This window comes from Schistocerca serialis, chromosome 5 (genome assembly GCF_023864345.2).
Source record: "Schistocerca serialis cubense isolate TAMUIC-IGC-003099 chromosome 5, iqSchSeri2.2, whole genome shotgun sequence".
Taxonomy (NCBI): domain Eukaryota; kingdom Metazoa; phylum Arthropoda; class Insecta; order Orthoptera; family Acrididae; genus Schistocerca; species Schistocerca serialis.
The window spans coordinates 295436165-295508253 of NC_064642.1; positions in this window are offsets into that span (position 1 = coordinate 295436165).

Consider the following 72089-nt stretch of genomic DNA (forward strand, 5'->3'; position numbering starts at 1 on the left):
AGTTGGGGACGCACATAACTAAAAACATGCTAATAGTTGTAGAAAATGGCATAAAGAAAGAGAGCAAAGTGCGGGGCTAAGGAAACCATGAAACAAAACCGAAGGGTGGAATCCATAGCACCATTAACCAGCGCTACATCTTGCACCGCATGGGAAACAAAAACTGCGAAGACCTTTTCGCACCGGGGAAAAGAGGAAATGGGGCAAATACTGCTACAGAGTGTGAGGGTTCACGACGAAACTCTACATCTGCTGTATCATCCAGGCATGACTTCTCGTAATGACCAAGGTAGATCCCACGTTGTACCGTGTAGTGTTCTATCATCGTCTTGTAATTTTAGCTTCTCTTACCCGTGATTTTCCAGCTACGTGGAGGGTAATGGAACGCACTCCACAAATAATTGGAAAAAAATTGTCGATACTTTGGGTTACGGAAGATCTTACAATGTCGTTCCTGGAAATAGTTCCAAAAGTCTCAAGTGTCCTTAGTGAAGTCCTGAAACAAATAATACACTGCATGTCCACGAACCCACGTCATTGCATTAGTTTTAGTGAGTGGGTAATACGTGTCATCCGGGAATAAGATACTTTTTGGGTCGATATGATTCGGCGTTACTCGAAGGAAGTATGCAGACATTTACCTCACTAAGTGCCACACTGCCGTAGGCTCGCCACAGCTAAGACAGTGTTCATCGTTGTCTTTGAACGCCACAGCTCGTGCACGTGGGTGAGTCTACCATGTGGATCGCATGTAGCCTTGACCTGGTCACCGGCTTACCGTTGACAGTGATATACCACATCGCCGTGACGTCAGTAGCCAGTGTTACATGGTGAATTGTCCTCCACACTACTCGCCAGTTGACGTTCGGGTGCTTCCTCTCCACAACGTTATCGGGTCGTCCACGTTGCAGGACCCGATAAACCGTCTTTGCCGTCGCCAGTTGAGTCGCTGATAAGGCAAGTCGAACGTAACTGAGTTCGGGGTAAAAGACACCGATGTAGAAGAGCGAGGAGGGGACGTGGTGTATCGGCACAGTTGGCAACAGTGAGGACGGTGCTAGTTCTTCTATTAACAGAGCAATCGAGAAATGGTGAGGAGCTGCGTAGGTCGGCCGTTGACGATCATCTTGGATGTCGCGCCACGGCGTAGTCGCATGACGACAGTGACGAATGGCTGTGGGCACCGCATATGTTGGAGGACCGCTTCCAAATAGTCGTGGTCCACTTGGTCGAAAGCTTGACTAAAATCGATTGCCGCCAGTACACCCTTCAGACGACATGCCCTCACCAGTGAGATCAAGTCACGATATTCACTGAGTGCTGTTTGAATATTATTGTCGCCTCCTAATGACATTTGATCGGGTGAGATGACGTTTCGTAAGGTCTGGTGTATCCACGCCGCCAACAGTCGAGAAAAGATCTTAAAGTCGCAGTTCAATAGTGTCAACAGGCGGTAGTCCTGCAGTCGTGAGCCACCTGACGGTTTGTGAATAGGAATAATCATCCCTTCCACAAGGGCCGAAGGGAGCGGCACTTCCGGGGATAGTAGTTCGCTACAGATGTCCGTCCATCGGGCGGCTAACAAATATTGAAAAGTCTGGTAAAATTCCAATTATTATTATTATATGGTTAAATGATGATGGCATTCTCTTGGTTAAGATATTGTGGAGGTAAAATAGTCCCCCATTCGTATCTTCAGGCTGGGACTACTCAGGAGGATGTCGTCATCAGGAGAACCAACACTGGCTTTTTAAAAAATGGAGCGTGGAATGTTGGATCCCTTAACCGTTCAGGTAGATCAGTAAATTTAAAAATGGAAATGGATAGGTTAAAGTTAGATATCGTGGGAATTAGTGAAGTTCGGTGGTGTGAGGAAGAGGACTTCTGGTCAGGTGAATACGCGGTTTTAAATACAAAAGCAAGTACGCGTAAGGTAGGAGTAAGTTTAATAATCAGTAAGGAAATGGCAATGCGTGAAAGCTACTCCGAACAGCATAGTGAAAGCATTATTGTAGCCAAGACAGACACTAAGCCAACACTCACCACAATAGTACAAGTTTATACTCCAACCAGCTCCTCAGATGATGAAGAGATTAAAGAAATGTATGGTGAGATAAAAGAAATTATTCATGTAGTAAGTGGAATAAAAAATTTGTGTTGGGGGACTGGAATTCGATAATAGGAAAGGGCAGAGAAGGAAAAATTGTAAGTGAATATGGACTGGGGGAAAGGAATGAAAGAGGAAGCAGCATGGCAGAATTTTGCACAGAGTATATCTTAACCTTAGCGAACATTTAGTTTAAGAACATGAAAGAAGGTTGTGTAAGGGGACGAAACCTCGAGACACTGGAAGGTTTCAGGTTGACTATATAATGGTAAGACAGAGATTTCGAAACCAGATTTTAAACTGTAAGACGTTTCCAGAGGCAGATGTGGACTTTCACCAAAATTTATTGGTTATGATTTCTATATTATAACTAAAGAAATTGCAAAAAGATAGAAAATTAAGAATATGGGCCCTGGATAGGTTAAAAAAACAGACGTTGTTGAGAGTTCCAAGGAAAGCATTAGGTAAAGACTGACTTGAAAGGGGGAAACAGTACAGTAGAAGACAAATTGATAGCTTTGAGTGATGAATAGTGAAGATAGCAGAGGATCAAGTAGGTAAAAAGACAAACTCGAATAGAAATCCTTGAATAACACAGGAGATATTGAATTTAATTAACGAAAGAAGAGCGCCGGCCGCTCTGGCCGAGCGGTTCTAGGCGCTTCAGTCCGCAACCGCGTAGATGCTACGGTCGCAGGTTCGAATCCTGCCTCGGGCATGGATGTCTGTGATGTTCTTAGGTTAGTTAGGTTTAAGTAATTCTAAGTGTAGGGGACTGATGACCACAGATGTTAAGTCCCATAGTGCTTAGAGCCATTTGAACCATTTGAATGAAAGAAGAAAATAAAAAAAATGCAGGAAATTAAGCAGGCGAAAAGGAGTACAAATGTTTAAAAAATGAGAATGACAGGAAGTGCAGGAATGGCTAAAAGACAGATGTAAGAATGTAGAAGCATGTTTCACTAGAGAGCAGGTAGATACCATCTACAGGAAAATTAAACAGGCATTTGGAGAAAAGAGAAGCAGACATGTGACTACCAACAGCTCAGGCGAAAAGCAAAGAAGGAAAATCTGAAAGGTGGAAGAAATATATAGAGGATCTGTGTAAGGGAGATGAACGTAAAGGCAATATTACGGAAATGAAAGAGGATGTAGATGAAGATGAGATGGAAGATATGATACTGCGATAATAATTTTACGGAGCACTGAAAGACATAAGTCGAAACAAGTCTCTAGGACTAGAAGCCATTCGCTCAGAACAGCTAACAGCCTTGGCAAAGCCATCCATGACAAAACTCTTCCATCTGGTGTGCAAAATGTATGAGACAGATTAAGGAATGGCAAACCCACGTTTACAGCATTTGTAGACTTAAATAGTGCCTTTGACATTGTTGGCTGGAATACTCTCTTCGAAATCCTGAAGGTATTAGGAATAAATACAGGAGGCAAAAGGCTATTTCCAACTTGTACAGTAACCAGACTGCAGTTATAAGAATCGAACGACGTGAAAGGAAAGTAGTAGTTGAGTAGGGAGCGAGACAAGGTTGTAACCTATCACCAACGTTATTCAATCTGTAGATCGAGTAAACTGTATGGAAATAAAAGAAAAATAAAAGAACTATTAAAGTTCAGGGAGAAGAAATAAAAATTTTGAGGTTTGCCAATGACACTGTAATTCTGCAAGAGACGGAAAAGGACCAGTAAGAGCAGTTAAAATGTATGGATAGTGTCTTGAAAGGAGCATATAAGATCAAAATCAACAAAACCAAAACAAGAATAACGGAATATAGTCGAATTAAAATCGGATGATGCTGGGATAATGAGATTAGGAAACGAGGCACTTGAAGTAGTGGATGAGTTTTTTATTTAGACAGCAAAATAGCTGATGGTGGCCGAAGCAGAGAGGATAGAAAATGGAGATCTGCAATGGTAAGAAAGGCATTTCAGAAGAAAATAAATTTCTTAACATCGAATATAGACTTAAGTATTAGGAGGTATTTTCTGAAGATATTTGTATGGAGTGTAGCAACTAACGGAAGTGAAACATTGATGAAAAAAAATTTAGACAAGAATGGAATAGAAGGTTTCCAGATGTGGCGCTACAGAAGAATACTGAAGATTAAGTGGATAGATCACGTAAGTAATGAGGAGGTACTGAATGGTTGTGCCAGTACTGAATGAAACTGGAGAGAAAAGAAATTTGTGGCACAACCTGGCTAGAAGAAGGGATCAGATGATAGGACACAGTCTAAGACAGCAAGGCATCAGCAGTTTAATACTGGAGAGGAATGTGTGTGTGTGTGTGTGTGTGTGTGTGTGTGTGTGTGTGTGTGTGTGTGTGTGTGTGTGGTGGGGGAGGGGTGGCGAGAGAGGGGTTAAAATCATAGAGGGAGGCCAATAGACGAATATGATAAGCAGATTCAGCAGGATGCTATTTGCAGTAGTTATTGGAAGATGAAGAGGCTTGCATAGGACAGAGTAGCATCGATAGGTGTAACAAACCAGTCTTCGGACTAAAGACCACGCCAGCAATGAATGTACACTCCTGGAAATTGAAATAATAACACCGTGAATTCATTGTCCCAGGAAGGGGAAACTTTATTGACACATTCCTGGGGTCAGATACATCACATGATCACACTGACAGAACCACAGGCACATAGACACAGGCAACAGAGCATGCACAATGTCGGCACTAGTACAGTGTATATCCACCTTTCGCAGCAATGCAGGCTGCTATTCTCCCATGGAGACGATCGTAGAGATGATGGATGTAGTCCTGTGGAACGGCTTGCCATGCCATTTCCACCTGGCGCCTCAGTTGGACCAGCGTTCGTGCTGGACGTGCAGACCGCGTGAGACGACGCTTCATCCAGTCCCAAACATGCTCAATGGGGGACAGATCCGGAGATCTTGCTGGCCAGGGTAGTTGACTTACACCTTCTAGAGCACGTTGGGTGGCACGGGATACATGCGGACGTGCATTGTCCTGTTGGAACAGCAAGTTCCCTTGCCGGTCTAGGAATGGTAGAACGATGGGTTCGATGACGGTTTGGATGTACCGTGCACTATTCAGTGTCCCCTCGACGATCACCAGTGGTGTACGGCCAGTGTAGGAGATCGCTCCCCACACCATGATGCCGGGTGTTGGCCCTGTGTGCCTCGGTCGTATGCAGTCCTGATTGTGGCGCTCACCTGCACGGCGCCAAACACGCATACGACCATCATTGGCACCAAGGCAGAAGCGACTCTCATCGCTGAAGACGACACGTCTCCATTCGTCCCTCCATTCACGCCTGTCGCGACACCACTGGAGGCGGACTGCACGATGTTGGGGCGTGAGCGGAAGACGGCCTAACGGTGTGCGGGACCGTAGCCCAGCTTCATGGAGACGGTTGCGAATGGTCCTCGCCGATACCCCAGGAGCAACAGTGTCCCTAATTTGCTGGGAAGTGGCGGTGCGGTCCCCTACGGCACTGCGTAGGATCCTACGGTCTTGGCGTGCATCCGTGCGTCGCTGCGGTCCGGTCCCAGGTCGACGGGCACGTGCACCTTCCGCCGACCACTGGCGACAACATCGATGTACTGTGGAGACCTCACGCCCCACGTGTTGAGCAATTCGGCGGTACGTCCACCCGGCCTCCCGCTCAATGTCCGTCAACTGCACATACGGTTCACGTCCACGCTGTCGCGGCATGCTACCAGTGTTAAAGACTGCGATGGAGCTCCGTATGCCACGGCAAACTGGCTGACACTGACGGCGGCGGTGCACAAATGCTGCGCAGCTAGCGCCATTCGACGGCCAACACCGCGGTTCCTGGTGTGTCCGCTGTGCCGTGCGTGTGATCATTGCTTGTACAGCCCTCTCGCAGTGTCCGGAGCAAGTATGGTGGGTCTGACACACCGGTGTCAATGTGTTCTTTTTTCCATTTCCAGGAGTGTATTTCTTTTATGTAATTAAGAGGTACATTTCTTTTATACTTCAAATAAAAAATAGTCGTTTCGGTATTCATGCATTGGAAATCGACAGAATTCTAATAGTCAGGAAAGAAAACACGGAAGCGATTCCCTCTATGTGAGGTGTTAGCGAGCCAAAGAAAATGACGTGAGAGTGTGAAGTTAGTAAGAAATCAGCAACTAGGTGCTTAAATGTGAATTTCCTGGAGTGAAAACTGAGGCAAATTTGTATCCAGATTATTACAAAAGGGTCTTATATTGCAGAATTATCAGCATATTGCAAAATGATATATGGAATGCCCTAAGTTAACGGAAGGGCAACGGCCTTGCCACAATGGATACACCGGCTCCCGTGAGATCACCGAAGTTAAGCGCTGTCTGGCGTGGTCGGCACTTGGATTGTTGACCATCCAGGCCGCCATACGCTGTTGCCATTTTTCGGGGTGCACTGAGCCTCGTGATGCCAATTGAGGAGCTAGTCGACCGAATAGTAGCAGCTTCGGTCAAGAATACCATCTTACGACCGGGAGAGCGGTGTGCTGATCCCACGCCCCTCCTATCCGCATCCTCCACCGAGGATGACATGGCGGTCGGATGGTCCCGGTAGGCCGCACGTGGCCTGAACACGGAGTGCAAGTTAACCGAAAGTGAAAAGAATTAATTTAATGTAGTACTTCTTACAAGGAGACAAGAATGCGTAATGCTGCCCAGCACCATCGCCACCGTAGTTCATCACTTCGACACATCCAGGCAACATATGGATTATTTAGACTTGTATCAGCGCATGTGTATTAAGAACATCACTGACCCAAGTTATGCAATCTGTGTTAGGGTCCTGTTATGGGGCCAGAAAGTTTATGGGCATTCATAACGGTGAAATTAATTGTTCGAATTTTTGCTAACTTTAATTACACTACTGGCTTTTAAAATTGCTACACCAAGAAGAAATGCAGATGATAAACGGGTGTTCATTGGACAAATATATTATACTAGAACTGACATGTGATTACATTTTCACGCAATTTGGGTGCATAGACCCTGAGAAATCAGTACCCGGAACAACCGCCTCTGGCCGTAATAACGGCCTTGATACGCCTGGGCATTGAGTCAAACAGAGCTCGGGTGGCGTGTACAGGTACAGTTGCCCATGCAGCTTCAAGACGATACCACAGTTCATCAAGATTAGTGACTGGCGTATTGTGACGAGCCAGTTGCTCGGCCACCATTCATCACACGTTTTCAGTTGGTGAGAGATCTGGGGAATGTGCTGTTGTTGTCTTGCAAACGTCCCCATCTGTTGACTCGTAACGTGGCTGCACGATCCTTTGCAGCCATGCGGATAAGATGCCTGTCATCTCGACTGCTAGTGATACGAGTCCGTATTACCTTCCTGAACCCACCGATTCCATATCCCGCTAACAGTCATTGGATCTCCACCAACGCGAGCAGAAATACGATAAACCGCAATCGTGATAGGCTACAATCCGACCTTTATCAAAGTCGGAAACGTGATGGTACGCATTTCTCCTCCTTAACACGAGGCATCACAACAACGTTTCACCAGGCAACGCCGGTCAACTGCTGTTTGTGTATGAGAAATCGGTTTAAACTTTCTTCATGTCAGCACGTTGTAGGTGTCGCTCTGAAAAGCTAATCATTTGCATATGACAGCATCTTCTTCCTGTCGGTTAAATTTCGAGGCTGTAGCACTTGAACTTCGTGGTGTAGCAATTTTAATGGCCAGTAGTGTATTAGTGATCTAAGACATGAGTCAAGTTAAAAATTTAAAAGATACTGTAGTTAATTAACTGCTTAATGTGACCTAAAAACGATATTGCTGAATAAAATATTCGGTTTATATTTTTATACTGCTCTGAAATCGCATTTTCTTAAATTAATACAACATTTAAAATATGTGCTTTGCATTTCCATGCATGGAAGAAAGGCCTTACTACACATGATGAACGATATCACAGTCGATGTCTCAAGCAGAAGATGAAGAGGTAGAGAGAGTATACGAGGATACTGAACAGTTAATTCAGTGCATAAAGCTAGATCAAAATCTAACAATCATGGAATTCGGTTGTACGGTAAGGAGCAGGAGATTTGGTTACAGAAGAATATGGGTCTCCTTCTAGAATGCACGAGCACAAAGACTAATTGAGCTCTGCAATAAATTCCAGTTAGTAATAGCGAATATTGTGTTCACGGGTCGCAAGAGAAGGAGGTATACTTGGAAAAGTCCGGCAGATATGGGAAGATTTCAATTAGATTACATCATGCTAAGTAGAGATTCCGAAATCAGATATTGGATTGTAAGGGATACCCAGATAAACCCAGATATAGACTCAGATCACGATTTAGTAATGACGAAGAGTAGGCTGAAGAGACGTTCAGGAAGAATCAATGGCAAAGAAGTGGGATAGGGACGTACAAAGGTATGAAGAAGTATCACATAGTTCGGAGGCTGTAGACACTGCGGTAGAGCACAGTTAAGTACAAGAGGAATGGACATGCCTAAGAAAGGGCAACTACAAAAGCTGGAAAGAAAAACATAGGTGCGAGGAAGGTAATGGCAATAAAACCGTGGGTAATAGAAGTCATACATTAGTCGCTCGGCGTAAGGCAATTCAGGAACACAAACGCACAAGTCACCTAGAAATGAGAGAAAATAGTTAATTCAGGGAACCTAAGGTGAAATCCCTGCAGAAAAACGTGAAGAAATCGGAACAAGAAATGATTGCCGGAAGGACTGACTCAGCGTATAGGAAAATCAAAACGACCTTCGATGAAATTGAAAACAGACGCGGCAACATTAAGAATGCAATGGGAATTCCCCTATTAAACATAGAATAGTGGTCGGATAGGTGGAAAACATTGGAGGCCTGTTTGAGAGAGAAGACTTGTCCAAGGCATGATAGAAGAAGAAATTAAAGCCGAAATTACCGAACTATCAGTTTAATAAGTCACAGCTGCAAAATACTAACGCAAATTCTTTACAGACGAATGGAAAAAGGGGTAGAAGCCGACCTTGGGGAAGATCAGTTTGGATTCCGTAGAAATATTGGAACACGTGAGGCAATACTGATCCTACGACTTATCTTAGAAGCTAGATTAAGGAAAGACAAACCTACGTTTCTAGCATTTGTAGACTTAGAGAAAGCTTTTGACAATGTTAACTGGAATACTCTCTTTCAAATTCTGAAGGTGGCAGGGGTAAAATACAGGGAGCGAAAGCCTATTTACAATTTGTACCAGATGGCAGTTATAAGAGTCGAGAGGCATGAAAGGGAAGCAGTGGTTGGGAAGGGAGTGAGACGGGTTTGTAGCCTCTCCCCGATGTTATTCAATCTGTATATTGAGCAAGCAGTAAAGGAAACAAAAGAAAAATTCGGAGTAGGTATTAAAATCCATGGAGAAGAAATAAAAACTTTAAGGTTCGCCGATGACATTGTAATTCTGTCAGAGACAGCAAAGCTCATGGAAGAGCAGTTGAAAGGAATGGACAGTGTCATGAAAGGAGGGTATAAGATGAACATCAAGAAAACCAAAACGAGGATAGTGGAATGTAGTCGAATTAAGTCGGGTTATGCTGAGGGAATTAGATTAGGAAATGAGACACTTAAAGTAGTAAAGGAGTTTTGCTATTTGGGGAGCAAAATAAGTGATGATGGTCGAAGTAGAAAGGATATAAAATGCAAACTGGCAATGGCAAGGAAAGAGTTTCTGAAGAAGAGAGATTTGTTAACATCGAGTATAGATTTAAGTGTCAGGAAGTCGTTTCTGAAAGTAATTGTATGGAGTGTAGCCATGTATGGGACTGAAACATGGACGATAAACAGTTTGGACAAGAAGAGAATAGAAGCTTTCGAAATGTGGTGCTACAGAAGAATGCTGAAGATTAGATGGGTAGATCATATAACTAATGAGGAGGTATTGAATAGGATTTGGGAGAAGAGAAGTTTGTGGCACAACTTGACTAGAAGAAGGGATCAGTTGGTAGGACATGTTCTGAGGCATCAAGGGATCACCAATTTAGTATTGGAGGGTAGCGTGGAGGGTAAAAATCGTATAGGGAGACCAAGAGATTAGTACACTAAACAGATTAGGTTGCAGTAGGTACTGGGAGATGAAGAAGCTTGCACAGGATAGAGTAGCATGGAGAGCTGCATCAAACCAGTCTCAGGACTGAAGACCACAACAACAACAATGGAAGACTTAGGGCTACCAGTATTGGAGTAAGATTTCCGAAGAGCTCCGGAAGACTGAAGATCGAATAAGGTAGAAGGTATAGAGAACATTCCATCGGAATTTCAAAACTCACTGGGGAAAGTGGCAACCAAGTAATAGTCCGTTCATCTGTCCTTAGGAAAGGTAAAGGCACCAGAGAGGCAGAGGGCAGCGATGCCGTGTTTCACTCCTAATGTTCCATCTATATATCGAAGAAACAATGACGGAATTGAATGAAAGGTTCCAGAGAGGGATTAAAATTTGGGGTGAAAGGATATCAATGATAAGATTCGCTGACGACTTTGCTATCCTCAGTGCAGCTGAAGAAGAATTACAGGATATGTTGAATACAATTAATAGTCTAATGAGTATAAAATAAGGAGTGAGACGAAGGTATGAGGACTGCGACAATCTTAACACAATCATTGTGGAACACAAAGTAAACGAAGTTAAGAAATTCTGCTATATAGATAGCAAAATAACCCTCGATGGACGGAGCCAGGAGGACTTAAAAAGCTGACCAGGGCAAAAGGGCATTCATGGCCTATAAACGCCTGCTAGTATAATATGTAAGGTTTAATTTGAGGAAGAAATTTCTGAGAATCTACTTCTGGAACACATCAGTGTACGATAGTGGAACGTGGACTTTGGGAAAACCGGAACGGAAGATAATGAAGCATTTGAGATGCGATGCGACAGAAGTATGTTGAAAATCATGTGGACTAATAAGGTAAGAAATGTGGAGATTGGCGAGGAAAGGAGTAGATGGAAAACACCGGCAAGAAGGAGAGACAGGATGATAGGACATCTGTTAAGACGCCAGGAAATGGTTTGCACGCTCCTAGAGGGAATTGTAGAGGGTACAAATGGTAGACAAAGACAGAGATTGCAATACCTCCAGCAAATAATTGCTGCCCTGAGACGAAAAGTTTGTCACAGGAGAGATATTCGTGGAAGGTCGTTTCAAACTAGTCAAAAGACTGATGACTAAAAAAAAATTTTGAAAGTCTGATAAAGTCGAACTGTAATTGGCGTTAATGCTGTGAAAAGATTCAGAGAATGCAGCCGCCTCTTCGTAGTACGAATCTATTCACAGAGCTAACGCCGGTTCCAGTTTTAACAAGCATGTTTAGACTCCATAGCACAGGTTTTATAGATTGACGACGTAATTTATATTACGATATGATGGCCGTATTATTCATGGTTATATCAGTTGACGATAGCGATTTTATATTTCACCTAACATGACGCTATGAATTCTTTTACGAACCTGATGATGGTCGGACGACAGAAACTGGTCGTATAAATAAAGTACTTTACCAACAACTGTAAGCGGGAATATGACATTTTTCAAATGTTATTTAAGTTTATTTTGCGAGAAAGAGAAAAAAGTATCAATAGGTCGCTGTGTGATACAGTAATCTGGAAATAATGAAGATACTGATCATTGACGTGTGTAAGCGAGACAAAGGTGTGTGTGTGTGTGTGTGTGTGTGTGTCTGTGTGTGTGTGTGTGTGTGTGTGTGTGTGTGTGTTCATAGCACCAGCTTTATAGACTGTGTTTTCGATATAAAGCGCGGACTATTTTCAATGTATAGCTCGGACTTTGAGCTTAATGGATATAGCTAAAATATTATTTTATGAGACAAAAATTTGTAACGATAATCACCTTTAGCTATATCCATTAAGTTCAAAGTCCGAGCTATTCATTGAAAATAGCCAAAATGAGCTAACGACACACTATTTTCCACAGCAAAGTGTTTCTTCGTCGGACTTTTTCACTGTTATGAAGTTCCTTTCCAAAAAGACTTGTGTAATAAAGTTACATATATTTGTTCAATTTACATTTACAGCTTCTCATAGTCACCTGGCTCATGCAACTTAATTCCACAGCACTATAAATTATTCTTCCTGCAATTTAAAAAAACCTTAAACTGGACTAATTTCTTTTATTACGTGCCTTTTCACTTCAGAATACTTGATATTGGCGAATACTTTCTCTTTCGACATTTACTTCATTCCAGTTGGTTTTATGCGTTTTATACTTTCTCCTGCAGAAATTGTAGGATTTTACATTTTACGTTTTCTTCATATTTTACTGTATATAAATGTTTGTTTTACATTTTTGTCAAAATTGCATGTCGAATTATGTGTTGTTTTATGCTATGTACTAGAAAATGGGTGTTTCATATAGTGTTAGCAAGTAAACGAGTTGATAGCGACCAATCAGGAAAGGATAGGTAGTAGTCAGACCGCCTGAAAATTTTAGATCCGATAGACGGGTGTTGGATGGTATTTGTTTACATCTCAAAATCGTCACACTATAGTATTCGAGAGCCGTTGTTAGATCTTGGTTGCATGTTTTGGTCTGAGTGAGCGAAATATCCAGCGAATGCTAGTCAGTGAAAATATTAACTTTTCTAGTTATTCCAAGATTACTTACTAGAGACCTTATTTCATTAGAAACCATCATGTTTCCTCCGGTTTTAATATTTTTGTCATATTCTGCTTCTATGAGAGAGAGCAGTTATTTTCATGATTAAATTTTTTATATGAGCTGAGTAATTTCTGGTAAAGGTAACATTAGGAAGGCTCTCTTCCGTTATCAGCAGCAGGCTACGCTGACACATGCAGTAACAGAATTAAGTATATGCCGAACTTACATGTTGCTTGCAGTCTAAGGGAAGAGTATACCGTAGCATCGCATACCATGCGGGAGGCTACCAATTAGGACGGAATTCATTAATGTTATTTTGTAGAGATATTTCTTCTGACTGGTTTGTTGCGATGCGACCCACCACGAATTCCTGTCCTGTGCCAACCTCTTCATCTTAAAGTAGCACTTGCAACCTACGTACTCAATTATTTGATGGATGTACTCCAGCCTCTTTCTTCCTCTACAGTATCTACCCTCTACAGCTCCAATTAGTGTCTTGGAAGTCACTGCCTGATGTTTTAACAGATATCCTATCGTCTTACCCCTCCCTCTTGTCAGTGTTTTCCATATACGTCTTTCCTCGCTGATTCTGCGGGGAACCTCCTCTTTCCCTACCTTATCGTTCACTTTATTTTTAAGTTTCTTCTGTAGCATCACCTCTTAAATGGTTCTATTCTTTTATGTTCCGTTTTTTCAAAGTCTATGTGTCACAACTATACGATGCTGCGCTCCAAATGTACATTTTCAAAAATTTCTTCCTCAAGTTAAGACCCATGATAGATACTAGCAGACTTCTCTCGGTCAGGAGTGCCCTTTTTTCCAGTGGTACTCTGCATTTTATACCCTCCTTGCTCCGTCCATCGTGGATTATTTTGCTGCCTAGGTAGCCGAATTCCTTAACTTCATCTACTTCACCAATTATGATGTTAAATTTCTCGCTGCTATCATTTTTGATACTTCTCATTACTTTCGTCTTTCTTCGATTTACTCTCAATCCACATACTGTACTCATCAGACTGTTCATTTCGTTCAATAGATCCGCAGTTCTTCTTCACATTCACTTTGGATAGCAATACCATCAGGAAACCTTCACCATGGTATCCTTTCATCTTGAATTTTAATCCCACTCAACCTTCCTTTTATTTCCGTTCTTGCTTCTTCGATGTATAGATTGAACGACAGGGGCGAATGACTACACCCCTGTCTTATACCCTTTTTAATCCGTACGCTTCGTTCTTGGTCTACTATTCTTATATTTTCCTGTTGGTTCTTGTACATATTGTATACTACCTGCCTTTCAATGTAGCTTACCCCTATTTTTCTCAGGATTTCCAACATCTTGCACCATTTTACATTATCGAACTTCTTTCCAGGCCAACACATTTTATGAACATGTCTTGATTTTTCTTCAGTCTCTCTTCCATTATGAACCGTACGTCAGAGCTGCCTCTCTCGTGTCTTTACTTTTCCTAAAAACAAATAGATCGCCCGCTAACAGATCCTCAATTTTCTTTTCCATTCTTCTGTATATCACTCTTGTCAGTATCAGTGGGAGTAGTTTACATTAATATCAATTGTGTAACAGCTACTGGCCCTACCCTTGCATGTTATCAGACCTTAAAAATTTCTTAGGGACTGATTTCCTTCAATTTCGTTTGCAGTTAAACACGACTATTACATCATAAGGCTGCCAAAAAATATTAATTGCTATTACAATATTAAAATGAGTGAAATATATAATTCGGCTCAGTCACAAGGTTTCACTTCATCCACTCACGTTTCAATAGCTACAATAACATCATCAGGTGGAAGGCGTCTCTTACATTTCTGTTTTTAGTGACGAGCAGTGCCGATTGCTTGCAGCTGCATGTGAGGTTACAGAGAGGCTAGATTTCCACATTCACAGTTAGTAATTAAATGAACTAGCTATACCAGTTATAAAAGGAACAGTACCATATACTTTAAAGATATAAAAGGTACTTACAATGCAACAAGAGCAATACATGTGCTGAACTCTAACGCGGAAAATCGCATATGGTTCTACATAATTGATGTACTAGGGATTAAACTAATGATACCTCGCCATTTTCATGCAGATTATGCACGCAGTATAAATTGAGGAAGTGTACCGAGCTTCAACGAGCACTAGCGTTGTGCAGACTACATATTTGAAATTTAATCCTCAGGTGGCCCAGTACTAGTGATGCGATGGGCGACGATAACTTCGTCGCCGAGCGCACCTAACCCACCAACACAAGCACACACACAGCCACTAGCAATATTATGCACACACGCTTTAGTTGGATATCTATGTGTGATCTGGACAGCTGTTGTAGTCGTGTAGCATTTTATTTACAGCTATGATTTTTCTTTCATCTTCCACATTTATACGTCCATATCTTTATGAACAATAAAACTGTAAAGCCGTCGTGTCTGTCTCAACGCGCTACTCTCCAAAACTACATCTTCAGATCACGGAAAAAAGATATTTTACGAATACAAGCTGCCAACGAATTTACTTGGATAGGTTATGAGGATTTACTGATTTCGCTTTATGTGTTACGGGAAGTAAAAAAAGGTGATATGGGTATGAAAAACTGTTGTTGGACTTTTCTCTTTCGTTTGGTGATTTTGGATGAGCGTATTTATAATTTATTTTGAAATAATTTACTTGACAAATAATTTCTCCAGATTCAATGAACACTTTTCAGCTACGACCAAGATATTTCGGGAATTGTTTGCTGTAGAAGATGGTGATTTATGTTGATGTACAGTAAACATCCATCTGAATATGTTGGTTACATTGGCTGCTGTGATAGCACTTCCTGTTTGTGGTATAATGCATCCATATTTTATAAGGTGCATTACACATTTCCTTGTGTATATTTGATCTTGGAGTTCATTGAGTTTTGTTTGTCTCTCTAATATGACTTCACCATAGTGACTATTTAAGAAAAGGAGAAATAAGGGAAATAGATTCTGCAAAAAATGTCCAATTGGAAGTTTACATCCAGATAATGAGGCTAGCACAAGCAACAGTGAACAAATCTCTTCACCATAAGTACTTCCAAGAAGAATCTTGTGATCAGTAATGAAATGTGCAGTGAAAACATTACCAGTGATATCAGTTTAATATTAGGTTTAAGTGTACTGAAACAATGTTTACTGAATCTGCTCACTGTAATTTGTGTGATGGAGAGATAATAATTCCTAAAAATGTCTTCAAAGAAACGGTTTAGTTCTTAGTCTGGAAGTCTCTTCTTCGAGTTGCGAGGGTAGGAAAGAATTCTGGACAGGAACAGACCATAGTGCTGGCAAAACTTCGTGTGCTCTTATGAATCGGTCATGCCCCTGATTAATGTTACAAGATACACAGAATCTTTAGGGGAAACAGTAGAAGCAATTTCAGGAGAATCAATGAAATCTGCAACAGTGGAAACAGTTGCAGAAATGATGGTGACAACGACATTAGCATAGCATTTGACCGTGTTTGATGTCGAAGTATTTTCAAAACATTTCACTGTTGCAGAAAAGTGGGCACCAATAAAGAAAAAACGAAAACAATTGCATGAACACAACTGTCAGGAAACGTAAGAGGGGTCCAGTAGAGGAATGGAAAATGCCTTATCTGTGAAGATCTTCCATCACACTCAAGAACAACGTGGGGTTCGCTACGCTAAATTCATTGGTGATGGTGATTCCAGTTCATTCAAGTCAGTGACTGTTAGCAGGTCCTATGATGATCTAACATCGCAGAAGTTAGTGTGTGTCTATCATGTACGGAAACGATTTCGTAAAATCCGGCACAACTTTTCTAGCAAAAATCTCGAAGATTCCAAGGCTATCAGAGATTTATGACTGAACAAACAATCGGCTAGATGAACTATAGCCATTCCATTATAAACAATACAAACAATCTAGAAGGAATGAGAGAAGCCGTATTGTCAATGTCTTCCCATTAGACATCAAGTGATGAGAAGCCGTTACACAACTTCTGTTCAATTGACTAGTGTAAATACCGCAAAGTTGAAGCAGAAGGAACCGCGTATACCCACAGAAACCGCCTCCCTGAAGCTGCCCTTCGGAAGCGCCTTAGGAAATCAAGACGCAACGTAACTCTAATAGAGAGTGTCTTGCATTATCTCACCCCTCAGAGTCCTTTACTCACAGAGGTTTAAAGATGCTTTTCTTCAACGTAACATCACAGGAGCGAAACTCCTGTAGGGGAAGTGCCGCAGGTGGCGGGGTATTTACATCCAGATTCCCACTTTTTCCTATCAGTTTATCACTTCGTTTTAAACACAAACAGTTCCACTGAGCTTGTGTTATGCTATGACGAAAACAAGGCACAGAGCCAGATGCTGCATGCTGGGAGTGTGGACTTTAGACTCAGATGCTTTCTCATGCCCAGCTCAGCAGGTCTGTTTTTCGTGTTAATAAAGCAAATAAGCTCTTCATTCATATCCCAATGGTACAACTTTATTGTTTACAAAGGAGTTTTACAATTCAAAAATAAATTCCACACATGCAAAGTCTTGGACAAAGCTATTAATAACAACTGAGGTAACACTGGGCTTTTCAGCTACTTCATGATAGTAACTCAAAATGATAACTGATGACTGCAGTCACCATGAATAAAATAAATGTTAGTCATAAGCTGTAGATATTATGTTTAATAATTCGGCTACCTCCTCTAACGTAATTCCCTCCTCCCTCTCCTCCCAACCTCCTCCTCCCTTCCCCCTCCCTCTGCCCCCTCCCCTACTCCCCACCCCTCTGCTCCCCCATCTGGAAATTGGCAGAAAAACGACGCAATCTGTGCTGAGCTGCTACGTAGAACTTACTCAAATCTTTATTTTGGATGCAGTGGAGTATATTGTTTATTTAAACAATTCGAGTTGCCGTTGATCAAACAGTAGACAGTAGCTCCATACAGTGTGTTCACCTTCAAGTCTGGAGACCAACTGACCCAGTTCACAACAACACCACCACCACCACCACCACCACCAGAGGGCATTTTTGGCCCTTCGCCCTCTCCTATCGCACCCCTCCCATGATGTAATCCAAGATGGCGGTCGAGGAAAGAAAGGGCAGGAATCAATAGGAATCCTAAACCCAGTCATGTGAAAGGCTTTAGCCAATGGGATCAAAGTATCTGATGACATTATTGGAAGAGATATAGGGTGGGCTCACCAGCTCTGCAGCCTCAGTCCCACTCAGTCAGAGAGCAGCAGCAGAAAAAGAACCATGAAGTGTCAGCAGCAGCAGCATTCGAGATCCAGCACAGCCCTACAAGAAAGTAAAAAGCAGAAAAGTAAGTATTGTGTTTTACTTCTTTCTAGTTATCATTATTATTGGTCGTTTCATGTCTCTGTATCTGAATTTCCTCCTCCTTGTTCAGCAGCAGGCTTCAACCTGTCGAAGCCTGCAGAGGAGAGCACCATAATACCGACCACGGCCGCATCCACACCCCCAGCAACCTCAGCAACCATCTTGTAGATACCTGCACCTACCTCTGGACCTGCAGCAGTAACAACTTCCAGCGTGTCTGAACCTGTAGGACCTCGTTGGATCCTGTAGCAGACATTGCCCACATTATGGAGCAGGACAAGAAGCTGTTATTGTCTGTCCCATTCATCAGGATGTGCGGTCTGTTTCCAACACCTCAAGTGCTCCTGATGGTCCTAAACAGCAACATGGAGGACAGTGCTAGTCACCAACATGACCCACCCGGAAGAGCATCCCTGTGATAGTGAGGGGACAGAGTGCAGATAATGTGGATAGGAAGATAACCAAGTGTACCCAGCTTTTCAGTTTTACATACTATTTAATTTCTAGTGGAACATAACATGTAAATGTGGGTATCGAAGCACATCATAAGTGGGACCTGCAAGTGACGACAGAAATTGAAAATGAATCGAAGGGTATCAAAGGGCCCATTCCTAAGTAGAACGAAAAACCAGTCAAAGTTGTAAATATTTGATTTTCATTCGATGACTAGTTTCGGGCCAAGATCCATTTTCAAATCGACCTACAGGGCGGAAAATCAAATTTACACTCTTGGTTAATACAGTTATTACCAAATTCTTAAGTATATGCCAAAGATGTGCATAAAAAGTTTTATGCTTGTAAATTTTCGGAAGTGATGAGGATTTTAATCTCCTATTGTTTTCTTTTGATACTAATGTTGCTTTTCATATTTAGAGATTTTTACGTACCTATGTGGCACACAATTTTGTAATAACCGCCGTATTTGGTGCTGTTTTGTTTTACTTTTCAGTGATTTTAAATAGTTGACAGTTTTTGGTAATGGATTTAAAAAGTAACAATTTTATTTTTGAGTTGCACGGTTTCACAATTAATGATTTTTTCGTGCCAACATGGCATACAGTTTTATAATACGCGCCGTATGTGGCGCGGCTGTGTATTCCTGGTCGGTGATTTTAAGTATTTGACTCCTTTTGGTAAATATTTTAAGAAGCGTTAATTTTATTGTGGACTTGTTCGGTTATTGTATGACTTGCTTTATTCTCTATGATTGGAGAACACTTTAATAAATAAAAAGGTTTCCTGATAGGGCGCCCCCCCCCCTTTCGCGAGGTTTCCATACTACAGAAAAAAGGGAGTAAACTGCCAGTTATATGTATATACTGTAAATGTACATTGACCTTTTTTGACGTCTTCGGAAACTCCATTTTTGACTATGTTACGTAAGTTTAAAACAATATGGTCTGTCTCTTTAGCATATGCTTGAGACTTTGGTAATAACTGCATTATGCATGAGTGTAAATTTGGTTTTCTGCTCTGTAGGTTGATTTGAAAATGGAACTCGACCCGAAACTAGTCATGGAATGAAAAATAAATAACAGCAGTTGCTGAACCACTTTGCTCCAGCACGCTGGAAGTTCGCCTATTTCTGATTTCGACTGGGACAAAATATGTTGTGCAGAGCGCTACAGCAATCAGCAGATGACCATAGAGTATTACTGAACTCGTACCCCACCGGACATTCGCCTTACTGGTGTGACACGTATTACAACAGTGTACAATGACTCTGCACTAAGTGTGAAATTGGGGACAAATGTGTTTATCTAGAGCACCCCACAGCTACAAACTTATGCGACATTGATACTGCACTACGTCTTCCGTTTGAGAGACTGAGTTGGTGGTTGCTAAGCATGGACTCCGCACACAATGACGTTCTAAACTTTTTAGTGTATATGTTGATGATTTGGAACAGTATCTTTGTTTCTGCATGAATGCAGAGTTCAAAGAGAAACAGGTTAAATGTACATGTGAAAAATCAGATATTATTGCATATCTAAAAGCTTTATTCGGGAAATATTGTACAGCTGCAAAGAAGATAGAGAAAGTGTCTCATTATATTCTTGAAATTCTGTATCCAATGTACGATATTTAAATAAATAATGTGTATACACAATCTCAAACCATATTTGTGTTTTATTTCATACCTCTCTGATTATAGTCCAAGTATCAAACATACTAATATCATTATTTTCGGTGCTGCGCCTATAATTATGAAGTAGCAGACAATCGCCTATGCACCAGTCAGTGTGAAGCTCAATGATGAAGTTACTTTTCATGGGTGTATATATATATATATATATATATATATATATATATATATATATATATATATATATATATATATATATATATATACGAACAATTATTTAGGTCTATCCCATTGTGGCAAGACTAATGTTCTCATGACACTGGAATCCAATTCGAACATGTTTGTTTACTTTTCAGAAACACTGTTTCAGCCAAAGAACCAGCTATTACGGAGACACTGAGCGGAGTAAGAGGCGTTACATACACGACATTGAGTGAAAGCAGTGATATCCCCTCCCCCTCCCCCCCCCCCCCACACCCTGAAAAAGTAAAGCGAACCATTGTGCTCATATTTGATGAAGTCGCTTGGGAAAACCAAGACCAAATTCGAAAATATTAATGTTTCGGTCGTCATATGTGTGCTGATGTATTTTACTTAAACCAAACGTATTCCAGAATCTCGAAAGGGTTGGTTAGGGATAATACAAACCTCATAATAGCTTTTCAACAAGACAATCTGAATTTAAAACACACTTACCAAGAACATGTAGGAACTGACATGTCGTTCAATGATTTTGTAAAGATGTGTGCTGACTGCTGGAATCATTCACTGTCTGGGTTTCTGGTTATTGATAAAGCAAGAAAATTTCATGACGGTAGGTACAAGCGAAGCTTCCAATAGTTTCTGTATACATGCTGCCCCATGGAAAAATTCGCGAGTATGTGTGGCTCTCAAGCCGAGCGAATGTGTGAACGTAGGCACAACATTAGCTTGTGCATGGATGCGAAAATTCAGATCATCGTGCATAAGGTTGGTGGTATGCGGGGGGAGCTAGAGAAGTATAACTGGACTGTTCTGAGAATTATCAACGCATTAAATAAATGACTTAGTTAATAAAATCGGTAAGAAAGTAACTGACTTAACCTAAAAGGTTGAGGCTGTTGAAGGAAAAATAGATGAAGAGCCCCTTGTTATTGAGAAGGGAAGCACATAAAAAGAGAAAGAAGAGCGGATATATATATAGAAGGCCTCACGCTGCACAGAAGTCTGATTACTATACATCGAGATGTCAACGAAGCAAAGCCATTCGACAGCAATTAAGTTTGCTAAGATTAGGGCATGTGGATCGACAGCAAACGCTGAGGGAGAGACCTTTAAGCCGGTTACTGAATCTCCCAGGCTACTCTGAGCAAAAACAAAACCGCATGATAATGATGTTGTTGCCATTGACAATTCACTATCCTTCACACCACTGGCCAGATAGATACAACATTCGGTGTCAGCAGGGGAAGACCGTACATGCTGGGTAGACAGCCCATAAAAGTAACTGATGATACAATACAAATTGGTGATACGCAGTATTAGAGAACGCCTTGCACAATGAATTTTAGTTTCCTAAGACCCACGGAAAAAAAAAATCATGAGTTATTCAGTTAATGAGAGAGAAATGTACTGTGAAACACTGCACTTGACTGATTTACATAATATCGAAAAAAGCCAGAGCAACAAGAAATATAAAACCTTTATAATACTAATACTCGATGGTGAAAACAAAAATTGCAGCAGCGGTGACGGTATTGACATTAAGGTGATGGTATTGATATTGAGCGTAAAGCAACGAACAATCGACTCGTGCAGTATATTTATTATGACGACCCCCAACGAGCTAATAGAACTACTACGTCTGCTCATGGTATCAGCTGCTGCAGGTAATACGGCTAATTCGAATGAAGTTGTTTCAATAATCTCAGAGCTTAGAAAGGTATCATCGAATAACCAGCATGCAAAACATATCCGCGTAGACATGTTATGATTAAAGATTTGGATGACTTATGGTCGACTGATCTCTTAGATATGAGGGAATATTCACATCAGGGTAGTGGATTCAAGTATATTTTAATGGTTGTTGATACATACTCCAAATTTGCCTGGGAATTACCTGTTATAACAAAAACAGTGAGAAATGTCGTGAACGCGTTTCAACTTTTGTTGCAGACGGGGATGGATTGATGCCCCAACAACCTCCAAATCGATCAGGGGGGGGGGGGGGGGGAGAGAGTTTTACAACAGGCATTTCAAGACCGTGATGCAGCGGTATGGAAAACATCACTACTCAACATTCACCCACCTGAAGGCGAGTATCGTGGAACGTCTGAACAAAACAATAAAAGGTCAAATGTGGATGCGTTTTAATCTTCGCAGCTCATAAAAATGGTCAGATACGCAGTCAGAAATAATTTCTCAGTATAAGCGAACCAAACATAGCACAATAAAAATGCGATCAATCGATGTTCGTGATAATGGACTCGTGAATACTGTGTCCTATCGCATTAACATGCTGGATCTACGTAAACAAAAATTTAATGTAGACCGTTTGGTTCGTACCTCAAAATACAAGAATGCATTTGAGAAATCATATCTGTCAAACTGCTTAACAGATATATTTACAGTTTCCAAGGTGCAAAGAACGAATCCTAGAAGTTATATAATGCAGGATAGTAAAGGTGAAGAAATTTGAGATTTTTCTACACCGAAGAGTTGCAAAAACGCTCAGAACCGGATGTGTTTCTCGTGGAGAGAGTCGTAAGACGCCGAGGAAATAGAACGCTAGTCAAATGGCTTGGTTTTCCTGCAGCACAAAACAGCTGGATTAATGCTAACTGTTTACTACATAATGCGGTGCGCAGTCCACAACAACCTCAGTAGCGTTACATGCGTGCTAGAGGACGCATTAGAGGATGTAGTGGTATTCTAGACAAACTGCCAGTGGGATTACACATTCCGGGATATAACTATTGTGGACCTGGAACAAACCTTCTAAAATGTTTGGCGCGAGGTGATAAGAGGATTTGTAGTAACCAAAACCAACTGCAGGAACGCCTTGGGTTGCGGATCGGAGCCGCCAGGCGGGAAAGCCGCCGGCGGTGGAGCACGCAGCACCGGATAAACACAGGACGAGTCGGGCGACAGACCAACGACAACTGACAACAACCTACTATGACCGACACAACAACGAAGAGATAAACAACGGAGGCTTGTGGAACCCATAACACCAAAAACCAACAGTAAATCCACTCAAAACCAGAGCCAGGCAAATGTCAACAACGAGCAACGACCAGCACGCAGTACTGACGAGATAGAAATGAAATCCAGAGCGAGTACCAGACTGACTGGACTGAGGTTTTTTTTTTTTCTTTATTGTTATTTTGACACCTGAACAATCAGGTAGGCTGGCAGCAGCACAATACGCCGCTCTTCAGCCGAAGAGAGTACAATGAGATAAACAGAGAAGAGACATCACTTAGAAAAACGGCGGGAAAAAACAGTAGACACATGAACATAAAAACACAAGAAGCCGTTCACACTCTATGACAATCCACACTACGAACTGTTGACACGACGCACAAACATTGAAGAATACGATGGCACTGGTGAACAATGGAGTGTGACGGTGAACACTGAACACTAAACATGACGGCACACACGATACACTGATGGCGGTGATCTCCAGCGCGCGAATGTCCACTGAGCGTGTGCGAGTCCGGGGACCTGCCAAGAGGGGAACAGCGGTGAGGTGGGGGAGAGGGGAGAAAAAAAAAAGGATGCCAATGGCTTAGGAGACGGGGGTAGGAGGAGAGGGACAGGGGAGGGGAGGCCCGGGGGAGGAGGGGGGAGAAAAGGAGGAGGGAGGGAAAAGGGAGAGAAGGGAGGGAGGGTGCCCAGAGGAGTAAGTACAGGAGGAGGGCGAGAGGATCAAAGTTGGTAGGAGGGGTAGATGGACGGGAGGAGGGCATCATCAGGGAGAGGGAGCTGGCGGAAGCCACCTTGGGAGAGGGTAAGGAGGGTGAAGAGATGGAGACCGGGTGGGACGTGCGAATACAGGCGCGGCAGTGGGCGGGGATGGGAGAGGATCGGGGAGACAAGTGGGTGAGGAGGATCGAGTTTGCGGGAGGTGTACAGGATCCGTATCCTTTCAAGGAAAAGGAGGAGGTGAGGGAAGGGGATGAGATCATACAGGATCCGCGTGGGGGAGGGTAGATGGATGCGATAGGCGAGGTGGAGAGCATGACATTCAATGATTTGGAGGGATTTATAAAAGGTAGGGGGGTGGAGATCCAAGCCGGATGGGCATAACAAAGGATAGGGCGGGTGAGGGATTTATAGGTGTGGAGGATGGTGGAGGGGTCCAGACCCCACGTACGGCCGGAGAGGAGCTTGAGGAGACTGAGTCGGGAGCGTGCCTTGGCTTGGATTGTCCGGAGGTGGGGAGTCCAGGAGAGGCGACGGTCGAGGGTGACGCTAAGGTACTTAAGGGTGGGAGTGAGGGCGATAGGACGGCCATAGATGGTGAGATAGAAATCAAGGAGGCGGAAGGAAGGGGTGGTTTTGCCTACAATGATCGCCTGGGTTCTGGAGGGATTGACCTTGAGCAACCAGTGGTTGCACCAAGTGGTGAACCGGTCAAGATGGGATTGGAGAAGGTGTTGGGAGCGCTGCAGGGTGGGGGCAAGGGCAAGGAACGCGGTGTCATCGGCAAACTGGAGGAGGTGGACGGGGGGTGACGGCAGCGGCATGTCCGCTGTGTACAAAAGGTACAGAAGGGGGGAGAGGACGGAGCCTTGGGGCACACCGGCAGAGGGGAAAAAGGTGCAGGAATCGGTGTTATGGATGGTGACATAGGAAGGACGGCGGGAGAGAAAGGAGCCGATCAGACGGACGTAGTTAATGGGAAGGGCGAAGGTTTGGAGCTTGAAGAGGAGACCGGAATGCCATACGCGGTCATAGGCACGTTCGAGGTCCAGGGAGAGGAAGATTGCGGAGCGACGGGAATTAAGCTGTTCGGAAAGGAGATGAGTGAGGTGAAGGAGAAGATCGTTGGAAGAGAAGGACGGCCGATAGCCACACTGGGTAACGGGAAGGAGGCGGTGCTGGCGGAGATGCTGGAGGATGCGTCGGGTGAGGATAGATTCCAGGACCTTGCTGAAGACCGAGGTAAGGCTGATGGGACGGTAGGAGGAGACGGCAGACGGCGGATTGCCAGGTTTAAGGAACATGAGGATACGGGAGGTTTTCCACAGGTCGGGGTAGTAACCGGTGGACAGGACTACATTGTAGAGCCTGGCCAGGGTGGAGAGGAAAGAGACAGGAGCTTCACGAAGGTGACGGTAGGTGACACGATCGTGACCAGGAGCGGTGTTGCGTTTTGTGCGGAGTGTATCAATGAGATCCTGTGTAGTGATAGGGGCATTGAGTTCCGTGTGTGTAATGTTGTCCAAGTACTGGAAACCAGGAGCGAGGGGAGGGACAGAGGTGTCTGTTCGATCGCGGATATCCGGGAAGAGGGAGTAATCGAACTGGGGATCATCGGGGATGGAAAATACATCGGAGAGGTAGGAGGCAAAGTGGTTGGCCTTACTAAGGGTGTCAGAGAAGGGGTGATCATCATGGAGAAGAGGATAGTAGGGGGAGGGTTTAGTGCCGGTAAGGCGACAGAAGGCTGACCAGAACTTGGACGAGTTGATTGGGAGGGTAGCATTTAAATGGGTGCATGTCTGTCGCCAGTCCCGGCGTTTCTTAGCCGCGAGCAAATTACGAATGTGTCGTTGGAGTTGCCGGTGGCGACGTAGTGTGAACGGGTCACGCGTGTGGAGGAAGGCACGGTAGAGACGGCGGGATTCACGGAGGAGGAGGATGGCCTGTGGGGATAAGGTAGGACAGTGGGGGTGGATGGCGACAGTAGGGACGTGGGCCTCCACGGCCTCAGACAAGGTCTGCTGGAGAAAGGAGGCAGCATGGGTGACATCATCGGGGTGGTGGTAGGGGAAAGGGTGGCTATCGACCTGGGTGGAGAGGGTATCCCAGTAGGCATTCCAGTTGGCATGGGAATAGTCATGAACGTACCTAGGGGGAGGGTCATTACGAGGGTCGGGTCGGGGGCGACGTCCATCTGAAATGGTGATGAGGACAGGGAGATGGTCACTACCAATAGGCTCCAGGACATCCACCGTTATGCGACCAAGGAGGTTGGGGGAGGAGAGAATAACATCGGGAGTGGAGTTGGATTCGGGACGGCTGTGCTGGGGGATGGGGACGAGGTCGCCTTGAAGGGTGGAGAGGAACCGATGCCACCGCCGTAACTGGGCTGTGGAACGACTATGGATGTTGAGGTCGGCGGCGATCACGTAGGAGGAGAAGGTACGGTCGACGTGGGAGAGGAAGTCGAAGGGAAGAGGAGCGTTGGGGCAGACATAGATGGTGGCGCAGGTAACGGTAAGGCCGGGGAAGAAGAGACTAAGGATCAGGTATTCGGTGGGGTCGGGAAGGAGAGGTTGGAGCCGAACGGGGATCTGGCGGCGTTGACCAATAGCAACTCCGCCACGCGCAATTGGGAGGGGATTATCGGAGTGGTGGAGGAGATAGGGCGAAGTGTGGATGGTGTGGTGGGGTTGGAGGAAGGTTTCATTAAGGAGGAAGGCATCCACGCGGTGGGTGGCAAGGGTGTGCAGGAAGAGGTTCTTGTTGGCGGGAAGGGAGCGGATGTTGTTGAAAAGGATACGTTGCTGTCGCGCCATGACAGGGATTTAGACGAGGGTGTCAAGGCGGGAGAAGGTGAAATGGGCCTGGTTGTTTGAGTAGGTGGGGTACATCTTGAGTTGGAAGATGGAATGGGCGGCGAGGGAGATCTGCTGAAGGGTGTGGGGGCGCTGAAAGGGATGGACATTCTGGAGGACGATGGTGAGGAACCGGATGATGTCCTCAGCGGTGGGGGGGGGGGGGGGGACGAAGGGAATTTCCAGGAGGGATGGGGGCATCCAGAGGACGGACAGGGACGGTGAGTTCAGGAGTGGTCGGAGGGGGTCGGGCTTTACACTTTTTGGAGTAGGTGGGATGGGGAAGATGGCAGGTATTACAGGAAGGAGGGGATTGGAGGTTGGGGCACTGCCTGAGGAAGTGCGCTTGCCTACAATGTGGGCAGGTGGGGGCCTCGCGGCACTCAGCTGTGGGGTGCGCGTTATAGTGCAGACACCTCTGGCAGTGCAGGGATTGAGGAGGGGAATGGGAGGGGTCGACCCTGTAACGCTGGTTGAAGAGGAGGGCACCCTCCTTCAGGAGACGGTCAATGGAGGGGGCGTCCTCAGAGAAGACCCGCATAAGGCGGGTGGGGCCGGCCGAGTTGAAAATGCGGCGGACCGCCCGCACCTCCAGCATGGGATGCGCCTTGAGCTCTGCCAACACCTCCTCCTCCGTGATCGACGGACTGAGCCGAGTGATCACGGCGGTGAGGGTCGGCGGGCGACGTTGGACTGAGGCAGAGCGGGTCCCTATATACGAAACCGGAGGGAGCGGCTATTGGCCGCTGTCTGCACGTGGCGTAGTCTGGCACCCTCACTGCGCGAGAGCCGCTGCGTGGAATAGCTGCCGCGGAGGAGGAGCCCTCTATGGGATGACCATGTCCATTTGTTCTGCCGCGTGTTCGACTCCCGCGGCGGAAGATACTAGAGGATTAATCTGTTCAACGAAGCTCGTATGAAACACGACATTGAGTACTCTGCAACTAAAGAACTCCGAAGTTGCCACATTCCAGAGATGATTTTTAGCTCAAAACGCTAAGGCTATACGCAGAAGGAAGGGTACTGGTACAGGTCAACGCACTGTAGCATTTGCAGTTGTTAAAACCATGCGTGAAAAAATTAAGTTTGGTTTAGGAGCGATTAATTTGAAGCGAGTTATGTATTCTGCACGTTATGCACTAAGCAAGAAGAAAAGAAGAGTACCAACCAAAAGCCTTTGAAGAACTGTATCCTGACAGCAACGTATGCATCTAAAAACGCTGTGAAACAGAAGGGAGCAGGAAGAAGGAGAGTATGGGTTAAAATACCTTGGGTTCTACTAGTACCAAAGCCGTCTGGTGGTTTTGTTTCCCGTTCCTCATCCCAGGCCTCTCCGCTCTTTCGGCGGTAAGGTCCCAAGCCTAATGTGCTGCAACTACTGCTTGAACAGTGAAGAACGCTCGACAGTCCCAAGCGCTGTTAAAGGCAGCAAGAAGATATAATCGCATGGTAGAAGCCGCAGATACTGGGAAAGGACTATACTTGAAACTCTACAGGAAAGGGCTTGATTTATTCATAAATTAAAAAAAAAGCCCATTAACAGTCTTACCAGATCGGGCACTCACAAATACTGATATACTTACGTTTGTTAGAAAAAAGAAAAAAAAAACATTTCAAGATTCCGTGGCGTGTTCTACGTCGCCGAAGACTTTGTGGAAAACTGTTGAATGTGGTACTGTGAAATTAGATGTTGAGTGGAGGTCCCGGCACCCACTGGGTGTCAAATGTTATGAAAAATGCAAATACCGTCTAATATTTATGCTCATTTGGTGACCTGCAGCAGCCAGAAGAGCTACAACCATACTCCAATCGCAGAAAACATGTGTTCTACAATTTTCGGCCCTATCAGAACTTTAATACATAAATCTGCGGACATCTATTCATCCCGTTTCTCTTGCCGCTTACACCGAAGAAGAAGAAGAAGAAGAATATGTAAGGATGAACTTTAAACATTTCTTCGTAGTTGAGATTCAGATGCAATGTCGTACACTTTGACTTTAAAAGAACACTCAACTATATTACGTGCAGATTACTTCCCGCCGATTGATTTGAACGTTAGTGAGTGGAATACTGCACTTATCGGACTGGAGACGTGCAACAGCATACCCGATATCACCGAGGTTGCCGGCCGGAGTGGCCGAGCGGCTCTAGGCGCTAAAGTCTGGAACCGCGCGACCGCTAAGGTCGCAGGTTCGAATCCTGCCTCGGGCATGGATGTGTGTGATGTCCTTAGGTTAGCTAGGTTTAAGTAGTTCTAAGTTCTTGGGGACTGATGACCTCAGAAGTTAAGTCCCATAGTGCTCAGAGCCACTTGAACCATCACCGAGGTTAACAACAAACTGCATCTGGATATTAATGGTGAAAAAGAGATTGGAGAAATAGAACCTGGTGCCTACGATATCGACAATTTAAACGAAGTCTTAAAACAGTCTGGAAAAGGTATTGAGCTACGTACAAACATCAGTACACTTAAATCTGAAGTAAGGACTGTGAATTCAACGATTGACTTTAGCCATAAAGATACGGCGCCTACTGGGTTTCACAAAAGGACAGGTTTCGAAGAAGGAACCTAGTAAATTTTACAAGTCATAGCAGACTGTGGAGGTACTGCCTGTCAGCACAATACGAATCGAGCGTACTTCCGCAAAGAACTCATACCTCAGTGACAGTCTGATTCATACTGTTTACGGATTCTTCTCCTCAGTTGCAAAGGATATAGGATTATAGAGACTCCCAGCAATAGAATGTACCTTCCACTGACAGCTCAGACACTGGACTATCTGGAGTTGGGCACTGTGAAACTCAATAATCAACTTACTGAATTTCGCAGTGAGGAAATCCTCGTACGATTACATCTAAGGCAGAAAGGGGCTACAGTATAACAAGTGCACGCAATCCACAGCACGTCGCTTCGCTGCCAAAGCGCAAAGTGATAACAGATGCGAACTAAGAGTTTCTTAAATCAGTTGGCTTGAAACCTCGCAATGACATCCTCACTCAGTATAACAAGTCCAGTAGAGAATGATGAGCGAATTATGCCAGGAATACTTTTCGCATAAATCTTACACATCAACTACATTTAAGAAGAATAATGAAATTAGGACTGTCATCCAGCACCAAGATGCACTGACTCATTCATGCAAGAGTTTCATGTATTTGGAGGGATCATTCAAATTTAGCATTCCTGCTTCAAGACATACTCTACGAACTCAGTGGGTCTGAGATTGACAGTACAAATACTCTTGGCATAACATCGACCCTTAAAACATACCTCTCTGCGGATCTGAATGGTTCAGAAAATGCAGGATGTTTCATAGACGATCCACTAGATAGAATAGTTGCAGAGCACAAATGATTTACTGCCTGCATACCTCTAGAAATGCGTATGAGCTGCTTTGAGGACACGAAGCAGATTATTATGAACGCTAAACAGGAACTCATTATGGTAAGGAGTGTGACGAATAATAACTCACACATTCAAGTAGCTCAAGAGGAGAATATGATTACAATCAACAAGATAATATGGAAAATTCCCCACATCAGTGTATCAGAAGAGGGGCGTTCGAAACTTCCAAAAGTTCTGAATTCCGATACATTCCGCTCTTGCGAGTTTTCGAATACCTAGTTCTACCGACTGCAAGCAGAGAAGCACGAACTATTAAAACCTCTTCTCAGCTAGAGGCGCCTCGATTCATAACACTTGCGTTTCATACTGACAGAGGAGGGAATATAGGAAATGATTCCACTATATTCGACTACTGCAAGTTAACTTTTGTCAGAGTCTACCTGGATTCAGAATTCTATCCATACGACAATTTATACCTGTAGTGGGATGAATATGTATACAGTCTAGCATATGACACGCATGCGAGATTTTGTGCTTCTCACTGTTAAAGTGCTGAAGAAGAAGGGGCGGTGTGTCTACTCATTCCATGGAAATTCAAGGAGCTATTACAGATCATCGTAATAGACAACCAGACCGAGATAATTAAATCTGGACCTAGAGGTTTAGGAACTGAATTTGAATCATCGGCAAATTTCCCGGAGCACATTGTAGCGTATGCTCTAGTTCCACATGATCGTGATTAATTACCGCACGTTCACCGTTGTTGTGCAACGAGCTATATGAATGAACAGGTGCTGCACCATACCCAGAGCATTCCACAATGGTATCTCAGGGCGTGAACGTTATTGCAGACGCTCAGGGCGCTATGATGATGAGTGTAGACAGCTCATGTTGAACGATGTTGCATTCGTGGCGTACACAGGAGATGCCCGAATAATAGAGACGTTTTCAGCAAACAGTGCATCACCGAGGTCTTTCAAGAATGTGAAGTGTGCTGAAACACGGAAGAGTGGAGAGTGGTTAATACATTTCTACCATAGAATTCAATGGGATGTTCCTGGCATACTCTATAAAGATATTGTGACATCGTTTATATTATTCAGTAAAACGGATACCAACATCTACGTGAAGGGGAAGGAGAATACCTCATGAATTCGTCGAATATTCAAATTCGCTGCTATTCAAGACCTGGAATACTATGGGTGTCCCGCTCTCTACTGACTCAAGAAGAATATGTGTGAAAACAGTGTTGCTGTGCCTGCTGAAGGAAAATGTAATATTACTTTAAAGTTGAATAAGAAATGAATGAATTTTTACCTCATAATATGTGAATGATTTCTCGTCACCCTACTCGCCCTTTGATAGTGTACAGTTCAGAAAAACTAGTGTCATTTGTGTCATGCACATCCTTTGTAGAGAGACAATGCAACAGCGGATTTTTTTTTTTTGGTAAATAACAACAACAAAGAAGTATGGTAAGGAATTGTTTCATTTATTCGGTTCACACAGATACAATACGGTCCTTGAAATGTAATGTAGTTCTTGAGATTACAATTCATTTCTTGAGATTACAATATAATTCTTGAGGTACAGTAAAGTTCTTGAGTTGCAGTATAGTTCTTGAGGCACAGTTTGACTCAGATATTTCAGTGTAGAGCTTTTAACTTGCACGCTACAACAGTGACGGTAGCTGAGAAAATTTTTCAGAATTTTTTTCCCCGTTGGCTCTAGAAGAGAACTTTTTATACAGATGTCTTATAAATATACGCTTCAAAAAAACTAATGCGGAGACATAGATATGTTTTTTTACTACTACAACTAAATTACACAGCCACCAATATCACAGCGTTTACAATAATTCTGATGGACTGTGAGCTATATACACATTTAAAAACTAATTTCCGCAGCCCCAATAGCGAAGGTTTTTCAGTAATTCTAATGGACTGTGAGCTATATATATATACACTTAAAAAGTAGTCTGACTTGGATTGGTAGCGGCAGTTGGAAAACTTAAAAACTATTCTTTTTACAAAACGCACATGGTTCTTAGCTATATTTATATTCATGCACTGCATCTATGAGTGAGTATACTTTTTTCCTGTTTAAACTTTTTCGATAAATATACATAGATTTTTTATTGTTTAGGTATTTTAATTTTTTCTTCTAATTTTATGCTTTTTTTCCACACACGGTGTGCTAAAAACACGTGCACATAGCACACATAAATAAATAAACAAATATTTAGACGACAAACACACACACACTCACATATTCCTTACACACTAATATAATGGTCCAACTACTACTTTGCAGACACACTCTCTTTCTCTCTCTCTCTCTCTCTCTCTCTCTCTCTCTCTCTCTCCCACTCTCTCTCTCTCTCTCTCTCTCTCTCTCTCTCTCTCTCTCTCTCTCTCTCTCCTCCTTTTCAGTCAATGAGAGTCCCCCACCCCTTCACTCACTAGTGTGAGAATGGTAGAGTTTCAATCCAATCATCACAAATTTTTGTCTTGTGAGGCGACGGGTTGATTTTAGCCTGCAGCTCAGTGTACACCTTGTGTCCTCTTGATCGAATACTAGTTTGCCATATCATATGCGGCGGCTGCGGTGCAGCGTCATGAACACCGCTGTAAAGGCACCGAAAATAGTCTTCGATAAAGAGAGCTCTCGATGCCATACGATGCACACCCTTAAGCCACCTCTGGATGGCACCTTCCAGTGTAAGATACGCATACATTTTTGATCGCAGACGTACAAATTCCACAATCGCCAACCCACTCTCCTCGTCTTTTATAAGGCCGATAACCCTCTTGTTCTGTGGTACAACACCATAAGGATTAGCGGCCGTGCATGAGGACCTGTCGAATTCATTACTGTGGTATCTCATTACTTCATATGGATTGCAGTTCTTCACACATAGGTGAAGTATCTGTACCCATATAAAGTTATTTAAGATCTGCGTAATGAGTTTTCGCAAGTTCATAATCAAACCACTACATGTTGAGTTTGGATAGGTCTAGTATGCACATCCCCATATAATTAGGTTCCGTAAACTCTTCTGCAGTCTTCGCCATTTCCACAACAACAAAGTTGACCGGCTTTGCAATTTGGTCTGGCAATGCATTTTATTGCGCCTTAACGCCCATCTCATTCGGTTCCAATAAAATCTTCACGTTATTCCCTCAAATTCTCCACTGTTTCACCAAAAATTGAATTATTCAATAATTTATGAAAATTTTTCTCAAAGCCACACGGCACAGAATCTCTCTGCTCCGTATTCAAATCAATATACCCTACATCCAGGGGGACTGTTCGAAGGAGATAGCCCGGGTGATTCTAACCAGCTCCATCCCCAAGTTGAGACACTGCTGGAGATTTTGATAATGAATAATGTACCTCCGCATATTCCCCAGTTTTAGGTTGGAGCCTTCTCGCGGAACTGTTGACAGCGTCAAATCTGTGTGCGCATCATGCAGACTAATAGGGTATGTGAGTTCTTCCTCTACCACATACCCTACATCAGAATCAGCTGCCATATCCCCGCGATTTTTCAACCTAATCTCTTGCATTCGTCTTTGGGCGCCCACCGAAACTCATCAATCGGCAGTGATTGTTGCTTGATGTGCCTGTATAAGCTATTTACATCGAAGTACATAATGTAAATCGAATAAATCGATGCGTTGAACCTGTCACGCATCCATGGGTAATTTTCCTTGGCATGCTTATGGACACATTGGCAAGGTCCCCCACGGATCCTCGCTCAAAGAAAAGAATCATGTCAGCATCAGTTAATAATTCAATCCTGCGCTTCGTTTTCTTGAGCATTGCATCCCAAGACAACCCACGTTCTGTGTAATAAAAGGTGGGATCCAGAGAATACATAGTCATGCATAGACTCTGGGATTTCTCGAAAAAGTCGGCAAGCAAGTGCACCTCTGTGTCCATCTAAATTAGTGTGTACTCTCCTAAACTAGAGATGTTGAATTCCCGTCAGACATTCACAGCATGCTCATACTCCGCATCCGTTAAGGCCTTGCCTGTAAGATTGCTGGAGAATGCAGTATGTCGGGCAGCCTGGTTTCGTTCAGCTTTGCCACAGTAACATCATACTCATATGAGAAAACCCCCTTCCTAATCACAACCAGAAACTTTTCCTCCTCAGGAAATGCAGCTCGAGTGATAAGCATATCCCCCCGAGGTAAAGTTTCAACGAGCTTCTGGAATGGCGCCTGCATAATACGTATCGTGTCAAGGAAGCGATGCGTATTTGTCGGCGTCATTCGTTTGGAGAATGAAGTATATTTCTCAGCACTCTCAGGTAGGAGAATGACCTGATCTTTTTCCATGATGAAATCAGCCAAGTGCTCAACAAGAAAGTGAGCGTCATAACCGCTTAAGTTACAGAAGAAAATTGGTATGTGCCTTGGCAACCAGTACTTAAAATTTGATTTATTGTGATCTGTGTCACAGAACTTCCCCGTAAGATGACAGTAGTCCCTACGAGGAGTTTGCACTTTTCTATCTGACGGCAGCTCGCAGACATGACAATCAACCACGTTATTGCACAAAACTTCATTCTCCTCCGATTTGGTCTTGGCAACGTTGTCACTGTAAAGTTTATCAATCTCCCGCTCATTGAGCGGCCAACGTAAGATTTGTAGCGGCTAATACTCGAATCATAGGACGGCACAATTTGCTACACTGTCACACATGAAATGTGCTTTTCTGTAAAGGTGGTATGTGAGGTCGTAGGGTCACCTTCACAGTGGGTCACAGGAGCGAGGAGGCATTCGAAGTTGGCATACAGTACAGATGGACATCGCTCCTGGTAGTGAGCATTTTTAAGCTTTATGAATTTGTCTTCCTCGGTGGGCATAATAGCATCTATTGGGTTCTTGGAAGAGCAATCTACTAGATACTTTGCTAATAACTTGTCTGAGGAAAAATAATTGAGGCACCTTGAGCAAATATGCTTTACACAAGATTGGTTGATAGTTGGGAGGAAATCAGTTGGGATATGTCTTTGATCAAAACATAATGTTATTGTCACCTTCGGGGAAGAGCAGCATGTTTACACGCATCTTGCACTCACTGGCTAATTTTGAGAAATGGAGGAGGCCGACGACTATATGCTTGTCCTGCTCATCTGATTTGCATTCCTCCAAGCCATAAACATGAGCCGATATTCCATAATCTGGGCCTCAAAGTTAACGTATATCCTGGATCTTGATGGGGAACTCTATACCAGCGAAGTTATAACACCCACGAATGTTATCACATACACAGTTTCTACCGAGATGCCCAGGACGACCTCTGTAATTGTTATTTCTCTCGCAAGCCAGGATTGACCATGCAAAACAAGCCTGATCGGTTTTATTTTCGACATTAATGCATGTTCTCTCATTAGCTGTACCTTTAGGGAGCTTGATATAGCAGGAGCCTCCGTTTACCGGACCATAGGCATACGTGTGGTTGTCCAGCCGTAATACTCGGCTGAGTACGTTAGCTCACCCTTTAACTTCCATCTCAGAGACTGAGTCACTATATCTCTCAAGGTGGATTCACGAAACCACTGAGTAACTGTCATGCTCGGCGTTATCACGCCATTTTCTCCCCAAAATTAATTAAAACTTTGGCGGAGAGGGAAGGGGGGGGGGGGGGAGTGACAGTTCGCAGTTCGATGGACAGAACAGCACAGCATTTAATGGTGGGATACTATGATCACTAACTGCTTTGAGGAGTCCTGTTTCCACGACAGAAAGGCATGCATTTAGAAACCCGACAGGGTCGCGGTCGCTCTTGCCGGATTCTCGATCCTTGTGAATAAGATTCGCTCCTCAAAGGCGTCCGCAATCACCGAGTATTCTAAATGCGGTATGGTGTCACTGACCTGATGTCCTTCACTAAAAGGACAGGAGAGGGAATGCCGCTTGCCACAAACAATCCAGAGCCAATAGAGAGCATCATGACTGACACAGGGATTAGTGATCACAAGATCGTTGTAGCTAGGCTCAATACCGTTTCTTCCAAATCCACCAGAAACAAACGCAAAATGATTTTATTTAAAGAAACGGATAAAGTGTCACTAGAAGCCTTCCTAAGAGACAATCTCCATTCCTTCCGAACTGACTATGCAAATGTAGACGAGATGTGGCTCAAATTCAAATATGTAGTAGCAACAGCAATTGATAGATTTATACCTCATAAATTGGTAAGAGATGGAACTGATCCCCCATGGTACACAAAACCGGTCCGAACGCTGTTGCAGAGGCAACGGAAAAAGCATGCGAAGTTCAGAAGAACGCGAAATCCCGAAGATAGGCTAAAGTTTACAGACGCGCGAAATTTGGCACGGACTTCAATGCGAGATGCCTTTAATAGGTTCCACAACGAAACATTGTCTCGAAATTTGGTAGAAAATCCAAAGAAATTCTGGTCGTATGTAAAGTACACAAGCGGCAAGACGCAGTCAATACCTTCGCTGCGCAGTGCCGATGGTACTGTTACCGACGACTGTGCCGTTAAAGCGGACTTATTGAACGCAGATTTCCGAAATTCCTTCACCAGGGAAGGCGAATGGAATATTCCAGAATTTGAAACACGAACAGCTGCTAGCATGAGTTTCTTAGAAGTAGATACCTTAGGGGTTGCGAAGCAACTCAAATCGCTTGATACGGGCAAGTCTTCAGGTCCAGATTGTATACCGATTAGGTTCCTTTCAGATTACGCTGATACAATAGCTCCCTACTTAGTAATCATATACAACCGCTCGCTCACCGATAGATCTGTACCTACAGATTGGAAAATTGCGCAGGTCGCACCAGTGTTTAAGAAGGGTAGTAGGAGTAATTCGTCGAACTACAGACCTATATCATTGACGTCGGTTTGCAGTAGGGTTTTTGAGCATACACTGTATTCAAACATTATGAATCACCTCGAAGGGAACGATCTATTGATACACAATCAGCATGGTTTCAGAAAACATCGTTCTTGTGCAACGCAGCTAGCTCTTTATTCGCACGAAGTAATGGCCGCTATCGATAGGGGATCTCAAGTTGAGTCCGTATTTCTAGATTTCTGGAAAGCTTTTGACACCGTCCATCACAAGCGACTTCTAATCAAGCTGCGGGCCTATGGGGTATCGTCTCAGTTGTGCGACTGGATTCGTGATTTCCTGTCAGGAAGGTCGCAGTTCATAGTAATAGACGGCAAATCATCGAGTAAAACTGAAGTGATATCGGATGTTCCCCAGGGAAGCATCCTGGGACCTCTGCTGTTCCTGATCTATATAAATGACCTGGGTGACAATCTGAGCAGTTCTCTTAGGTTGTTCGCAGATGATACTGTAATTTACCGTCTAGTAAGGTCATCCGAAGACCAGTATCAGTTGCAAAGCGATTTAGAAAAGATTGCTGTATGGTGTGGCAGGTGGCAGTTGACGCTAAATAACGAAAAGTGTGAGGTGATCTACATGAGTTCCAAAAGAAATCCGTTGGAATTCGATTACTCGATAAATAATACAATTCTCAAGGCTGTCAATTCAACTAAGTACCTGGGTGTTAAAATTGCTAACAACTTCAGCTGGAAAGACCACATAGATAATATTGTGGGGAAGTCGAGCCAAAGGTTGCGGTTCATTGGCAGGACACTTAGAAGATGTAACAAGTCCACTAAAGAGACAGCTTACACTACACTCGTTCGTCCTCTGTTAGAATATTGCTGCGCGGTGTGGCATCCTTACCAGGTGGGATTGACGGAGGACATCGAAAGGGTGCAAAAAAGGGCAGCTCGTTTTGTATTATCACATAATAGGGGAGAGAGTGTGGCGGATATGATACGCGAGTTGGGATGGAAGTCATTAAAGCAAAGACGTTTTTCGTCGCGGCGAGATGTATTTACGAAATTTCAGTCACCAACTTTCTCTTCCGAATGCGAAAATATTTTGTTGAGTCCCACCTACATAGGTAAGAATGATCATCAAAATAAAATAAGAGAAATCAGAGCTCGAACAGAAAGGTTTAGGTGTTCGTTTTTCCCGCGCGCTGTTCGGGAGTGGAATGGTAGGGAGATAGTATGATTGTGGTTCGATGAACCCTCTGCCAAGCACTTAAATGTGTATTGCAGAGTAATCATGTAGATGTAGATGTAGATCAACTCTGTTACTAGTAACACTAGGGCTAGAGAATGATGAGGTCCATCCTTTAATGATGGAATCGGCTAGGTGTATAGAGGTATGCGCCGAGGCACACGTACCTTTCGTTGCCTGCGATGATTCTGACTAGGCTGCGAAAGAAGATGAGGCGGTGCTATAGGGTCAGGTCAGTGGGAACAGCTCGGCTTAAGCGGCAGCTCCCGATGCTGCTGCTGCTGCTGTAGGCCTGACCCGTTGGCCTCAGGACTGGTAGCTCACTAGATCCACAGGTTTAGCTGCCACCGGCACCCGCACCACGGTGTGCTGCAGCTATGGAGATGTGGCCGCTGTGGAAGAAATAGAATAACGAAAAAAAATTAAGCACAATGTTTCAGATATTTCTTGCTGCTGCAAGGAAAGAAAGAACACAGATCAATGCATTGTTGTATAAGTAGAGTGAGGCTCAGGGTCCACGATGTAAACATTTCATCAACATTTTCAGCTGCCTCTACCACCCCATCCTATAAAAGGGTGAGATCACGTTGCCTTTGCAGCTATTCATCTAGAGCCATTTCCCTGACCCATTCAAGTATCTCATGCTCATCAGAATCAATATGCTGCCTCTGATCCATGTCGTCTACAACAAAAAAAGATATATGTACAGATCTGTTAGAGAAGAAGGAAAATATCCTATACTACAGACACAAACAAACAAAGAAAAAAATTAGAATTATTTTTTCCACTTACATCTGTGCTATCTAACTGAGTGCTGGAGATTGATGCAGTTGGTGAATATCCTCCAGCTGCCTATCTAGGAAGTCTAAACCCTCTACAGTTGTAGCTGTAACAAGAAGAAACATAATTTCTTAAATATGTAGCTACTGGTACATAGATATTTCTATTCTTTCTTTACATAGGCGACTGTTGGTGCTGTGTATTCGCTGCTAGAGGCAGTTCCACAGCGTGTGCCTGGTATAATTCTTCAGCCTCCAACATTGCCTCCAGCTAAAGCTGCATTTTCGTCATGTGAGCTATAACAAGACTGAGCATGAAACGAGAAATAAAACAGTGATACAAAAATACACTACCACTACCATGAATTTTTTAACACCCACATGGCAGTTCTAGTTGTTGGCTTTCCACAGGAGGCTTGCCTTCTACAGGGAGAGTTAGGTATAGCCCAGTCTCCTCCTCCTCCCCCCCCCCCCCCCCACCGGCCCTCGCAGTTCAGGTTAAAATCCTGGAGCTGCGCTGTAAAACAAGCGAAAAAAACTGAATTACCGGCGAGAATTTCTTAACACACTACATTTTTCCGCGATTTCTACACCATAACCACATATTTACAAAAATATTTACTTATTTGTAGTTCACATTCTTCTTCTTCTACAATTCTACGTCGTTTGCTGCTGACTCTAGTAGATGTCACTGAGCGCTTCATTTTCGACAAACCGGTACACGCAATTAAGCGGCAACCACACTGGCTGACGCTGGCAGAACGAAACTAGGAGAGAAGGGGGTGGGGATAATATAGGCACAGTGATTAACGGCGGTTTGAGCATGCAGGACAAGTCGTACTGGTCTGTTGGCCACGGATTTCGCGTGGTTTTGAATATGGGTTCCGGTACACTCTGGAAATACTAACTTGTTCCGCTTAACTTTTCTACTGGACGCGCTCGTTGATCTGGCCGGAGTGCCCCAGTTCCGGTCGCCGGTTCAATCTGTAGCCACCTGCGGCCGCTGACGAACAAGCCACTTCGTGGGTACCAGGTTACGACTGTGCTTCGTGTAGCAAACTACTATAATAGTGTCTTTATCAATGTAGGATCGTCATTAGAGTTTCGACAGGGTGTATTTTCGATCATTTATTTTATTTTCAGTTTATAAACAATATTCCCGCGTGATGTACGTATTTTCGAATGTATTTGCATTCATTTATTGTTACGCAATGTATTTCCGTTCCACAAGCACCTGGGAAGAAAGTGTGGTGCTTTGTGTGCGACTGTATTAGAAAAAAATTGATTAAATCAATATTTTCAAATGTACTGAGACATCAAGCACTTTACCTGATTTGTTTGTGCACACAAATATTCCAAAGCGGTGTCAATCTGTAGCTTTAATTAATACCATCTACTGTGCAAGTGTATATTCAATTTGCGAAATCCATCGCACCAAATTGTTAACCGATTTATTTATGACACATCTTGAAGCAAGTTGCTATCCAGATATTGGATTTAATAACTCCAGAAGCAGCTCATGGTCAAAGACAATGAAAGCCTGTCGTATTTCCAAAAAAGTTCATGAAGTGTCTCAGCGAGGAAAGCTGGATGAAGACTGAGACGTTTCACAAGTCTGCCAGAACCTGCTGCCATCTTTTTAGAGTCTTGGTTAAAGTGTTTCGGTATTCCTCGGAAGAAAACGTGTAATTACATACCAAATTCTTTAAATATTCTTGTGTCATCAGCATAGCTCTCTCTCTCTCTCTCTCTTTCTCTTTGTGCAGGTACATTTAGTTCCTGTGACATCTTCAAGATATGTATGTGACAATATTCCGCACCTTGTTTAAGCACCAGATGTAATAACCCCTGAAGCAGTTCTTGTTCAACAATAAGCGGTAATCGTGTGTCACAGAGAATGAAAGTGCGCCAGGGATGACAAGCCATGGTGCACGTATTTCCAGCATGAGAGGATCTGCTTAGCACGTAGCTCTCCAGCTACCAGTGGCCAGTGACCGGTGTGGAGCAGCCCAGTACATGGCTTCTTCCAGCGGGTATGACGGTGCTGCATGGAGTGCATAAAAAAAAGTTTTCCGGATATGTTTAGCGCCATCGGTGACACAAAAATATCATATACCAGATCGACTACATAATGCAAAGTAGATTCCGAATATGCATGAGGAATACCAACGCTTATCGACGAGCAGATTTTAATTCCGAACACAACATGGTTTCAGCACAAGTGGAGGTAAGGTTGAAAAGATGCTGGAAGATAAAGTGGAAGAGAAATTAAAATTGGATGCGCTAAAGGAAGAGGAAGTAAACAAAAAAAAAAAACGGAAAATGGACAAATGGAATAGGTGGTGAAACACAATGCATAAATGGAGAGTGGATCGAGGTCAGGGACAGCCTGAGAAAAACCAGTAAAGATTAGAAACTTCTTGGCAGATTAAAACTGTGTGCGGGACCGAGACTCGAACTCGGGACTTTTGCCTTTCGCGGGCACTTGCCCGCGAAAGGCAAAGGTCCCGAGTTCGAGTCTCGGTCCGGCGCACAGTTTTAATCTGCCAGGAAGTTTCATATCAGCGCACACTCCGCTGCAGAGTGAAAATCTCATTCAGTAAAGATTTGTTGGACCGGCGAAGTTCTGTTGGAGAAGAAAACCATGGTTCATTCACGACATGACCTTGAAGACGTCAGAAAGGAGAACTGAACAGGCAAGGGAAAATGGACAGAGAAATCTGCTCAAAAACAGACACACTGGAGAAACATGGCAAGTACCAAAATATGTATCTAGTAGCCAAGGAGAGAGTTTTTCAGGAAAGGGAGAACATACCTAATGTGGAGATATAAGAGAAAGACGGAACTTTTCTAAGCGACCCACGAGAAGTTCTCTATAGGTAAATTGAAAGTCTCTATGATACTGGTGAAAGACGTTCTCGTCTGCAGATTTAGAAGCAAGAACAATTAAATGAAATGAAATGTGAGACTTTATCCTAAGGTCAGTAGTAAGTAAGCGTTTGGAGGAAGCGTGTTGTGTAGACGATATTCTAGTGGAAACCATGGAGATGAAGAGGCCCAACGGGAATGACTGAAGGATTTTCTTGTGTCCATAATAGTCTCAATACCAAAGAGGATTAATTCTGAAAACTATGAAGAATACCGAAAATATGAGCCTCATATCATAGACAGCAAAAGTTCTTCTTAGAGTACTGAACAGAAGGGGAATAGGGACATGAGATGCCAGTAGATTTCTAAGCAGTGTTGGTGAAAGTGAAATGGTAGGGAGCTAGTATCTGAGAGTGGTCAGGTGATGGATATAAAGAAAATAATCTTTAAATATTCATTTATTACAGAGGCCAAATTTAAAATTGGAGGATTTATAACGGTGCAGAGTATAAAAACAAACAAAACTCCTAGTTCTATAACATTACGCCTCAAACGCATTAACTAAAACTAAATATCAGTTTTTAAACATGAAGAAAATATCGAAAGAATCAACATAATTGAATATGTGGCTCCTAAATTACGAAAGAATGCACTGATGAAGCATAAGTCTCCAGGAATTACTTATAGGAGCAAGAAATTCAAGACAAGTAAAGCGGCTGAAAGATTAAAAAAAAAGAAAAGGCGCACAGAAAACAGATTAAATTCATATAACGTATCAGTGACCAGCAACACATGGGCCCCAAGGGTGGTAGAAGAAATTAGGGCAGCCAGCTGAACCCTTTCGACCCTCAAGAATTCAAATCTTCTATACTAACAATAAAACAGTAAAACCGTCGCCGCGCGGGATTAGCCGAGCGGTCTCAGACGCTGCAGTCATGGACTGTGCGACTGGTCCCGGCGGAGGTTCGGGTCGTCCCTCGGGCATGGGTGTGTGTGTTGTCCTTCGGATACTTTAGGTTAAGTAGTGTGTAAGCTTAGGGACTGATGACCTTAGCAGTTCAGTCCCATACAATTTCACAGAGACTTGAACATTTAAAACCATTGTGTCTCTCTGTTACAACACGATAATCTCGAAAACTACTCGAGGAAATTTCATGGGGTTTTGATTACTAACTTAAGCATAGTTTTGACCAGTATAGGCTTTATTTCATTGTATAGTATTTCAAAAAATGGTTCAAATGACTCTGAGCACTATGGGACTTAACATCTGAGGTCATCAGACCCCTAGAACTTAGAACTACTTAAACCTAATTAACCTAAGGACATCACACACATCCATGCCCGAGGCAGGATTCGAACCTGCGACTGTAGCAGCAGCGCGCTTCGAGACTGAAGCGCCTAGAACCGCTCGGCCACAGCGGCCGGCTGTATAGGCTTTATTTCATCTAAATCGACACACAGAGAAAAAGACATTGTAATTTAAACTATTTTCTAAAATCGTCTGCTCAACTTAGTAGTTGCGATGTTTAATGATTACGACTCGACTGTAGTACACTAAAGAACCAACAGATGGCACTAAGCCGTGTGCGACTCGCGTTGATGCCATTCATGGCCTGACATCCTGTAATAGCGATAGTGGCGTCTCATTTTCTTAGTGTGTTCACTGGCGCCAATGCGTTTGCTGGCCTTGTCTGTCCGTGAGTGGCAGCAGCAGCGCTTATCATAGTGCGTACTGTGGTGCCATCATTGGAGCGGCCTCTAGTATTTCCCGGTCGTGGTGTGTCGAGCGAGGGGAGCTGGGACGGAGCAGCAGTGAGGTCCGGACAGCCAGTACTCGCCCGACCGCTGGCGACACATATGCACCGTCCGACGGAAGGATGTGGTCGTGAGAGCGCACGACCGCATCAAGGACCGGTTTCAGGGAGTTTTAGTTGAATGGACCGTGATATTCGAGTAGTGAAACTTTCACCTGTGTGTGTGTGTGTGTGTGTGTGTGTGTGTGTGTGTGAGTGTGTGTGTGTGTGTGTCCGCCGGTCAAAGTGCCCTCATGGCAATAAGCTGGCAGTCGACGATTTATACTGGGATCCTTCCCGTGTCTGACTTGAGTGGGGACGACCGTTGGCTGGTCTTTCGGTCGGTCGTCGCAGCGGACGACGTGCATTTTGTTTTCCGACCGCTTCTGCCTTCTCTGTGTTTGTGCCGACTTATAATTCGTCTGTGTTGTCTCACAGTGACTGGTTTTAGTATAATGAGAGATATTTTGGAACTGTCTTAGTGGATCCATGTGTATCTTGTGTGGTTTTTAATGACCTGTTATTTAAATGCCGCCTGCGTTCTGGTGTCGGTAGCTGGACTTCTGACGGAGCAACGAGGAGGTCCGCAGTGCGGGGACAGGCTGGGACCGCTGGTGGCGTGCAGGCACTGTCGGACTGAGGGGCTGTAGCCGACGACCGAACCCAGGAGGTTTGAAGTTGAGTGAACCGTGCCCAGTACTGAAACCTCCACTGTTCGAGATCTCGCTGTCGTTTGCGTGTTGCTGCTCCCAGGGTCGGTGAGACCAACTGCAACAAGTGGAGTCTGTCAGGTTAGCGGAAGCTATTAGCCGCCTTCTACTCCTTGATGTTAGTTTGGATTTAGTATTATTCTTATTAGTGAAGTGCAACCAGCGGTATTACCTGCCTTGTGGCCGCTAACGCCCCAGTTACCTGCCATCGAGGTTAGCATACTTTTCCAGCAGTGTACCTTTCCTCGTCGTGTTGATGATGTCTGACACAGCTTGTAGTTCGACAGCCTCTTGAATTGTACCGTACATATATTTTTGGGAGGTCTACCTTGCTTCTTGTGTTTCCTTTGGCCTTGGGTGTTTTTCTGAAAATATAGTGCTGCCCGTCTCTTCCCCCTTGCCTAAAAATATTCCATCGTTGTACCAGTGATCGGACATAAAGCGGATTGGTTAGTCGGTCAGTCGGCGCTTAAGCTACCCTAGTGTGAGTTGCCATCCTGTTACTTGAGTACAACTCTTGGCTGGCTGTCTCACCACTTACACAGCTGTAGTCACCTTCCTCAGGTCGATCCAGGGAGCACTGTCAGTGGATCACTCCGTCCTACTTGGACAAGTTGTCATAATTGTTTAAAATTTACTCTAATGTTTTAACATGTTATTGCCTTCCCCACTTGTAATTCCGGCCTTCAACCATTAATTGTTTGTGACACTACTTGTGGCCTTCAGCAGACAAATTATTTTCAATTTTCTCCTAATAATTTTCAATCCTGTTTTAGTGAAGCCTTCAGCCATTACTATAGCTTGTTACAAGTTAAGATTATTAGAAAGGGTTTTAGTATTTTTAAAGTGTAATTGTCCACCTTATTTGTAATTCAGGCCTTCAGCCCTTGTGTATTCTGAAATTGCTTGTGGCCTTCAGCCCACGAATAATTTTCGGTCTTCTTAATCAGGCCTTCAGCTGTTGATTGTAACGTTGTTTGTGGCCTTCAGCCGACCAGTAATTTGCAATATTTTCTTAATAAAGCCTTCGGCGGTTATTATAGCTTGTTACCATTTTGATTGTTGTTGTTGTTGTGGTCTTCAGTCCTGAGACTGGTTTGATGCAGCTCTCCATGCTACTCTATCCTGTGCAAGCTTCTTCATCTCCCAATACGTACTGCAGCCTACATCCTTCTGAATCTGTTTAGTGTATTCATCTCTTGGTCTCCCTCTACGACTTTTACCCTCCACGCTACCCTCCAATACTAAATTGGTGATCCCTTGATGCCTCAGAACATGTCCTACCTACCGATCCCTTCTTCTTGTCAAGTTGTGCCACAAACTCCTCTACTCCCCAATCCTACTCAGTACCTCCTCACTAGTTATGTGATCTACCCATTTAATCTTCAGCATTCTTCTTAGCACCACATTTCAAAAGCTTTTATTCTCTTCTTGTCCAAACTATTTATTGTCCACGTTTCACTTCCATACATGGCTACACTCCATACAAATTCTTTCAGAATCGACTTCCTGACCCTTAAATCTATACTCAATGTTAACAAATTTCTGTTCTTCAGAAACGCTTTCCTTGCCATTGCCAGTCTACATTTTATATCCTTTCTACTTCGACCATCATCAGTTATTTTGCTCCCCAAATAGCAAAACTCCTTTACTATTTTAAGTGTCTCATTTCCTAATCTAATTTCCTCAGCATCGCCCGATTTAATTCGGCTACATTCCATTATCCTCATTTTGCTTTTCTTGATGTTCATCTTATATCCTCTCTTCAAGATACTGTCCATTCCGTTCAATTGCTCTTCCAAGTCCTTTGCTGTCTCTGACATAATTACAATGTCATCGGCGAATCTTAAAGTTTTTATTTCTTCTCCACGCATTTTAATACCTACTCCGACTTTTTCTTTTGTTTCCTTTACTGCTTGCTCAATGTCCAGATAGAATAACATCGGGGAGAGGCTGCAACCCTGTCTCACTCCCTTTCCAGCCACTGCTTCCCTTTCATGTCCCTCGACTCTTATACCTGCCATCTGTTTTCTGTACAAGTTGTAAATAGCCTTTCGCTCCCTGTAGTTTACCCCTGCCACCTTCAGAATTTGAAAGAGAGTATTCCAGTCAACATTGTCAAAAGCTTTATCCAAGTCTACAAATGCTAGAAATGTAGGTTGGCTTTTTCTTAATCTAGCTTCTATGGTAAGTCGTAGGGTCAGTATTGCCTCACGTGTTCCAACATTTCTACGGAATCAAAACTGATCTTCCCCGAAGTCGACTTCTACCAGTTTTTCCATCCGTCTGTAAAGAATTCGCGTTAGAATTTTGCAGCCGTGACTTATTAAACTGATAGTTCGGTAATTTTCACATATGTCAACGCCTGCTTTCTTTGGGATTGTTATCATATTCTTCTTGAAGTGAGAGGGTATTTCGCCTGTCTCATACTTCTTGCTCACCAGATGGTAGAGTTTTGTCAAGACTGGCTCTCCCAAGGCTGTCAGTAGTTCTAATGGAATTACTCCTGGGGCCTTGTTTCGACTTAGGTTTTTCAGTGCTCTGTCAAATTCTTCACGTAGTATCATATCTCCCATTTCATCTTCATCTACGTCCTCTTCCATTTCCATAATATTGTTCTCAAGTACATCGCCCTTGTACAGTCCCTCTATATACTCCTTCCACTTTTCTGCTTTCCCTTCTTTGCTTAGAACTGGGTTTTCATCTGAGCTCTTGATATTCATACAAGTGGTTCTCTTTTCTCCAAAGGTCTCTTTAATTTTCCTGTAGGCAGTATCTATCTTACCCCTAGTGAGATAAGCCTCTGCATCCTTATTTTGTTCTCTAGCCATGCCTGCTTAGCCATTTTGCACTTCCTGTCGATCTCATTTTTGCGACGTTTGTATTCCTTTTTGCCTTTCATCAATTAAATTCAGTATTTATTCTGTCACCCAAAGATTTCTACGAGCCCACGTCTCTTTACCTACTTGATCCTCTGCTGCCTTCACTACTTCATCCCTCAAAGCTACCCATTCTTCTTCTACTGTATTTCTTTCCCCCATTCTTGTCAATGGTTCCTTTATGCTCTTCCTGAAACTCTGTACAACCTCTGATTTAGTCAGTTTATCCAGGTCCCATCGCCTTAAATTCCCACCTTTTTGCAGTTTCTACATCTACATCTACATCTACATTGATACTCCGCAAGCCACCCAACGGTGTGTGGCGGAGGGCACTTTACGTGCCACTGTCATTACCTCCCTTTCCTGTTCCAGTCGCGTATGGTTCGCGGGAAGAACGACTGTCTGAAAGCCTCCGTGCGCGCTCTAATCTCTCTAATTTTACATTCGTGATCTCCTCGGGAAGTATAAGTAGGGGGAAGCAATATATTCGATACCTCATCCAGAAACGCACCCTCTCGAAACCTGGCGAGCAAGCTACACCGCGATGCAGAGCGCCTCTCTTGCAGAGTCTGCCACTTGAGTTTATTAAACATCTCCGTAACGCTATCACGGTTACCAAATAACCCAGTGACGAAACCCGCCGCTCTTCTTTGGATCTTCTCTATCTCCTCCGTCAACCCGACCTGGTACGGATCCCACACTGATGAGCAATACTCAAGTATAGGTCGAACGAGTGTTTTGTAAGCCACCTCCTTTGTTGATGGACTACATTTTCTAAGCACTCTCCCAATGAATCTCAACCTGGTACCCGCCTTACCAACAATTAATTTTATATGATCATTCCACATCAAATCGTTCCGTACGCATACTCCCAGATATTTTACAGAAGTAACTGCTATCAGTGTTTGTTCCGCTATCATATAATCATACAATAAAGGATCCTTCTTTCTATGTATTCGCAATACATTACATTTGTCTATGTTAAGGGTCAATTGCCACTCCCTGCACCAAGTGCCTATCCGCTGCAGATCTTCCTGTATTTCGCTACAATTTTCTAATGCAGCAACTTCTCTGTATACTACAGCATCATCCGCGAAAAGCCGCATGGAACTTCCGACACTATCTACTAAGTCATTTATATATATTGTGAAAAGCAATGGTCCCATAACACTCCCCTGTGGCACGCCAGAGGTTACTTTAACGTCTGTAGACGTCTCTCCATTGATAACAACATGCTGTGTTCTGTTTGCTAAAAACTCTTCAATCCAGCCACACAGCTGGTCTGATATTCCGTAGGCTCTTACTTTGTTTATCAGGCGACAGTGCGGAACTGTATCGAACGCCTTCCGGAAGTCAAGAAAAATAGCATCTACCTGGGAGCCTGTATCTAATATTTTCTGGGTCTCATGAACAAATAAGGCGAGTTGGGTCTCACACGATCGCTGTTTCCGGAATCCATGTTGATTCCTACATAGTAGATTCTGGGTTTCCAGAAATGACATGATACGCGAGCAAAAAACATGTTCTAAAATTCTACAAGAGATCGACGTAAGAGATATATAGGTCTATAGTTTTGCGCATCTGCTCGACGACCCTTCTTGAAGACTGGGACTATCTGTGCTCTTTTCCAATCATTTGGAACCCTCCGTTCCTCTAGAGACTTGCGGTACACGGCTGTTAGATGGGGGGCAAGTTCTTTCGCGTACTCTGTGTAGAATCGAATTGGTATCCCGTCAGGTCCAGTGGACTTTCCTCTATTGAGTGATTCCAGTTGCTTTTCTATTCCTTGGACACTTATTTCGATGTCAGCCATTTTTTCGTTTGTGCGAGGATTTAGAGAAGGAACTGCAGTGCGGACTTCCTCTGTGAAACAGCTTTGGAAAAAGGTGTTTAGTATTTCAGCTTTACGCGTGTCATCCTCTGTTTCAATGCCATCATCATCCCGTAGTGTCTGGATATGCTGTTTCGTGCCACTTACTGATTTAACGTAAGACCAGAACTTCCTAGGATTTTCTGTCAAGTCGGTACATAGAATTTTACTTTCGAATTCAATGAACGCTTCACGCATAGCCCTCCTTACGCTAACTTTGACATCGTTTAGCTTCTGTTTGTCTGAGAGGTTTTGGCTGCGTTTAAACTTGGAGTGGAGCTCTCTTTGCTTTCGCAGTAGTTTCCTAACTTTGTTGTTGTACCACGGTGGGTTTTTCCCGTCCCTCACAGTTTTACTCGGCACGTACCTGTCTAAAACGCATTTTACGATTGCCTTGAACTTTTTCCATAAACACTCAACATTGTCAGTGTCGGAACAGAAATTTTCGTTTTGATCTGTTAGGTAGTCTGAAATCTGCCTTCTATTACTCTTGCTAAACAGATAAACCTTCCTCCCTTTTTTTATATTCCTATTAACTTCCATATTCAGGGATGCTGCAACGGCCTTATGATCACTGATTCCCTGTTCTGTACATACAGATTCGAAAAGTTCGGGTCTGTTTGTTATCAGTAGGTCCAATATGTTATCTCCACGAGTCGGTTCTCTGTTTAATTGCTCGAGGTAATTTTCGGATAGTGCACTCAGTATAATGTCACTCCATGCTCTGTCCCTACCACCCGTCCTAAACATCTGAGTGTCCCAGTCTATATCTGGTAAATTGAAATCTCCACCTAAGACTATAACATGCTGAGAAAATTTATGTGAAATGTATTCCAAATTTTCTCTCAGTTGTTCTGCCACTAATGCTGCTGAGTCGGGAGGTCGGTAAAAGGAGCCAATTATTAACCTAGTTCGGTTGTTTAGTGTAACCTCCACCCATAATAATTCACAGGAACTATCCACTTCTACTTCACTACAGGATAAACTACTACTAACAGCGATGAACACTCCACCACCGGTTGCATGCAATCTATCCTTTCTAAACACCGTCTGTACCTTTGTAAAAATTTCGGCAGAATTTATCTCTGGCTTAAGCCAGCTTTCTGTACCTATAACGATTTCAGCTTCGGTGCTTTCTATCAGCGCTTGAAGTTCCGGTACTTTACCAACGCAGCTTCGACAGTTGACAATTACAATACCGATTGCTGCTTGGTCCCCGCATGTCCTGACTTTGCCCCGCACCCGTTGAGGCTGTTGCCCTTTCTGTACTTGCCCAAGGCCATCTAACCTAAAAAACCGCCCAGCCCACGCCACACAACCCCTGCTACCCGTGTAGCCGCTTGTTGCGTGTAGTGGACTCCTGACCTATCCAGCAGAACCCGAAACCCCACCACCCTATGGCGCAAGTCGAGGAATCTGCAGCCCACACGGTCGCAGAACCGTCTCAGCCTCTGATTCAGACCCTCCACTCGGCTCTGTACCAAAGGTCCGCAGTCAGTCCTGTCGACGATGCTGCAGATGGTGAGCTCTGCTTTCATCCCGCTAGCGAGACTGGCAGTCTTCACCAAATCAGATAGCCGCCGGAAGCCAGAGAGGATTTCCTCCGATCCATAGCGACACACATCATTGGTGCCGACATGAGCGACCACCTGCAGATGGGTGCACCCTGTACCCTTCATGGCATCCGGAAGGACCCTTTCCACATCTGGAATGACTCCCTCCGGTATGCACACGGAGTGCACATTGGTTTTCTTCCCCTCTCTTGCTGCCATTTCCCTAAGGGGCCCCATTACGCGCCTGACGTTGGAGCTCCCAACTACCAGTAAGCCCACCCTCTGCGACTGCCCGGATCTTGCAGACTGAGGGGCAACCTCTGGAACAGGACAAGCAGCCATGTCAGGCCGAAGATCAGTATCAGCCTGAGACAGAGCCTGAAACCGGTTCGTCAGACAAACTGGAGAGGCTTTCCGTTCAGCCCTCCGGAATGTCTTTCGCCCCCTGCCACACCTTGAAACGACCTCCCACTCTACCACAGGTGAGGGATCAGCCTCAATGCGGGCAGTATCCCGGGCAACCACAGTCGTAGTCCGATCAGGGGATGCGTGGGACGAGCTGGCCGTCCCCGACAAACCCCCATCCCGACCCCCACAGTGATGCCCATTGGCAACAGCCTCAAGCTGTGTGACCGAAGCCAACACTGCCTGAAGCTGGGAGCGAAGGGATGCCAACTCAGCCTGCATCCGAACACAGCAGTTGCAGTCCCTATCCATGCTAAAAACTGTTTTGCAAAGAACGTCTGAACTAATCTACAGAGAGCGCAAACAAATCGACAAAATTTAAACGGTTATTAAAATACAAGACTGCCTAGTAAATGCAGTAATGCTGCTACTTGCGCACTGCTGACACTGCTCGGCGGCGGAAGGAGACTAAGCGAAATTACACTATTCAGGTACTAAAACACGATGCTACACTCTCAAATACTATAATACGCCCGAAATTTATGAATTAAACAATGCAAGAACCAAAAACACGCAAAGAAATTAAGAATTAAACTATGTAACAAATGAGTGAGCTAGGAGTATACGACTTGCTGCTCAGCTGCTTATCCAACGGCGGCAGGGAGCACACTGACTGCGACCAACCGACACTGGCCGTTCAAAACAAAACAGTAGACAAACGACTACGCGAATTTACACTATTCAGGTACTAAAACGCGATGCTACAACTCTCAAATACTATAATACGCCCGAAATTTATGAATTAAACAATGCAAGTATCAAAAACACGGAAAGAAATTAAGAATTAAACTATGTAACAAATGAGTGAGCTAGGAGTATACGACTTGCTGCTGCAGCTGCTTATCCAACGGCGGCAGGGAGCACACTTCTTCAGTTTTAATCTGATTGTTAAGAAGAAAATATCATAGTATTGTTAACGTGCAACTGCCTTCCGCACCTTTAATTCAGGCCTTCAGCCGTTGTGTATTTTTGAAGTTGCTTCTGGCCTTCAGCCGACGAATAAATCTGAACCTTCTTAATAAGGCCTTCAGGCGTTGATTGTGTGTTGCATTGCTTGTGGCCTTCAACTGACAATAGCTTGCAATTCTTCTAATAAGGCTTCCAGGCGCCAGTGCGGTAAAATCTTTTAAAAAATGATGGTTGAGAGTTTTGTTTTTTAAAAAAATAAAGTGTATGTGTTTTCCACGCAACCAATGGTAACTGATTAGACCTCATCCACACCGTTCCTCCTTTTCCTAAGTCCCACGTCTCAGGCACTATTAGTTTCACATTACAACAAAGAATCAATGAATGTCGTTAGTTTTTTTTAACTCATTAACAGATATATTTTCGAAAGTCTACGTCAGTGACAGAATTAAGCACCGCATCTTTATGAGTAGAAACTAACACTGAATTTTCTTGCCTAGGACAAATGGATTTATTGATTTCGCTATGTGTATTAAAACTTAATGACACTGCTTTGCTTCTTCCTGTAGGTTTTATTCATATTATTTGATAGGAAAAACGAGATTTTTAAGCTAGTTTTGTGATCTGAAGACTACTTATTACATTTTGATTTCGTTTTATTTAAGACTAAAAATGCCTAGAATAAGGTCAGGTCTGTCTGAATGCGCCACAATGGCTAGAAGACTGAGGGCTTGCAAGAGGTCCGAGCAGATGTAATTTCGATGTATTGCTCATGCGCTGCCTCCGATATGCAAGGTTTCTGACCAGAGAGCAGTGTTGACTACAGTAGGAACTGTGTAGCTGTAGCAGTAAGTTGTGGCTAGTCTGGAGTCTGCTCTGGTCTGGTATGGTGTATCGTGTTGGCTGGCCCGGTCGCGGTGCAGCGATGTCGGAGTCTGAGTATTATTGTATAAGGTAAAAAAGCAGCCTCGCACATATGTAGTAATGTTATCTCAAGTCGCATGTAAATGTTTTAAAACTCTCGTAATAATAATTTTCCTTATAAAAAGTAACTTTTAACGACCATTCATTTCAATTTAAAGGATTTACTAATTTCTCCCATCCATGATCATCCCGATTATTGCAATAGAAAAATCAGTTACTTCCTTTCATAAATGAGAGATATATCGGCCAGCATTGCACAGAGCTGTGCCGGAAAAATTTATTGTAAGAGCGGATATATCCGGCGACTTTATTGAGGTAAGAATTTTTCCTTTTTATTCAGAATGATCTTTCAGGGCCATGACGCAAAACTGCTGTCGTCCAAAATTTACCAGGATAAATTCACAGTGAATTATTGAAAAGTCGTAAGTGAGCGACAATTTAATTGAGAGGTTAGTTACATTGTTTTATTACTAGGTTACTGAATTTATTTTTTTATTGGGATGTTATACTGAATGTGAACGACATAATTATAATTTTTACTGTTGAGAGGTTTAGGAATTTTTCTGTTTTGAGGTTGCGCTAAATGTGAATGAATTTTGAGCTTAGATTAAATGAGAAAGAATTTTGTAGGGAGGTTACAAATGAGAAAGAATTTTGTGGGGAGGTTACACTAAATTAGAATCATACTCATATTATTACTTTTTTTTTATTTTGTGGGGAGGTTACAGGCTATGCAGTCTCAAGAATTCAATGAAGATCGTGAGGCCAGACTTGGTGGGGCTCAATAACATCGCTCTTTCTCTCGATCGTTGGAAACTCCTTCCGAAAGCGAGGCATGACGTAGCTCTGATCGAGAGTGTCATGCATTGCCTCTTTCCTCAGACCCTTTGGCCACATAGACTTAAAATTGGGGAAATGGCGCAGGCAATGGAGTTTTCATGCATTGAATACCACTTATTCCCAACAATTTACCATTTCGTTTTAAACGTGTACAGTTCCCACCAAGCGTGTGTTATGTCAAGACCATAAACAAAGCACAAGGCCAGACATTGCGTGATGGTGGTGTGGACCTTACCGTCAGCTGCTTTTCGCACACCCAGCTCTACATGGCTCCTTCCCATGCTAGTGAATCAAACAAGCTCTTTGTTCATGTCCCTAAAGGTGCTACTTCAAATGTTGAATAGAAAGAAGCTTTATAAGCCGAGGATAAATTCCACGTGTATGAAGCCTCAGTCACAGTTATACTAATGTACCAGCGCAATGCCAGGTTCCCCACAAGGATCCTCTTGAGTCCGACGTCGCAAGATGCCAATGATGAATACGGCATTCGATACCCCACTTATTGGTTTTTTTATGGTTTTAGGGCGCAAAACTGCTACGGTCATTAGCGCCCAGTCTGTGACTTAGGAAAAGCCAGAAATGGGAACGAAACTCAAAAAATTGGAGAAACTAAAAATAGAAGGAAAGCTTAAAAAACCACTATAGAAGGGGGTTGGTTGTCCCCAAAAAGAGATTCAAATGACTGACGTCATCTCACTGGCACTAATAAACTCGAGAACGCGATCCCCCACTTATTGTCTTCCATGCAACCACATATTGGCTGCTAACGGCAACAGAGCTGGACTAGCATTCCGCTGAAGCCGAGCGGTTCTAGGCGCTTCAGTCTGGAACCGCGCGACCGCTACACTCGCAGGGTTCGAATCCTGCCACGGGCATGGATGTGTATGATGTCCTTAGGTTAGTAATGTTTAAGTAGTTCTAAGTTCTAGGGGACTGATGACCTCAGATGTTAAGTCAGATAGTGCTCAGAACCATCTGAACCAATTTTTGAGCTGGACTAGAGATATCCAATGGTGAGCACAATATGAGGTTATAGGGCGTAGATGAACTGCATAATCTACGAGTAACTTATAACAGTGCTACAATGCTAGTGGTGTCGATACAAAGCAAATCAATGGCAACGATAAACAAAGCAAACATTGTGTTGTTCCTACAATGACAGTTGCCGAAGCTGACATTTCGTTAGAAAGGTACCCAAGGAACTTCGCAGAGTGTGAAATAAGTAGCAGATGAAATATTAGCGTTTTATGCTACAGAATTGTAAGATGTAAGATAACGAAATTTCAAACAAAACACCAACTTGACGATGCACAGCAAACTGCAGAATCGGATCGAAAACTTGTGGGTGAGATAAACAAACTTATCCCATCATTCAGTAAGAAATTTGATTTCAGCTTCGACCAATCGGGATTTGAAGAGGAAATGCATATGGGAGGAATCCCGGAAATTAGAAATTCCAAGAGAGCTGTATCAAGATCAACGAACACCAATGCCTTGAAGCATACGTATACATTTATACTATACCGACTATTAATCAGAATGGTAAATTGGTTGGAAACTTTTTTTTTATGCTGCATGAATTCTTCTTCATGTGCATGATCTTTCAAGGGCAGCGGAGAATACTTACATCACAGCAATCAAGAGTGTGAAATGGACATAGGAGAACTACAAACACGATATAAGCACTGGTTTTGACCAATAGCTGGTCAAAATAACTTGCTTTTACTTGATTCCTGGTTTGTGTATAAAAATCTTATTCCTTTAGAGCAAACTATCGCCCCTGAAAAGTGTATGGCTCTGCAGTTCATACCGCTTGGTACTACTGGACAAATTCAGCCTCTGTATATTTGTTTTTCCGTGCTTATAAAATATATTATCGCACTATCTGCATGTACAACTTAAAGGATAGCCAAATTCGCAATAAGCTGGCAGACTGTTTCGCATTCGGCTGGATGCCATCACATTCCATCTGTCCTCATCACCCCGTTGCACCAATATGATTCTATATGCATTCTTTAAGCGTTCATAGCAAGTTGAACGTACTGCCTACGATACATGTGGTACGAACTTTTGTGATCATTGTGGTGAGCCATTTTTCATTAGGTCTTCATGGTGAAAGTTAAGGTTTCATTCGAAATTTCTTGAATGTCGACGATGTCCATTTTGTGAAGTATAATACATACGATATTACAGTGCCCGTGTTACTCAGTATGCTTGGTCGAGGGGACAGGCTCTGCGACAACTACAAACGTTATGAAATTCCATTATACAGCTGATGGTTGTCAATATTCGCAACTGCGAATACATTTAATGAATCTAGTACATAAATCGACCTTTTTTTGGTCATCAGTCTTCTGACTGGTTTGATGCAGCTCGCCACGAATTCCTTTCCTGCGCCAATCTCTTATTCTCAGAGTAGCACTTGCAACCTACGTCCACAATTATTTGCTGAATGTATTCCAATCTCTGTCTTCCTCTACAGTTTTTGACCTCTGCAACCCCCTCTAGTACCATGGAAATCATTCCCCCATGTCTTAACAGGTGTACTATCATCCTGTTCCTTCCCCTGATCAGTGTTTTCCACATATTCCTTTCCTCTCCGATTCTGCGCAGAACCTCCTCATTCCTTACCTTATCAGTCTACTTAATTTGCAACATTCGTCCGCAGCACAACATCTCAGATGCTTCGATTCTCTTCTGTTCCTGTTTTCCCACAATCCACGTTTCACTACCATACAATGCTGTGTTCCAGACGTACATTCTCAGACATTTCTTCCTTAAATTAAGTCCTATGTCTGATACTAGTAGACTTCCTTTGGCCAGGAATGCCCATTTCTCGATTGCTAGTCTGATTTTTATGCCTTCCTTATTCCGTCCGTCATTGGTTATTTTACTGCCGAGATAGCAACATTCCTAATTTCATCTACTTTGTGACCATCAGTCCTGACGTTAAGTTTCTCCCTGATCTCGTATCTGCTACTTCTCATTACTTTCGTCTTTCTTCGATTTACTCCCAGTCCATATTCTGCAGCCGGTCGAAGTGGCCGAGCGGTTCTAGGTGCTTCAGTCTGGAACCGCGTGACCGCTACGGTCGCAGGTTCGAATCCTGCCTCGGACATGGATGTGTGTGATGTCCTTAGGTTAGTTAGGTTTAAGTAGTTCTAAGTTCAGGGGGACTGATGACCTCAGATGTTAAGTCCCATAGTGCTCAGAGCCATTTTGAACCATATTCTGCACTCATTACATTGTTCATTCCACTCAGGAGATCATGTAATTCTCCTTCCCTTTCACTCAGAATAGCAATGTCATTAGCGAAACATTTCATCGATATCCTTTCACCTTGAATTTTGATTCCACTCCTAAGCCTTTATTTTATTTCCATCACTGCTTCTTCGATGTACAGATTGATCACTAGGGGCGAAAGACGAGTTCACTGTCTTACATCCTTTGTAATACGAGCACTTAGTTCTTAGTCGTCCAGACTTATTGTGGCTCGTGTACATATTATATGTTATCCGTCTCTCCCTATAGTTTACCCCTATTTTTTTCAGAATTTCCAAGATCTTGCACCATTTTACATTGTCGAACGTGCCTTTACCTTTTAATTGATCGTCATCTAGCACATCCTCAATTTCCTTTTCCATTCTTCTGTGTATTATTCTTGTTAGTAACTTTGGTTCATGATCTCTTAAGCTCATTGTGCCATAATTCTCGCCCTTCTCAGCTCTCGCAGACTTCGGAATTGTGTGGATGATATTTTTTCCGAAAGTAAGATTGTAAGTAGGCTTTTTAGGTTTTCTTATTGGTAACGCTACGTAGCGCTCTGTATGAAAATCACTGGCTGTGCTGTGTGCAGTCTGTGGCTAGTTTACATTGTTGTCTGCCATTGTAGTGTTGGGCAGTTGGCTGTAAACAGCGCGTAGCGTTGCGCAGTTGGAGGTGAGCCGCCAGCGGTGGTGGATGTGGGGAAGTGAGATGGCGGATTTTTGAGAGCGGCTGATCTGGACGTGTGTCCATCAGAAACAGTACATTTGTAAGACTGGATGTCATGAACTGCTATATATATAATGACTTTTGAACACTATTAAGATAAATACATTATTTGTTCTCTATCAAAATCTTTCATTTGCTAACTATGCCTATCAGTAGTTAGTGCCTTCAGTAGTTTGAATCTTTTATTTAGCTGGCAGTAGTGGCGCTCACTGTATCGCAGTAGTTAGAGTAACGAAGATTTTTGTGAGGTAAGAATTCATGAAAGGTATAGGTTATCGTTAGTCAGGGCCATTCTTTTGTAGGGATTACTGAAAGTCAGATTGCATTGCGCTAAAAATATTCTGTGTCATTTTAGTGAATGTCTGAGTAGGTTTAGTTTTCCTCAGCTGTTTGAAAATCAAATAATGTAAGAGATTTATCAGCACAGTAATTCATTAATTTTTCTAAGGGGACGTTTCAAGATGGTATGTCGCCAGACTAAAACATTCTATACACCAACAGTCTTTTTGTTGCCACTTCCGCCAATGATTTTAGAAATTCTGATGGAATGTTATCTATCCTGCCTTATTTGATCTTAAGTCCTCCAAAGCTCTTTTAAATTCTGATGCTAATAATGGACCCCTATCACTTCTAAATCGACTCCTGTTTCTTTTTCTATCAAATCAGACTAATCTTCCCTCTCATAGAGGCTTTAAGGTATTCTTTCCACCTTTTCGCTCTCTCTGCTGCATTTAACAGTGGAATTCCCTTTGCACACTTAATTTTATTATTCTTGCTGTTAATGTCATGAAGGTTGTTTTGAATTTCCTGTATGCTGAGTCTGTCCTTCCACCGATCATTTCTTTTCCGATTTCTTCAGATTTTTCATGCAGCCATTTCGTCATAGCTTCCCTGCACTTCCTATTTATTTCATTCCACAGCGACTTGTATTTCTGTATTCCTGAGTTTCCCTGATCGTTTTTGTACTTCCTCCTTTAATCGATCGACTGAATCATAAGCAACTAATATTTTGCGTGTCGTATGTTAACACAACACTTTCAAATGAGCCTCACTAAGGACTGAACTTGCGACCACACACTCATTAGGTTGACGTCAGTTAATAACTAAAGCGCAAAACACACCAGGGCCTTTTAATGTTAACTGAGAGTAGAAATCAAAATAAAAAAAACTGAGTTTACGAAATTCACGTATTCTAATCCGGGTACACTTAGAGTTTTCGCGCTGTGGTAAAGTATCAAAAAATTTAAAAATTATACAAACTTAGGAAGCTATACACACAGATAATGCACATAAAATAAATCCCTCACTAACATATCTTATAGTGGAGTCAATGTTTAACTCGGGATCTTTCTTATTACGGGGATGGTGATCCACGTAAAAGGCATCGTCCACATAACGGTCAGCAGAAGAAACCGAGACGGCTTACGGCAAGAACACCAAACAATACTCAGTGGCAAAAGCACAGGGGTATTCATAAACCAAGGCGGTCATTTTACTGCATGGTGCTCACCATTGTTCCTGCGTCGGGCGCAGAAAAAGAACGGACAATGTATGTGGACATGTTCATCCCAAAAGCAGTAGGAAACAGGGCCAGTCGCACGCCGGAATATGGCTCAGCGCTGTACGGGCTGAGGTAAGCGGACGTAGGCGCGCTTCCCACAGTGAACATGCGCCGAGCAAATCTGGCGAGCTGGCGTCCGTGGATAGTCTATCCCCTGCCGCGATCCAGCAGCGCTTCTTCCGAGTTACTCGACCCCAGCAAACAACCTCAGTGTGAGCAGCACCGGCGTAATTCTCGCTAACGGCACCGCAAAGGCCCCAGCTCGTGAGACGTCAGAGAAACCGTAGTTAAACAACCCTATGCAAAGAGATTCCACGAGTACAGTTGTCGATACGCACTGGTCAGAAAGATATGTTGAAAAGGGCAGTGAAGTAAGTTCACCGGCGAAACAGTTAGTTACCTGTTGCGTTATATATATATATATATATATATATATATATATATATATATATATATATATATATATATCAGGTGAATTTTTATATTGTTAGAGCATGATTCTCTCAGTCGGGAATATAATCTTTTCTTATCACTTTCACTTACTTGCATAAGTAAATATAAAACGGGTTCTTGAAAGGCCGCTGTTATTCATGTGCCAACTTTAGATTTTGAATGTGATGACTAAAATATAGTTGCCGTTAACTGAATTGAATGTAATTTTGTTAATTTCTATTTACTGATTTGAAAGCAAGGCTCGAGAGAATTTCGATTGTGGCCGTGGAGCGGCCAAGATAAAACTTACTGAACTCACGGAATCTGTATAATTTAAAAAATGAACTTTAACGTAAATTAATTATCAGTTGCAATTTATAAAGGTTCTTACAACGAAATCTCTGGCATTTACAGTTACTGTTAACACATTGAAAAATAAATTAATACTTCAGCACGTAATGGCTGACCAGAGACTGCATCAGAAGATGAGCTTCCCGCAGCGCAATTTACTGAAAAAAATGCTTACTAAAAATAATTAGCCACTGCGACCATTTGAGGTGACAACTATTACAAAGAAATTCATTTTGCGATAACAATAATTAATTTAGCAGAATACCGAATAACTTACATAAAATATGCGTAGCCGCTCAATGGCTGCCTTCCGTATCGCGAAACAAAACAGTGTGAGTACCATAAAGTACGTCCTTCCTCCTCGTCCGTACAATCGCGTCTCTTTACGATCCTTTTTTATTTTCACAGACATATTTTAAATAAAGATGCTACTTTTAAATTATCGCTGCATACCAGTTGTTTCAAGAACATTAACTGTATCTTTTATACTAATTATATTCATAATATATTTAAGTGTTAGTTCACCTTGTCCGCAGCTCGTGGTCGTGCGGTAGCGTTCTCGCTTCCCGTGCCCGGGTTCGATTCCCGGCGGGGTCAGGGATTTTTTCTGCCTCGTGATGACTGGGTGTTGTGTGCTGTCCTTAGGCTAATTAGGTTTAAGTAGTTCTAAGTTATAGGGGACTGATGACCACAGATGTTAAGTCCTATAGTGCTCAGAGCCATTTGAACCATTTTTTTGTTAGTTCACCCTTAACAATTCACAATATTGTTCACTGTTTACAACCGATAAAAATGTCAATATTTATGTGACGTACCGTCACATGGGCCCCCTAGTGAGGGTGTAAGTAATAAAGTCCACTGTTTATGTACAGATTCACTACGGTTTTATATTTAGTTCAGTTTCGTAGACGGCCAAAAGTTTATGTTTGGCCCACCTATTTCAATTCACTGTTCAATACTCTGTTCATTACACAATTATGGATGTCATACATAATTCACAATTACAGGTGAGTACGTCTATCAGTCCCATCTGTCTTTCTGTTTTATTTTGAATAGGAACAATCCGGTATCTTACAGACGCGACGCACTTTGACTTACGTTCCCCCATTCTGGTTACAGGCGTACAGGAAAAAAAACGGGCCGAAAAAACCCCGCCCGGAGCCTTCGGATTGTTAATTTTGCGTTTACATTGAATGTCTAGCACCTCCACACAAATGAGCACATAAATACATATACATTCACATTACAAAAATTCATCATTAAAACATGAAATTACATAACGTACAACAATCCTTTTTCTTTTGTACAGATAGTTGTTTTAGTCTTTATGTTTTTGAGTAGTTGTATTTGTTACAATTTTACATGGTGTATCAGTTTATCGTCGACTACAACATTTTTGGATCTGATCAAAGTAAACGTTGCCGAAAGCTGTTTGTTTCTGGTCTGGTGGTATGTCGCCGCGCCCGCTACACGGACAGGACAACTGCCCATCGCTCGCCGCGTCGCGCAACATGTAAACATTTCACCGAGCAGCATAATAAATATACCTGCTGTAAGTGTTGGAAGACAATTCATTAGTTTCCCAAACACTCCACAGTCACTCGTGTTCACTGTTTGCTGAATGCATTTTAAGAATGTACGAACGAACGAGTTCCAGGTCTTTAAATAAGTTCTGGTCCGAGCTCACACATTTTACACTGATTTAACATAACTGTAGTTTTAAGCTGAGTGATCACTTGATCGCAATACGCGAATTGTGTTCACTGTAGATTCATGTCTTGAGATGCTTGTTTCACGCCTGAATGATAACGAGGACCAAGGCGAGAGTCGTTAATCCAAAGCGCGAAGTAGTGGGCTCTCTTAAAATAGAGAATAATCATAGATCGGGACGAATCAGGAGACGAGAACATAGTTTTTTCCACGGAACAATCAAATTCAGATGTACCTAATAGACACGTTTCAGTATCACGTTTTAGAGCTCTGAAGCCGACAGTAAAGTAAGCAAACGTGAAGATATGGAAGACACATTGCATATCGAAATAGTATTTCACAGTAGAAACCCGTTAGTGGATGACGATAGAAGGGCTGTCCCGTCTGTGAGAGAAAATGCCGAAAGTAGCAATGCGACGGACAGCATCCTCAATTTTTTGAGGAGATAAACGGAAGAAAGGCGCAAAGAAGCATAAAACAACAGAAGGAGCGGTTTCAGAATTCGAAGATAGATTGACATAAAGTATCAAGGACGTGTTAGAATAGGTAGCTATGTGCAAGCGGCAAGCGAGAGAAGCAAATGAGGCTGCAACAGAAGCAAAAAGGGACGCTCAGGTTGCTATAATGGAGGCAGTTGGTGCAAGGAAAGACGCTGTGGTGGCCAAAAAGTATGCCATTACAGCCAAAAGTGTCGCCCTTTAAACTCGAAAAGTTCTTACCACGATGCGGAAACAGGAACGCGTGATATTTCGGGAACTCTGGAACATGTTTCACAGCACTATAAGAAAATTAAGGCATCGGAAGACCAGAAGACAAAATTGTCACACCTGGAGCAAGACCATGAGCGTGTGGTAGAATGACAAGTTGAGATCATGGTTGGTTGATTTGGGGGAAGAGTCATCAGCCCCGTCGAATTAGGGAAGGATGGGGAAGGAAGTCGGCAGTGTCCTTTCAAAGGAACCGCCTCGGCATTTGCCTGAAGTGATTTAGGGAAATCACAGAAAACCTAAATCAGGATCACCGGACGCGGGTTTGAACCGTCGTCCTTCCGAATACGAGTCCAGTGTGCTAACCACTGCGCCACCTCACCCGGTAAGTTGAGATCATGAAGGATGTTATGGACGCAAACGCCTGTATAAAACAGTTGAAAATACAGGACGATAATAGACAGAAGGGAGAAGAGGAACATCAGAGACAAACAGAACCGGAGACGAGTAGGACTGATACGCCCTCAGTTGAATCCCTGCAGCAGAGACCTACTTGTCTTTGCCCACCACCACCGCGGGTCTCGCCGCAGCACCAGAGCAGTCACATAGTTGCAGCCGATTGGAAGGTTCTATGCTGAAATCTATGACAGGAACAGTTAAGTGTAGAGCCATAATAGTCGACGGGTTGATGTTTCATAGAAAATCGATCACATGAGAGTCACATAGCTGGAAAAGAGCGCACATGAAATTGAAGACCTGGGTTTCAGTCACAAACATTTTATATCGATGCAAAATTTTCAGAACTATCGGGTTAGTGGAAACACACTTCATGCCAAAGCCTGGTTAGCTCAATATGATAAATCTTTGCCTCCTGCTTGGCCATTGCTCTACAGTCTTGAATTTATTTGTGGACACATGGAGGGTTCGGTTGCGGTTACTATGAGAGACATTGCGATTATCTGTCAATCGTATGAGGAATTCAGAGAGGAATTCCTCCGAATGTACTGGTCGAAAGAGATGCAGGATAAGGTCAAGCAGGATGTGATGATGTGCAGGGACGTGGAGTAATAACGATTCCGAAGCCCAGTGAAAATTTTTCGGTCAATGATAGAGAAAAATCAGTCTCTTGACGCACGGTGCGCAAGTGACTCTGTACGATTCTGTTATATGAAGCTCCCCATCCAGTACCAGCAAGTTCTAGCAGGTATATGTGGAGACGACGTAGATGCATTTAAAAGTATTCTCTGAGAGCTAGAGTATGGCTATGAATCTCAAAATGCAAATGGGAAAGAACATGGCATGGAAAATAATAATGGTAGGCCGTCTAGTAGACACAAATATCGAAGAGACAGTCGGAATGGGCCATCAGGTCAACAGCATGAGTTCAGACCACCACCCGAAAGGTGAGGAAAGAACGATTTTAACGGTGGGCATAATAACAACAACCGATGTAATGACAGAAACTGAGCCTAACAGGAGCAACCCACCGACAGAGATAGTTGAGATTAGGACCCCAGATCCAAGGAAAGAAGATCGAAACCATCACCGCGATGCAGCTGACTAGATAATGGAGTGGGTTCGGCTAGAAATTTACCCTCACAAGATATCAGAGTGAGCCATGTTAACTTGTCAGCGAATTAAGATCTAGGAAGATCGTTGATAGAAGATAAAGAGGAGATCATACCGAATGATGTACATCGACTAATTGATGTGGCTTATTGCTTAAATGCGTTACGGACAGCAGAAGCCGTGTTATCGCCATATCAGGATCATTGTTTGAAGTATGCTCCCATGATTGATCATGGCCAATTCTCTCTCAAGAAAACGAGGGTTTTGGGAGCGTTAGTTGATAAAAACCCTGAAGTCGTTCAGCAATCGTAACTCGAATTATATGTCAAGCAGACACACTACAAGCCAATTTCTTGCCGGCACCACATTTGGCGATCGATCGTACAATCGAAATGGATTTCTTTAATGAACAGAAGGCCATACTAGACATTGCTAGAAGAGAGGTCGTTCTGCAGAAGAGACCCTTAATTCGAATTCGGTTTGAGGAGCAAGCAATCAAGGCACAGATTCCAAAGAATTGCTTGTATCTCCGTTTTTCGACAGAATAGAATAAGGGAAGAGATATGGAAGTGACATGATAGGGACGTCCATCATGCCGGCACAGAATTGCTGAGATGAGAAATTCACGCTGCAATAGAGCAGAGAATTCAGTCTATGCAAAACATGGGAGAGAACGAGAGGGAAGAACTTTGTGATATTTTATTAGAAAAAGTCAAAGTATTCTTATCAAAGCCTGACACAATGAAGAACTTTCAGAACCGACTTCGAGTGAGGGAACACTGTCGAGTTTCGTGCCTCTGTACAGTGACCCGCTTGCATACAGATATTGGGTGTGTTTAGAAATTCGGAAAATGTTGGAAGACAGGGCTACAGAGCCTACAAGATCAACATAAAACAGCCGTCTACATATAGTAGAAAAGAAGGATGTTTCTATTCGACTAGTGTTCGACTCTCGCCAAATCAAAACAATTATTGACCCAGAGATAGATAGTCCCAGAGAAATTAGAGGAGTTAGAAGAGAATTTTCATGGGACTTCAGTTTCCTCATCGATAGGCTATTGAACCAGTTTTTGGCAGATCTAATTTTACTCTGTATGCAGTCAATACACCACCCTTCTAGCATTTGGATGTTGTTACAAGATCAAACATTTACCATTTGAGTTAAACGTGTCTTCATTTGCATTCATTCATGGTTCAGATAGTATTCTAAATTAAGCACTGAAATAAAGAGTCACCTGTTTTGTGGACATCTGCTAATAGCCAAAAGGAATTTGGAGGAACACCACAGAGTCTCCAGGGATGTTTTGAGGACATTCCAAGAACATGGTGAGATGGCTAATAAAGAGACATCAAGTTCTTGGTCCAGGAATATCATTGTTAAAAGAAAAAAAGGAGATCATACCAAACGATGTAAGTCTCCTAGTCGATATGGCTTATTTGTAAAAGGCATTGCGGACAGCAGAAGCCACATTACCGCCATATCTGAATCATTATTGGAAAGATGCACTCGTAATTGACCATGATCGACTCCCAATCAAGAAAATAAGGATTATGGGAGCTTTAGTTGGCTAACACACTGAAGTCATTCAACAATCATGACTCAAATTATTGTCAAGGACACACAGTACAAGCCAATTTCTTGCCAGCGCCATATTTGGCGATCGATCTTTTAATCTAAATGGATTTCTTTAATTAACAGAAAATACTAGATATTGGTTGAAGTGAAATCGTCCTACAGCAGGGAACCTTAATTCGAATTCGGTTTGAGGAGCAAGCATTATTTCTGCTTGAAGATATAGCAACAAACCCAGAAAAAACTGAGAGTACTAGGAAAATGGTGGCATGGGTGCAATTCTCATATCAAATTGATGTGCAAATTAATTAAATTGATCAATTAATCATCCCCCATCCCCAACCACCCGACCATGCCCACCCCCAACTGCAGATGACATCATGTGTTTTTCTAAGCCAGCACGTGGGCCCCAACCGATTGCCCCTCTCTACCCTCCCCCTAGCCCCACTCAAATACCTACCCTGTTGACGAGAATTTCGAATTTCGGCGGAAATTTCGAATTTTGGAAAGAATTATGATTTTAGGGGAATTTCTTTGTCCCAGAATTGTGCTGACATCCAACCCACACCCCAGGAATTGGCGGGAAATCAAAATTGGTGGTGCCCTTTCTGGGACTCAAACCCTGGTCCTTCTGGATGTAAAGCCCAAGTGCATACCTCAACACATGGGAACTGTCCAGACGCAGCGGAGGAAGGTTAGGTTAGCGTACTTTATATATTTTGGTCGGAAAAAGGAAGCAAAGGTAGGTCCTAATTACGTATTTAATCATAAAGATTGGGCCTAATTACACAACTATACGCTTCGTGTTACACAAGGACAGCGTAAAATTGCAATACACAGACTGACAATACTATACAACTGGTGTTATAACGCTGAGAAAAAATTTCGCAGTACCACTAAAAACTAGTGACAGACACACTCAAACTCTACCCTTCACCTACAAACTGGCGCGAAAATGGCCGGGGTATAAGATATTATCTTTATTCTTTTTGGCTGGAAATATGTTCAACTGACGAGATGCTGGTGTTGGACAGAGAGGAATTTAAAAAGAGTATTACCTGAAAGCATACAGCTGAGCACAGTATCTATCGTTGTTTGACATCAAATTTCGAAACAGACGCCTTCTCAAAAACCACCCTGCAGCCCGGATAACAGAAACCAATACATGCTACCACAACAGATGGAAAAAATCTCAGTTCTAATTACACTTCAAAAGTATCATAAAAAACCAGCACTCATAATGAACAGGTCACAATGCTACAGATGTAATGGGAAAAATTGTTGTCTGGGAAGACTGCAGAGTGGGCGACAATTGAACGTGTGTTATCCTCAATAGCCACCCACAAACTGCCAAAAATCGAGGCCCTCTTACCTCCCCTCATCCATCCCCTCCATCCATCCAACTACAGGGAGGACACAGGCTTTTTCAAATGGCCAGCTGGTCTGCTGTGCTTTGCGCTCTACTGCCCTTCCACATTCGACGTGCTTGCTAACTGAGATGATGCTATGATGCTCCTTTGCCAACATAATAGCATGTATAGTCAACTAAGTCAACTAAACAATAGGGCATAAAAAGACAGCCACCCCAAGTGCAACTTGTTCATCTAAAATATAGCGACACAACCTCCATATGTCAGCCCCTGGTCAGAGCGGGACTGTGTCCGGCGACCACCCACATTAGACATGCTCCCCCTTGCCTCCAGCAGCCCACCGTTCTGCAATGGAGAACAGTTGCCCTTATCATCAGTGCAATTCTTTCTTGCAGTCTGTTGAATGTATATCTCGGAAACACTGGAGCCTTCTGGAACAACAACGAAATTAAGGATAATGCTCCAGATCGCTTTTTCAAATGGCTAGCTCCTCCGCTGAGTGTTTTTTCTGCAGTTCACTGCTACCCCTCTGCGGTCACTGATCTCAGCAGGTATTCCGTTATCCTCCGTGGTCGCTCGTGGTACATGGCCTGACTTGAGGTGACGACCCTTGCCAACATGAAAGGGAGATTTAGAAGCACTGCCCAACACCTCATTGAAGCGCTGATCTATCTGGCGACCACTCAAAGTAGACTGCCACCCTCCTCCTGCACCTGCCATTTTGCGGTGGAGAACAATTTATTTGACGTCAGCGCATCCCCTATAATCAAGCATCTATTAAAAAAGCAAAACACAATTGCGACGATAGTAAATGTTCTCGTTCCGCGAAAATGGGCACAGTCCATTTTCTTCTAGTTTTATGAGCAAAATCAGTACAGCTTTTACATTCAACTGCAACATACAATTCGCATCTCATTATTTTGCGACGTCCAGCGAAGTGTACCGTCACCGACTACAGATGATCAACAGAGACATGTCCACTCTGTGTAAAATAAGGTATAAGAGCTTTGACTACTTGACTACTTTGATGCGAAAACTATCAATCACTGCAAAAGGTCCTCATTATTTCAAAACCATTATCGGAGGAAAGAAAAAGCGAGAATTTAAACTCTAAAGAAAAACCAACTGTATTAAGCAATTTCTTTCAGCTTTATGAACAAATTACACGACCTGAGAGCATCTCTTACATTCAATATCTGTAAATAAACTGTCATGCACATGTGTATTACAAACTTTTCAGACACCTGAAATAACATTAGAGAATACAATCTTTCACGCCATTGGCTCACATGTCGGGAAAAACACAATCATTTTACATTCGACATCAACATGTTGTAAATCAAGAGGACGTTGCTGTTTTGTAACCTATGGCAGGTCCCCTATTGCCAGTGTGATGCTATATCATACTAGCGTTTACGAAACAAATCGTGTGGTCCTGTCTCGCCTTGTGTAGGTGGAACATGGAAATTTCATTAAAAGATAGCGATGCAACGAATAAAAAAGAAACGCGTGTCAAGAAACATTGCATCCACCAGGTGGCACTTTGTTGTTACCAGTCGATACTCTAATTAATTAAATTGATCATGTGAGTCACTTTGCATGGCGAGTAATTTTTATTTCAGCAGTCGGATTACACTCACCAGGTAGGTCAAATGGGAATCCGTGGAGGGAAGACGTTCTTTTCGAGGAACGCTATTGAGAAACGATATTTGAAGCTGACCACTGAGGGATTCTACAACACACAACAATTTCGTATAAGGGTAGTGCTATTAAAAACACAATCATAAGTACTGTTACTGTCCACCTGCATTAAAAACGGCCTTGAGTCTATAGACACACTTGGGTCGCTGATAGAGTTACAATTTCTGGTAGAAATGCTGTCCGCAATCAAGTCTATCCATTCAACCACATACTTGTGTTGGATCCTGTAGAGACATCTTTTAATGATTACAGCATTGTTGAATTATATTCGTGTCACTCTCATATCTCGAAACGAGTCATCTTTTTCGAACCTATCTACTAAGGACCCCATAGAGTGATAACTCTAGCGCTGTCTTTTCGATAGCCCCTCTGCATCTTGTAACTGCTCCTCAGCCTCTTCCTTCCCCGCCGACCGCTGTGGCCGAGCGGTTCTCGGCGCTTCAGTCTGGAACCGCGTGACCACTACGGTCGCAGGTTCGAATCCTGCGTCGGGCATAAATATGTGTGATGTCCTTAGGTTAGTTAGGTTTAGGTAGTTCTAAGTTCTAGGGGACTGATGACCTCAGATGTAGAGTCCCATAGCGCTCAGAGCCATGTGAACCATTTTTTCTGCCTTCCCCTCACTGCAGTTTCGTCTATTTGATCATCACAATTTACGTCGTACTTGAATGTAAGTCGAAGAATACTGTATCTAAGACGTTCTGCATTCCGCGGAGAAACAGAACAAGATGAGTTAATGCGACATGACCAGGTTTTGATTCCTTGGTGGAAATGGGAACATGTTGTTGTAGCTCCACCAGCATCAAATGAAGCTTTCCCCTGCAGCACGACGTAGTCGAAAAGATAGTACAAGCAGTTATGGTGGTGTTTCTCGTTGGGAAAATTAAGAAGATTCAACACCATACAGGGCATGGAAGAAGGACGAGGAATTTTCTACTGCATTCCGATACATCTCAAAAGTACATACAGGCACTGCAGTCCGATGGAGATCTGCATCTCTCAGTGTGCATTCATGTCTAGCACCCAAACATTCTCTGTAACCGTGGTAAGCCGGCCCGTTTGGCCGAGCGGTTCTAGGCGCTACAGTCTGGAACCACGCGACCGCTACGGTCGCAGGTTCGAATCCTGCCTAGGGCATGGATGTGTGTGATGTCCTTAAGTTAGTTAGGTTTAAGGAGTTCTAAGATCTAGGGGATTGATGATCTCAGAAGTTAAGTCCCATAGTGCTCAGAGCCATTTGAACCATTTTGTAACCGTGGTATTTTGTACCACCCCACAGAGAAAACCTACAAACTAAAAAATTCCGCTAGTGTCATCCTTTAGAGAACGCTATAAGGTATTACCGCATCCCTGTCTTGTGGTATATCTGAAACAATTACAGTCTGCTTTCCGGCATTGACTATAGGTGGCGATCCCATTAAATATCCAGGTATTGGTTCATTGGAGCAGGTGGCTCGTGATCAAAGGAAGTTTCTTCTGCAGACCTGTGTAAAATTTCACCACCTGTACTGTAGGAAGACCATATCCTGTATTGTTCCTTCATAAGCAGTTTAACATTTTTTTTTTTTTTTTGTACCTCATCCAATCAGTGTACACCACTATACACTTTCTTTTTTCTGAGATGACTTCGAGGTCTGTGTCAGCTGCTGATAAACTCACATTAACAAGTTTCAATCTTTGCCTCACACAGAAAGCTGGACATCACATGTAAACTATGCAGGTACCACGGCATAGGCTGGTAGAAATAAAACACAGAGTCAATGTATTTCATTGACAAAAACGTGGAATGCATCGCAACATACGGAAATTGGAAGAGTTTGCGGTATTGCAAAGCGCTTACAGCAGCTATTCGAAGGTGGTGACCTGTACAGTTAATTTCATCTTCTCCATCGACAGGGTAGTGAATGTCTCGGTGTTCCACTTCGGAAAGCATTGTTCCTTCATTTTGGAGTCATGTAAATGTGACAAGTAGGATATACCCAGTGTTCTGCCAAGGCTTCCTCCATCTCAACTGAGTGGTGTCAATCAATCATTATGCGGCAATCAGCAGCTTACCCAGTGGACTTCGGGATGGGACGATGTACTGTAATATAGACTGCAGGCGATAACGAGATCTATTTTTGCAATTATACCTGTTGTTCCGTAATTTCAATGCCAGTCAATGACATGACAAAACGCTTACCAATTTCCGCATCATCGCTAAATCACTCCTGCACTACTTTGCAAGTACCATATACTAAATTGCAAATCCAGTTGGATGACCGCGCAGTACATCCAGTCGACCACATACACCGAAGTATAGCAGATCCTGTACCGATACGAAGAGGTTATTTACATATTTCCAGCATATCGATCATAGTGCACAGTTTACGATTATGACTGGCCATCTCTCCCTGTGTGGATGGGCGCAACAGAGTATCGTCGCATTCGTAGGATAAAGTCGGAGATTGACAGATCCCTCCATATTGTCCTTCACCAAGCCTTCCTGCAACACTAATCTTACCCACGACACCCGTCCAAAAGCACAAGATCTCCCTATATGTGCGCGTGTTGAGGAAGGTCGCACTTCTTATCGCTGTACAACGTATAATAGACATGAAAGTGTTGTGTTGCTATAACAGACAGTTAAGAAGCAACGTGTGGTTTATACACGATGGAGGTCCAGATATAGGGAGTTTGAAACATTTCACGTAAATCAACCATGGAATCAATTGTGACACATTATTCCACTGGCCAGAATCTGTACTAGGAAGGTATCATCATGACAGCTATGACCACAAAGCATAAACACACCCCCTGTTGATTACACAGTTCTGTACTTAAAAATGCTATACTGTCAAAGCCATATGGTTTCCGGAGTATTAGTCGCGTGGAATGTAACGCTCTTAATACTCTAATGGAGGATATATTTGTCCTACATCAGATATACAACAACCCCGCAAGTAGGTTGCCCCCTTCACTACGGTGACAAACTTTAAAATTGTAAAACTACTTCATTCTACATTATTTCTGTACTTTGGAAGGCATCGTCAGTATGTAGCAGTGGCTCGAGCTGCTTATAAGAACTAGAACAAAGTCTGGATACTGTTGTTCTGTCTCTTAGGAAATTAATGGATTTTTATAAGTCTTTCTAAGTCGGAAACGTACATACCCTCAATCAAACTTCCATGTCAGTCATGCATATC